The following is a 51,072-nucleotide window of genomic DNA, read 5'->3' on the forward strand; positions in this document are numbered from 1 at the left end:
TTGTGAGTTAGTGATTGCAATAGTTGTGTGGATTCTAGAGAATGGCATTTGCAGCCCTTGACTCCACCTTCAGTCTCTTACATGCTCTCTGCACCCTCTTCCAGAATGTTGCCTGGCCTTAGAGGAAGATGTCTATATGTCTTTTTTAGTGCTGAGGCCACAACTATCACTCATTCTCAGCATCTTGAACAGCCACCAGTATCTGAATTCACTGCTGTTCATAGTAAGAATGCTTTCTTAATGCCCCCCAACACCCAGTCCCTTCCTAGACATAACCTATGAGAAGCTTGTAAGTGACTGCCAGGTTTAACTTTCTGAAAAATAACATGTTTGTTTAAAGAAAACTGTACTGTGTTATAGGTCAGGATAAACTTCAACACCCCAGGTAGGAGGATAAAGGAGACATTTGCTATAGATAAGAATGGCTCACTCAGGAGATAGCCTTACTGCTTATGCTCTCCCTGTACCTCTTTCCTCTCCCAATAAAGACATTAGCATACTTGGGTTTCCTAAGATGAATCTTAGATGGTGATAGCCCTGCCTGTTCCAGGAAGCCAGATGCTCGATACACCTGATTCCTTTGTGCTGATTCTCAACTCTTAAATATTGCATCTGACTGACATACTTTTCTGTTGCCATGATAAAAATACCCAGACAGAAAGCAATATAGGGATTGAAGGGTTTATTTTGGCTTATTGTTCCAAAGAGATGGAGTTCATCATGGTTGTAGAGACATAGCAACAGTCAGGGAAAGGTAAAGCATGATATCAGGAACAGGAAGCTGGCTGATCACAATTTCATCCACACACAAGACACAGAGTGAGAGCTGGAGGTGAGGTGAGAATATAAACTCCAAAACCCACCCCTAATGATGTGCTTTCTCTAGCAAGGGTCCAGCTGCTGAAGTTCCATCAACTCCTCAAACAGCACCACCTACTGGAGACCAAGTGTTCAAATAGGCAAGCCTCTGGGGGACAATCTCAGTCAGACCAACACAATGGTGATCAACCCAGAATTTTCTCCAGGAAGAAAGCTGAAAATATGGGTCAGAACCATAGTCTCAACCAAAGAAACTGTAGGCATAGGTGAGGGCAGAGCAGTGGCCTTGGGGACAAGGTGTGTGGAAAAGTAGAGTCCAGATCTATTGTTAAGAGCCCAGCATCCACAGAAAGGCAGAAGGAACTGAAATGAATGTACTTCGAGTTTGACTAAGTGATAAATAGGTTGGACAAGCAATGGCCATGGAGGTGGACAGATTTCACCTAGAGCAGGAAGATGCAGGCTTCTTGCAGATCCAGAATTTCACAAAGGAACATGTGTTATCATTCCATCCAGTACTTGAAATTTCTGCACAGTCTTCATTGCCCATGTTGTTGGGCTCCCCTTTTAACCAATATTTTCTGAAACTGAAAATCCCCATACCACATGAGCCTCTGTCCCAGCCTATACTGTCACTATATCTAACGTCTGACACTAGGATGCACTCACATCCATCCCATGTGCATATTGCATCCATACCTCACCCAGAACCTTATGGCATGCTTAAAGTATTTGTGTGAGAAACCCTTATTCTACAATACAGAATCAAGAGACTTCAAATTGTGAAATTGATGCCGTTTTATCTTAGGTTTTGTAGAGTCATGTGTCAGCTGGACAAAAGACAAAAAAATCTCCCATGCAGATTTGATGCAAAGCAGTGGTTTTTTTTAGTATTCCTTACTGCATTTTTCTGTCCCCCTTTATTCCTCAATGGCTAAGTTCTTCAGCAGGGAACATCCTAACCAGCATCTAGTGTAGCCTCTTTCTCAAATTCCCCATTCTATTGAGTCAGGACACAAAACCTTGTCTAACAAATACCCTGGGACTTGAGATTCCCTCCCCACCATCCCTGTTACATGGACTCAGTCACATAGCAGCTTCCTGTCACTCTCTAACTCTAATCTAAACTGAGATCTCCTGACATGCAAGTGCCAGCTACGGAAATCTGGGGCCCAGTGTTTCCTGCTTATCTGTGATTCTTTGATGATCTCTATCATGCCTCATACTGAAACTGGAACATTAAGACATCTCAGAGCCCACTGACATTCCAAACCAGCCTGGTTTATAATCTCCCATGTTTCTTTCCATGGACATCAAGAGAACGGCCTTGGCCTCCTTCCTTCCACCTTTTTCTTTTCATGTTTTTCATGGTATGAGGCAGTTCCTTTGTAGCTCACATGACATCATGGATCTTTAAGTATGACAAGCTGTATTTTTGTTTGTTTGTTTGTTTGTTTTGAGGCAGGGTTTCTCTGTGTAACTTTGTAGGCTGGCCTGGAACTCGCTCTGTAGACCAGGCTGGCCTGGATCTCACAGATCTGCCTGCCTCTGCCTCCTGAGTGCAGGAATTAAAGGTGTGAGCCACCACATCAGGATGCACTTTGTATTTTCAAACAGGGTCCCTTGCTGAGCCTGAGGTCACTGATTGCCAGTTCTGGTGAGCTAGTCAGTGACTCTTGGTTTCTGTCTGTCTCTGTCCTCAGTGCTAGGATGACAGATGCTTGCTATCACCTTGGTTTTTGTGGGTGCTGGGAATCTACACCCAGGCCCTCATGCTTGCATGTCAGGCACTTTACTGAATGAGCCAGCTCACCAGCCTCCACCTCCTATTATTAAAGAAAGGGTCTCTAACTGAACCTGATGTTCACAATGAAACTGAGCTAGCTGCCCCGTAGGCTCTAGGAACTGCTCTGTCTTTGTCTCCCCAGCACTAGTACTACATGTACATGTCACCACACCATTGTTTTTAATGTGGATGTTGGAGATATGAACTCAGATCTTCATAATTGTGTGGTGAACACTTTTCCCAGAGTCTCTTGATAGAATTTCCTTCACTTCCTGCCTCATGACCAGCCCTCATCATTCTCAAGTAACCCTGCTGGTGTTAAAGGTTCTGGGGGAGGAAACTCAGGTTCTCATTCTTACAAAGCCGACACTTTATTGGCTGAGGTTTGCCCCTCCCCAATTATTTAACACACTATACTTAAACAATCCAAACAAATTGCAAACTGCTCCTGCCCACTCTGATTGTGGAATGTAAAGGACCCAATAACGTGGGTATGAAAACCCTCCCCCATCTACTCAATGAATATCATGGACACTTAAGCCTAAGGGAGGGAGGGAGGGAGAGGCAAGGACTTGGAGGACAGCTGAGGTCAGTTTCACAGCCCCACCCACTCTCTGTGGGGCTCCATGATCCCAGAGCTACCTGTTTTCCATAGGTGAGCCGTCTACCCACTGCCATGAGCCTTCCTCTTTCAGGTCAGAGAGACCCAGCCAGGCAGATCCTTTATCCTTAGAAATCACACTCAGGAATGTCTGTAATCAAAGGACAGAAGTCAGGAACTTTCTACTTCATTCCCAGTGTTCCACCTGTGGCTCCCCAGGGACATTGACTCATACCTGAGAGAAGCCCCTGACACGTGCTCTGGAGCCTGAGTCCCTCCCACACCTGTATTTTATGGCCTAACGAAGTCTGACTTGCAGTTTTTCCACAGCAGGAGTCTGCACACATGTTCCTGAAAGCATTGCCAGTATCTGTGATGAGCACACCCACACAAACTCGCCCATAAGGTTTAATGTGTTCAGGATGGCTAGCAGTGTGCAGTAACTTTTAGCTCTGTGTCGAGTGATGCTCCATGTGTACACAATTGCATAACTTACACTGACAAAAAGTATACACTTGAATATTTTCCCACCAAGGGAACAATTTCCTGTCTCCTGGCTAGCATGCCAGTTGGGACAATGTGATTGTTTTAACTGACAGAACAGAGATCCACGTAGGAGATAGGCTCCCAACACACCTGTCAGGTATTATGTAGATAAATTGAAGTGGGAAGACTCATTTTAACTGTTCGCAGAACCATTCCCTGATCGAGGGTCCTGGGCTGGGGAAATGGGGAAAGTGAGCTGAGCACCAGTGGTCATCACTCTCCGTCTTGACTTGTGGATACAATGTGGCTGACTCCTTCGAGCTCCTGTGGATGTGACTCCCCAGCCATGACAGGCTGTAACACAGAACTGTGGCCAAGATATCCATCTTTCCTTAAGTTGCTTCTAAAAAGTTTTATTTTATTTTTTTTATTATGTATATGTGTCCATGTGTGAGTAGGTGCACACGTGAGTGCAGGTACCCACAGAGGCCAGAACAAGGCATTGGATCCCTTAGACTAGAGTTACGGGTGGTCGTGGATGGTCCACGTGGGTGTCAGAAACTGAACTAGGATCCTCATAGGAGCAGCAAGTACTCTTAAGCACTGGGCAATCCCTCCAGCCCCCTTAAATTGCTTTTATCAGGGTATGAGCACAGCAGTAGTAAGAGAAGCTATGACTGATGACTTTTACTTTAGATTTTCTGATGCATTCAAGTGTGTTCAGACTTGGTGTGTCCACTCAGAGGGTGCCAGGGACCCTCAGTCCCACGTCTTCTCTCCCTTTCCAAGTGTAGTAAGCAGACCCCAACCAGAAGCACTTTCTGGCCAACCATGGCTTCCACACTCAGTCAACGCCCTGTCCCAGGGTGAGGAAGCCCATCAGGCATACCTGTTCTTCATCACTCTCAATGATGACTAGTTGGGCCTCCACTTCCAGGCAGGCAGTGATGGAATCATTCCAGTTACGCTGGGACTTGGAGAAGAAGTAACACTTTCCATGGAAGAATGTCCACTCCCAGGGGCAAGGACGGCAAATGCTGTCTATTGGGGGAGGGTAGATCAGGAGGGCCTCACACTTGGATGCCCATGATCCTGCGTCTGCTCCAGCCTTCCAGAGGCCCTCCCTCACTTGACACTGCATCCTGGGTGAAGTAGGAACTTAAGAGATCGAAACAGAGCCCAGGAGACTATCTTGACTACTGTGCCCATGACCAACGTGAACACTGAGTACCTACTGCATACACAGTGCTGGAAACATTGAATGCTGCTGATGTGTATGACCTCTGTGAGTACTGACTGCCTACTATGTGTGTCACCCCTGAGACCACAAAACCATTCCCTGGCTGTTGCCCTGTGTTCCTATTAATTAATTTGTTTGCCTGTTGTGTGTACATGCATTTGTGTGTGTAAAGGTGTATAAGTGCACTAAGCTGGCTGGCCAGTGAGTCTGAGGGAATCTGCCTCCATTTCCCCAGTGCTGGAGGTAGAAACATGCATTCCCATGCCTTTTTATTTAAAAACATAGCTTCTGTGGCTCAACTCAGATTCTGTACAGCAAGTACTTTACCCACTGAGACATCAAATCCCCACAGAAGTGGAAACTGAGGCCTGGAGAGGTTCAATGCCTCAAACATAGTGTGTTCACAGGAGACCTTCTCAGGTTCTTGGAGGCCTGATTTCTGGTCACTTACCCACTCCATCCTTTAGTTGCAGCAGCTGCTTATAGATTTTCTCATATCCTGGGGAGCTGGGGCCCTTGAAACCTGCACCAAAACAATCCAGAAACTACAATTGTACAAATACTCATTGTGTGTTATGACCTGCATTGGATTGCTGCAGCAGAACACCTTTCATCACATTTAAAAAGAAGAAAATGACACATAGATGACCGAACCACAAGAAATGGACCCGGGCCCTTCCCCTATCCATACCCCCCACCTCCCGACACACTTCTGATCCAGTGTGGGAAGCCCCTGTAGGCCTCAGTGTGACCCACTCCCAACATTTCCCTCTTTTCACTCCCAGATCCTGCTGCCACGGCCAGTGGGCCATACCACAGAACTGGAAATGGCTGTTCCCGCCTGACCTTGAACAAGAACAGCGACCAGCAGCCCAGTCAGGAGCAGGACAGAGAGGAAATGCAGCACCAGGCAGCCTTGGTTGTGGCTCAGCCACCCTGTGAGAGGGGCAGGTATTTCAAAACAAGGCCACCAATGACCTCTGCCCCAGGAAACAGTTCGGGTTCCAGCCTTCACCTTTCTGGTGCTCTGGAGGTCAGGGTCTAGTCTCTAGGCCTGAGCCTTTAGATTCCAGGAACCCAGAGAAATGTCTAATTCTTCAGGATCCAAGACTCTTAGAAAATACTTCTGCATCTTCTTGGCTTCATGTGTCCACAACTCTACAGCTAATGAACACACACACACACACACACACACACACACACACACACACACACACCCGCAGTGTGTATATATGTGTGCACACTTGTGTGACTGTGTGCAGAGGCCAGAGGTGACCACTCTGAGACCCAAGCTGCCACCCACCCCATCCCTCTGTCACCTAGGAGGCCTGGCTGCTGCTTCTCGCTTGCTTCCATGGAGTCACTCATCATTGCTGCTGTCCTTCAGTGCCCTTGACTACCGGCAACATCAGCTTTTAATTTCCACACATCTGCTCCTCACTCTCTGAATCTGAACTCGGAAAGAGAAAAGGGGAAGTGGGGACCAGCACCAGAAGAGACCAGAGGGAGGTGCTGAGCATCTGACACAGCAAGACTTCCCATGAATTTAGGGGAGGGCTGTGGAGGTGTGTTAGGTACTTCCTTCATTGCTGCTACCAAATACCTGATGAAAACAACTCAGAGAAACACGGGGTTTCAGTTTGGGTATTGGCTAGCAGTGTGAGGGTGCAGTTCACCCAGTGTGGAAGTGAGAGTGACCACAACCTAAGGAAACTGCTCACGCTGACACCATAGGAAGCAGAGAGGGAGAAGAGAGTCGGTGTGCAGCTCACTTTCTCCTCTTCCTGCCAACCTCTGACCCTAGATCCAGGAACACTAGTGGGGACTCTGCAGCAGCTTTTCTCAGGGAGAAGTTTCTTTCTGGGCTCCTGTGCTGTCTGCAATGTCAACTGAAACTGCAGTGGAGGGCGGTGTCCACACAGCTCTGGAATGCTGTGCACCAGCACAATCCTTTCCACAGGAGTGCTGCTGCCATGTGTGAACTTGTGGTCCCCAGAGCTGTAAGGGAAACCTCACCGGAGTCTGTTGGCCCAGGTGCTGAGACAGCTCAAGGACTGAGTGTCAGTCCCTGCCCTGAATTCCTGCCCTGACTTCTCTGGATGACAGATTGCAAGGCTTAACATGAAATAAACCCCTTCCTCCCCGAGTTGCTTATGGTCACTGTGTTTTATCAGCAGCAGAGACCCCAGCGGAGACAATAGGTGACTCTAGCTTGACACAACTAATCAGCATATGGACTAGGATTTGACTGTAGGGAAACAGTGAGTTTGTCTGAGAGGCTGCAGGGCCTGACCTAGTAGATGAAGGTGGCTGTTTCTTCAAGGCTGTTCCAGCAGAAGACAGGATAAATGCAGAGTCTTAATGACAAACACTCCTTTCATCATTCACCTTCCTCACTGATGCACCTTGTCCTTCTGTTCCTTCTTTCACAAACACTTTGTGACTCTTACTCATTTATTTGCTTAATTTTAATGCACTAACCCAATTAGTGCTTCCTATATGCACATGAGTGTGTGGTCATCCACCAGGGCATGGGCAACCTACAGGGGGCCTCACCCAAACAAAAGTGACTCTCCCTCCATCAGTGGCCTTCAGCGGCCAACACCTCCTCAGCTGGTGGTAGGGCCTAGGGAGAGCCTTTTCTCTCCTTGGTAGAGTTTTTAATTGGTTTGATCTTGCACTGGTTTGATTTAGGCAGGTAAGCACAGTCACTGTGACCTCAGGAGTGCAGCAGCATGTCCTGTCCAGAGGACATTTCACAGCATTCCTCCCCATGCCTGGGCTCTTACACTCTTTGTTAGCAGTTCAGGCAAATACCTAGGCAGCTCCCAGGATCTTAGGGCTGTAAGTCACATAATCTAAGCGCATGTGCTGCCTGGCTGCATAAGCCTCTGCACATGCACTAGAACCCCCTTTAAAGGCAAGCTGCACCCATTCCTTGATCTCTTTCCCACTGCTCCTGGGAGAGGCCAGCAGGCAAGGGGGCCCTTGCACCTCAACCAATCATTTGCTTCCTCTCCCATCCCCTCCCCTCCCTCTCTCTCCCTTCTCTTCCCTTCCCCTCCCCCCACGCCTCTCCCAATCCTTCCCTCTTTCTTCCTTCTCTGCTCTTCTCTCAACTCTTGTCTCCCCCTTAATAAACCCTCCACGTGAGCCCTGTCACATGGTGTGTCTGTCTGCTCTTGCCCTCCGTTTTAACAGTCTTCCCTCCCCTCTTCTGAGTATTTTAAGAATCTTGGCAGAGGAGAGGGGATCAGGTTCACCTGGATGGCTCATACTAGAAGGCTTGCTCTTTTTTTAGCTTTTTTTCCTGTTGCTGCTGTAAATATTCTGACAGAAGCAGATGAAAAAATGTTTGCATCCATCTTGTCAGGAAAGTCACACTGGCCAGTTGTAAAGACAGCTGGCCACCTCGCATCCATAGTCCAAAAACAGAGAGGAATGGATTTCTGCGTGCATGTCTGTGTTCAGCTCCCCTCCTCCACTCTTATGCACTCCAGGACCCCCTACCTAGAGAATGGTGTCTCCCACTGTGGGCTGGGTCTACCCACCTCAATAGAGGTGATTAAGAGAACCTCCCACAGATTTACACACAGATTCATCTGATCTTGACAGTCCTTCATTGAGACTCTCTTCCTATGTAATTCTAGGCTGGGTCAAGTGGACCATTAAAACTAACTTTCACAGTCCTCAGTGCATCACAGTGCAGAAGGGGGGCCTTGGGAAGTGATGATCATGAGAGTTTTCACTTCCTCAACAGGTTCATCCACTGTTGTGCTCGGACTTGAATGTATTATTTGGAAGTTAGACCCGTTTGGAGGAAGTAGGTCACTGCCGATATACATGGGTTTTGGATCTCTCTCTCTCTCTCTCTCTCTCTCTCTGTCTCTGTCTCTGTCTCTCTCTCTCTCTCTCTCTCTCTCTCTCTCTCTCTCTCTCACACACACACACACACACACACACACACACACACACACACACACACACACATGAACAGTCACATATTGTTAGTAAAAGGACTTGGAAGAAGGAAATTCCTTCCTTTTCCCCTGTTTTTTCTCAGTTGGCCTTGACTCTTGCTGCAGGTCCAGCTACCCTGTTGCTGCTCCTGTTGACTCCTTTGCTGAACCATCTTTTCCAGTTTTCCAAAGTGAGCTAAAAACCAGTCACTTTCCAGGGATCATCCAGGCCTTTGGTGCCAGGCAGGGACAGGTGAGATGCCCAGCCTCATAAACTGAGTAACTACTGGGTTGTAGGTCTCTCTAGTGGGAGATGGCCAGAGTTGGACTGCCCACGCCCTACCATGTAAGCCAATGTAAGATATCATTCTGTTGCTTCTGTTCCTCTAGAGAGAACTGACTACACATTCTCCACTCTGGCTCTGTGAGGGCATCAACATGCTCTCTGCCATGATGTTCTGCTTCACCAGAGCCCAGAAGCAGCAGGCCTGAGCCATCAAGGACTGAACATCTGGAAAGCAAATGTACTTATCTTCTTTAAGTTGACTTTTGAAGGTGTCTGTCACAGCAACAGAAGGCTGGGTGACACCCAGGACAGTAATTCCTTCCCATCTCTTCAGAAGGATATCCTCTTGGGTAAACATGTCCTTCCTTCCCACTCTTCATCTCTTGAGGATTAGTGTCTAAACAGCTGACCTGTGGATTTGAGTCTGAATACACCTCCATTGTTATGGAGAAGTAGATAATCTGGTTTCCTTCCACACAATGACCTCTTCTCTTTGTGTTTTTGAGTTGGGGTTGGAAAAACTTGAGACCCTGAGAACTCTTAAGGTTAGAATTCTCATTTTCTTCTTGTGGAGTTCTAGCCGTACTGGATGGCCAGCCTTTTCTGATATACTACTTACAAGTATTTTCTCAAGGCTTACTCTTGATCATTTAGAAGTATGTTGTTTAGGGTTTGGTAGGATGGCTCAGCAAATGTTCTAGTTAGCTTTCATGTTCATGAGGTAGACGGTGACCAAAGCTGCTTGGGAAGGGAGGTTTATTTCCTCTTTCTGGTTGGTCTATCATCAAGGGAAGCCAAGGCAGGAACTCAAGGCAGGAGCTTGAAGCATGGAAGAGCACCACTATTGCCTTGCTTCGTGGCTCATGCTCAGCTTGCTTTTTTTTTTTAATTCCTTTTACATACCAACCCCAGTTTCCTCCCTCATCCGTCCTCCCGCTCTCCCCCATTTCCCCCTCATTGGATTTGGAGCCACACCCCCATGACCACGCATGCGCTGGCAAGATGCGTAGTCATTTCCGGGGTTGTAAATCCTATGTAATCCGTGTACTGCGTGGTCATGTAATTTGCACAGAGCATGGTCACATAATCCATGCTCATGCATGTCATAGCTATGTAAGCCTATATGCGCATGCGTGGGGGAGTCCATAAAAGGTAGATCCCTTGTACCCTCCCCCCTCTTCTGTACATATCTTCCAAATAGGCCTAAGGACACCTTTTCCTGTCCCTCCCTTCTAATAAACTCTTATAGTAAATTTTGTTGTGTCTTGTTACTTTTTCTTGTGGGGTAAACAGCACTGCATAAAACTAACACTCCCCTCACCCCTCATCCTCTCCTCCAACAGAATAAGTTCTCCCATGGGGAGGCAGCTAAGCATGGTACACTCAGTTGAGGCAGGACCAAGGCCTTCCCTGTTTTATCATGGGTGAGAAAGGTGTCTGACCATAGGTAATGGGATCCAGAAAGCCGACTCATGCACCAGGGATAGATCCTGGTCACACTGCCAGGGGCACCTCAAACAGACCCAGCTACACAACTGTCTCCCATATGCGGAGGGTCTAGTCTGGTCCCATGCAGTTTCCACAGCTGTTGGTCTAAAGTTCATAAGTTCTCTGGCTTGGTTCAGTTGTCTTTGTAGATTTCCCCATCATGATCTTGACCCCACCTGTAGCTGGGGTTTTCTCCAGTCCTGCCTGGCCCACAGTCAGGACAAATCTCTCTCACCTGCCAGTCCCGCAGCCACTTAGACCCAACAGAATAAACACACAGAGACTTATATTGCTTACAAACTGTATGGCTGCAGCAGGCTTCTTGTTATCTAGTTTTTATATCTTAAATCAACCCATATCTATTAATCTATAAATTGCCACATGGCTCATGGCTTACCAGTACCTTACACCCACCCCCTTGCTCATATAATACCTCTCTTGGACTGGACTCCCAGAGCTCAGCCTGGTGCATGGCTGCAGATCTTTGCGTCTTCTTCCATCAGTTACTAGATAAAGGCTCTATGATGACAGAGCCTTCACCAAACTGATTACCAAGGAAGGCCAGTTCAGGCACCCTCACCACTGTTGCTAGTAGTCTAGTTTGGGGTCATCCTTGGGGGTTCCTGGGAATTTCCATACCTCCAGGTTTCTCCCTTACCCCATTAATGTCTCCCTTTATCAAATATCTCTTTCATTTCTCTCTCACTCCATCCCTCCCCCAGCTCCACCATCCTGGTCCCTCATGGTCTCATTCCTATCTCCTACCCTCTATCCCCAGTTTACTCATCAGAATCTCCTCTGTTTCCCCATCCCAAGATGATCCATGCATCCCTCTTAGGGTCCTCCTCGTTTCCTACTTTCTCTGGAGCTATGAGTCGTAGTCTGGTTATCCTTTACTTTACATCTAGTATCCACTTATAAGTGAGTACATTCCGTATTTGTCTTTCTGAATCTGGGTTACCTCACTCAGGATGATATTTTCTAGTTCCATCCATTTGCCTGTAAATTTGATGATGTCATTGTTTTTTTACAACTCAGTAATACTCCATTGTGTATATGTACCACAATTTTTTTTATCCATTTGTTGATTGAGGGGCATCTATGTTACTTCCAAGTTCTGGCTATTACAAATAATGCTGCTATGAACATAGTTGAGCAAGTGTCCTTGTTGTATGCTTGAGCATCCCTTGGGTATATGCCCAAGAGTGCTATATCTGGGTCTTAAAGATTGATTCCCAATTTTCTGAGAAACCGCCATATTGATTTCCAAAGTGGCTGTACAAGTTTGTATTCCCACCAACAGTGGAGGAGTGTTCCCCTTGCTCCACATCCTCTCCAACATAAGCTGTCATCAGTGTTTTTGAACTTAGACATTCTGACAGGTGTAACATGATATCTCAGAGTCATCTTGATTTGTATTTCTCTGATGACTAAGGGTGTTGAGCAATTCCTTAAATGTCTTTAAGCCATTTGGGATTCTTTTGAGAATTCTCTGTTTAGTTCTGTAGCCCATTTTTTAATTGGATTGTTTGGTATTTTGATGTCTAGCTTCTTGAGTTCTGTATATATTTTAGAGATCAGCACTCTGTCAGATGTGGAGTTGGTGAAGATCTTTTCCCATTCTGTAGGCTGTCATTTTGTTTTATGTCCCTTGTCTTATAGAAGCTTCTCAGTTTCAGGAGGTCCCATTCATTAATTGTTGCTCTCAGTGTCTGTGCTACTGGTGTTATATTTAGGAAGTGGTCTCCTGTGCCAATGCTTTCTAGGCTACTTCCTACTTTCTCCTCTATCAGGTTTAGTGTAGTTGGATTTTTGTTGAGGTCTTTTATCCACTAAGATTTGAGTTTTGTGCATGGTGATAGATATAGATCAATTTGCAATCTTCTACATGTTGACATCCAGTTATGCCAACACCATTTGTTGAAGATGCTTTCTTTTTTTAATTGTACTTTCTTTTTTCAATTTGGCTTACTTGTCAAAAATCAGGTGTTCATAGGTGTGTGGATTAATGTCAGGATCTTAAATTTGATTCCATTGGTTCACATGTCAGTTTTTATGCCAATACCAAACTGTTTTTTATTACTAAAGCTCTATAGTAGAGCTTGAAGTCAGGGATAGTGATGCCTCCAAAATGCCCTTGCTTTATTGTAAGGGATTGTTTTAGAAATCCTAGGTTTTCTGTTTTTCTGTAAGAAGTTGAGTATTGTTCTTTTGAGGTCTATGAAGAATTGTGTTGCCATTTTGATGGGGATTGCATTGAATCTGTAGATTGCTTTTTGTAAAATGGCCATTTTTATTATGTTGATCCTACCTATCCATGAGCATGGGAGATCTTACCATTTTCTGATATCTTCTTCAATTTCTTTCTTCAAGGAATTAGAGGACTTTCACTTGTTTGGTTAGAGTTACCCCAAGGTATTTTATATTATTTGTGGCAATTGTAAAGGTTGATGTTTCTCTAATTTCTTTCTCAGACCATTTATCATTTGTATATAGGAGGGCTACTGATTTTTTTTTTTTTAGTTGTTTGTATCCTGCCACATTACTGAAGGTGTTTATCAGTTGTAGGAGTTCCCTTGTAGAATTTTGGGGGTCACTTATGTAGACTACCATATCATCTGCAAATAGCAAAAGTTTGGCTTCTTACTTTTCAATTTGTATCCCTTTGATCTCTCTCTCTCTCTCTCTCTCTCTCTCTCTCTCTCTCTCTCTCTCTCTCTGTCTTATTGCTCTAGCTAGAACTTTGAGTAGTATATTGAATAGATGTAGGAAGAGTGGACAGCCTTGTCTTGTTCCTGATTTTAGTGGAACCACTTTAAGTTTCTTTCCATTTAATTTGATGTTGGCTGTCAGCTTGCTGTAGATTGCCTTTATTATGTTTAAGTATATTCATTGTATTCTTGTTCTCTCCGGGACCTTTATCATGAAGGGGTGTTGGATTTTGTCAAAGGCTTTTTCAGCATCTAATGAGATGATCACATGGTTTTTTCTTTCAGATTTATTTATGTGATGGATTACATTGACAGATTTTTGTACACTGAACCATACCAGCATCTCTGGGATGAAGCCTACTTGATCATGATGCATGATTTTTTTAATGCATTCTTGGATTCAGTTTGCCAGTATTTTATTGAGAATTTTTGTATCAATGTTCATGTAGGAGATTGGTGTGTAATTGTCTTTCTTTGTTGAATCTTTATGTGATTTGGATATCAGGGTAGCTGTAGCTTCATAGAAAGAGTTTGGCAATGTTCCTTCTATTTCTATTGTGTGGAACAATTTGAGGAGTACTGGTATTAGCTCTTCTTTGAAAATCGGGTAGACTGCTGTACTGAAATTATCTGGCTGTCAGCTTTTTTTGGTTGGGAGATTTTTAATGACTGCTTCTATTTCTGTAGGAGTTATAGGTCTATTTAAATTGTATATCTGGTCTTGATTTAATTTGGGTATGTGGTACCTATCCAGAAAATTGTCCATTTCTTTTAGATTTTTGAGTTTTGTGCAGTACAGGTTTTTGAAGTATGGCCTGATGATTCTCTGGATTTCCTCGTTGACTGTTGTTATGTCTCATTTTTTGTTTCTGATTTTAATTTTGATATTCTCTCTCTGCCTCTTGGTTAGTTTTGATAAAGGTTTGTGAATTTTCTGATTTTCTGGAAGAACCAACTCTTTGTTTCATTGCTTCTTTGTATTGTTCTCTTTGTTTCTATTTTATTGATTTCAGCCCTCAATTTGATTATTTCCTGGTGTCTGCTCCTCTCAAACTGGTGAGTTTGCTTCTTTTTCTTCTAGAGCTTTCTGATCTGCTGTTAAGTGGCTTCTGTGAGATTTCTCCAACTTCTTTATGTAGACATTTAGCACTATGAACTTTCCTCTTAGTACTGCTTTCATAGTGTCCCATAAGTTTGGATGTGTTGTACATTCATTTTCATTGAATTCTAAGAAGTCTTTAATTCTTTCTTTATTTCTTCCTTGACCCAGTGGTGATTTATTTGGGTGTTGTTCAATTTACATGAGTTTGTAGGCTTTCTTTAATTTGTGTTGTTGAATTCTAACTTTAAGGCACAGTGGTCCGATAAAATAAAAAAGACTAGTCCAATGTTTTTATATCTGTTAAGATTTGCTTTGTGACCAAGCATGTGGTCAATTTTGGAGAAGGTTCCATGGGGTAATAAGGAGAAGGTACATTCTTTTGTGTTAGGGTGGAATATTCTGTAGACATTTATTAAGTCCATTTGAATCATAACTTCTGTTTGTTCCCTTATTTCTCTGTTAATTTTCTGTCTCGCAGACCTGTCCATTGGTGAGAGTGGGGTTTTGAAGTCTCCCATTATTAGTGTGTGGTGTTTAATGTGTGATTTAAGCTTTAGTTTCTTTTACATATGTGGGTTCCCTTGTATTTGGGGAATAAATGTTCAGAATTGACTTCATCTTGATGGATTTTTCCTGTGATGAATATGTGTGTGTTTAATTTTAGTTTGAAGTCTATTTTGTTAGATATTAGGATAGATACAACAGCTTGCTTCTTAAGTCCATTTGACTAGAAAGACTTTTCCCAGCCCTTTACTCTGAGGTAGTATCTGTTTTGAAGTTGAGGTGTGTTTCTTGTATGCAGCAGGAAGATGGATTCTGTTTTCGTATCCATTCTGTTAGCTTGTGTCTTTATGATAGGCAAATTGAGTCCATTGATAATCAGGGATGTTAATGACCAGTTATTGTTAATTCCTGTTATTTTTTGGTAGTAGTATTGTGTATTTCTGTAGCTAGAGTTTTCCTGCCTGGCCCACAGTCAGGACAAATCTCTCTCACCTGCCAGTCCCACAGCCGCTCAGACCCAACCAAGTAAACACAGAGACTTATATTGCTTACAAACTGTATGGCTGTGGCAGGCTTCTTGCTAACTTTTCTTACAGCTTAAATTAACCCATTTCTATAAATCTATACCTTGCCACATGGCTCGTGGCTTACTGGCATCTTCACATGTCATCGTGGTGGCTGGCAGTGTCTCTCTCAGCCTTCCACTTCCCAGCTTTATTCTCCTCCTTGTCCCGCCTATACTTCCTGCCTGGCCACTGGCCAATCAGTGATTTATTTATTGACCAATCAGCAACACACTTGACATACAGACCATCCCACAGCATATTTCCCTTCATTGGTATTTGTTGGTGTGGGGCTATCTATTGCCTGTGTTTTTATGGGTGCATCTAACTTTCTTGGATTGGATTTTTCCTTCTAGTGCTTTTGGTAGAGCTGAATTTGTGGACAGGTAATGTTTAAATCTGGTTTTATCATGGAATATTTTGTTTACTCTGTCTATAGCAATTGAGAGTTTTGCTAGGTATAGTACTCTGGGCTGGTATCCATGGTCTCTTAGTGTCTGCATAAAGTCTGCCCAGGACCTTCTGTCTTTCAGAGTCTCCATTGAGAAGTCAGGTGTTACTCTGATAGGTCTGTCTTTATATATTACTTGGCCTTTTTCATTTGCAGTTCTTAATATTCTTTCTTTATTCTGTATGTTTAGTGGTTTAATTTTTATGTAGCAATGCAACTTCTTTTTTGCGTCCAATCTATTTGGTGTTCTGTAAGCTTCTTGTATCTTCATAGGCATTTCCTTCTTTAGATTGGGAAAGTTTTCTTCTATGATTTTGTTGAATATATTTTCTGTGCCTTTGAGTTGGTATTCTTCTCCTTCTTCTATCCTTATTATTCTTAGTTTGGTCTTTTCATGGTGTCCCATATTTCCCAGACATTTTGTCTTATGACTTTTTTGGCTTTAGTATTTTCTTTGACTGACGAATCTATTTCCTCTATTGTATCCTCCATATTGGAGATTCTTTCTTCCATCTCTTGTATTTTGTTGATTATGCTTGTATCTGCAGTTCCTGTTCATTTACTCAGATTTTCTATTTCCAGCATTCCCTCTGTTTGTGTCTTCTTCATTGTTTGTAGATGTAACTGACCATCTTATTAAATAAGAAACACAGAACCAATGCAAAGAAGAAAGCCAAGAGATCAGTACTAAGAGCCTCACCTGCCTGCTGCAGCTAGCCTCTTCAGCCAAGAGACCTCTCCAAAAAAGAGACCTACTTCCTGTCTGTTTGTTTTTATATAGACTTTCTGTTCCGCCTTCTCATTGGTTGTAAAACCAACCACATGACTGCCTTGTCACTGTCTGTTGGCTGTATCCTTGAACACACAGAGATCTACCTAGCTCTGCCTACCAAGTGCTAGGATTAAAGTCGTCCACCACCACCGCCCAGCTTTTGCTATGGCTCTAATAGCTCTGAACCCTGGGCAACGTTATTTATTAACATACAATTAAAATCACATTTCAGTACAAATAAAATACCACCATAATTGTTTCTATTTCAAAAAGTCTTGAACTGTTTTCTTCACCTGTTTAATTGCTTTTTCTTGGTTTTCTTGGCTTTCTTTAAGGGATTTATTGATTTCTTCCAATTTTTTGTTTGTCTTTTTCTCAATTTCTTTAAGGGAATTTTTCATTTCCTCTTTAAACGCCTCTATCATCTTCTTAAATTCATTCTTAAGATCATTTTCTTCTGCTTCTTCTACAATGTGATGTTCAGGTCTTGCTAATGTAGAACCACTAGGTTCTGGTGATGCCATATTGCTCTTTATGTTGTTGAATGTATTTTTGCACTGGTATTTATCCATCTCTTCCTCCAGTTGGTGGAAATGGTGTCTGTGTCTCAGAGAGCCACTCTTGGTCCAATTGGAGCTCTTCTTCCTATTGGAGCTGGTGGAGTTTGTGTCTCAGGGTGCAGCTGTGGTCATTGAGGATGTGTGGGTTTGGGTGGTAGCTTGGGGATTGTAGGTTACAGGGTCCGGTGGAGGATAGTGGTAGTCGGGCCTGCCTGCAGGAGTCCTGCCTGCTGGCCTGTAACTGGTTGTACCCCTAGGCCTAACGCCTAGAGGCTGGGGTGATTGGCTAGGAGAACAAAGACTCACCTCTTTGTCCAACCGGAGCTGGCAGTGTCTGTGTCTCAGGAAGCAGCTGCAGTCTGGGAGGATGGGTGGTTTTGGGGGGTGGATTGGGGCTTGTAGGTTACAGGGTCCAGTGGAGGGGGTCGAGCCTGCCTGCAGCAGTTCTGCCTACTGACCTGCAACTGAGGCTGCATGGGTGGGATATGGGGGCACTGGTGGTGCCCCTGGGCCTAAAGCCTAGAGCTCAGCTTACTTTCTTAACATCCCAGGCCCACATGCCTAGGGATGGTGCCACTTACAGTCGGTGGCCTCTCCTACATCCATCGCCAATTAAGACAGTTCCTACTAGGCCAATCTCATGGAGGCAATTCTTTAACTGAGTTTTCTTCTTCCCAGGTGACTCTAGTCTGTGTTAAGTTGATAACAAAAACCATTATAGTAGGTAAAGATGTCTGCCCTCCTATGATAATCTGATTTCCATCTCCAAAATCTACATGGTAGAAGGAGAGAACCGCCGGGCGGTGGTGGCGCACGCCTTTAATCCCAGCACTCAGGAGGCAGAGCCAGGCAGATCTCTGTGAGTTTGAGGCCAGCCTGGGCTACCAAGTGAGTTCCAGGAAAGGCGCAAAGCTACACAGAGAAACCCTGTCTCGAAAAACCAAAAAAAAAAAAAAAAAAGAAGGAGAGAACCAACTCCTGCAAGTTGTTCTTTGGCCTACACACACATACAAAACAAAAGTAAGAATAAATTTAAAAGATGTATGTTATTTACAAGTGCTAGAGAATGACCTCCATAATTCATTTCTAGTTGAGCTATTTCAGTAGATGAACACATTTTATAGCCTTAAATGTATTGACATATTTTGTGCCATTTAAGATGGTCAGCCTTGCTGGATGATGCTCATGTTCTTGAGAAAACTGTATTTCATGTGTTCTATAGTTGAGACGATTTTGTGTTTCTCTCTGAGTGTATGTGTAGAAGAGCCTGTTGTGTGTCTTTACATCAAAACATATCTGTTCTACCTTTTCTATTTCTCCACTATTATTTAATGATTTCTTCTCTTTATATGATGATACCAATACCCAACTTATTTTTCTGGAAAGGATATAATTTAATGCTTCTTGATGATGGAGTGATACACACACACAGACACACGCACACACACACACACACACACACACACACACACCTATTTTGTAAGTCCTTAATCTCTTCATGGAAGTACTCAGGCTCTTGCTATGAGTACATCATTAGGTATGCATGCACAGATCTCTTCTGCACTCTATTCCATCCCTTCAGGTACATACCTTCACTCACTGCTAGATCATATGGTGCTTCTACTTTGGGTGTTTTGAAGCTTCTCCATACTGATTTCCTCTGTGGCTTCACTAATTTACATTGCCAGTAACAGGGTCTGAGAGGAGATGTCCCCATCTCCTCAGGCCCGGATACTCCTCTCTTTGCAAAGCTATTGAACACAGACACTGCTTGAATAATATATTTCTTTGATGGAGTATCTAGTGTCTTTGGTCATCAACTTCTCCTCTGAATGCAAAGAGCACAAATGGCAGCCTCAACATGCTGAAACCTGAGATGCACACACACACACACACACACACAATTCCCAGCCTCCTCCAGGTTGGACAGCTGATGCACAATTGCTGTCTCGGAGCTGTTCACTTCCACTACTGTCCTCAGTGCCCAGAATTGCTCAGGATCACAGATTTTATCAGCCACCCATATTCATCACTTTCGGAATATACTTCTACAGAAAAAGAAAAAGGGGGACCTGGATAGCAGCACCAGAAGAAGCAGAGAGGGATTCTGGGCATATGGCACATCAGGGCACACATTAGACCATCCATGAATTTCAGGGAGGGTTAAGGTTGCCAATATGAAGACAGAGTGCACTGGTGGAGGACTATTGGAAGTGTGTGTGTGTGTGTGTGTGTGTGTGTGTGTGTGTATTTGCATGTGAGAGAGTACATGTGCAGACATATGTGCATGGGTACTGTACACAAATGTGTGTCAGGGTGCATTAATCTGAATGTGTGCGCATGAACAGAGACCAGAGGACTTCGGGTGTCCTGTTCTATCATTTTCCACCTTATTTGCATGATACAGAGTCTCTTACTAATTCTGGAGCTTCAGTTTCAGCCACAAAGGCCCAGTGATCCTCCAGTCTCCAAACCCTACAAGCTGCAGCCATATCGGTTTATTGTTTGTTTGTTTGTTTGTTTTTAACATGGTATGTTTTAACTCAGTTCCTCATGCTGTGACTTCTATGAAGTGGTGGACTATAACCTGGAGTTGTAGCTAAGATGAATTCTCCTCTGGTACATTGCCTTTGTCAGGATATATTTGTCACATCAGTAGAAACAAAGTAGGGACCCACTGCTATTGTCAGACAGGTGGGTTTGTTGTTATTGTTGTTGTTTTATTTTTGTTTTTGCTATGAATACTCTTGTCTATTGAAACTTCATGTGCCATGGAGAAGACCTATGCCAGCAAAGGAACTGGCTCCTGGGTGTTCTGTAATGCCATCCCCAGAGTGTAACAGTTGCTATCTTCATCAGAACAGATGTGACTACATGAAAGGGACCCTCAAGTTCAAGTCTGTTGACTGTTGACATTCTCTCCTAGATGGAAGGGTTGGGGAAGTCGCTGGGCTCATGCCTGGGATTCAGGAATTCTAAACACACCTCTTAGTCCATTGCAAGTATTGCAGCCCTAACTGCATGCAGACTAAAAGTCTCCGTAGATTCTAGACAGTGGGAGCTTAACTGAAGAGAGAAGTCTGCCTATGCAGTTGTGGGGAAGCCATCAGCCATGATGAGGTGAGACTTTCCAGTGTTGCAGCTGCCGTGAGGTCATCCACACTCCTGTGGATAACCCTTCACCCATGCTATGTGAGTGAGCCCAAAAACTCACGGACCCCAAAGGAACACTTTTGTGGAGCTATATTTTAGTTTGTCATTGGTGTCCAATGAGGAGCAATGAACATTTTTTCATACTGTATGGAAAGAATTCTGGGAACACTGGCCCCCAGTTAGAGCCCTTTAACAGTGGCAGTGGGATTTCTGAACACAAAGAACCAGCCTCCACAGTTGATACTGTGGACCAGGGAGAGTCAAGTAATCTGAAAAGGAAAGAAAAGGCTCTCAGGAATTTTATTCCTAAGGTGACAAATTGAAATAACTCAAGGCCTATTTAGGATAAGAGGCTCAAACAAAATAATCTCTCTTTAGACCTTCAGAGCCTAAAATACCTGGTGATTTTCTCCCTCTTACCTTCCCTCCCTCCCTCTTTGCCTCCCTCCCTCCCTAGCTCCCTCCCTCCCTCCATCCATCCATCCCTCACTCCCTTCCTATTCATGTGTAAATATGTGTGCCTGCATGAGTTTATGAGCACCACATGACATGGATGCTTGCCACCATCAGAAGAGGGTGTTACATCTCCCAGAACTGGAGTTACAGGTCACTTGGGCACCCAATGTGGGTGCTTGAAACTGAAGCTAGGCCCTCTTCATGAGGAATAAGAGCTCTTAGCCACTGAGTCATCTCTCCAGTCCCTAGTGGCTTGTATTAATTAAATTTGTTCTTAAACAGTTCCCCACATGTATAAAGTGCACACTGACCACACTTGATCCTTAGCCTCTTCCATCTCCCTAACACCTCTGTCCACTCCCTACCCTCCAACGAACCTCACCCATGCCCACATCTGTTTATTCTGTTTGTGACCTACTGAATCTAACCAGGGTCATGTGTGTGACCCTGGAGCTGGTGCTCTTCACTGGAAACTGGTGGGCTCAGCAGGGAGTACACAACCAGGGACAATGACTTCCTCTCTCAGAACCTCTTAACAGCTGTTCCAAGGTCATGGATTGGGCCCTGATAGCACCTAACCATTACTTGACTGATAGGGCAAGTCTTGGGTCCAGGGCAGGCAACTGCTGTTGTGAGTTAGTGATTGCAATAGTTGTGTGGATTCTAGAGAATGGCATTTGCAGCCCTTGACTCCACTTTCAGTCTCTTACATGCTCTCTGCACCCTCTTCCAGAATGTTGCCTGAGCCTTTGAGGGGGATGTCTATATGTCTTGTTTAGTGCTGAGGCCACAACTATCACTCATTCTCAGCATCTTGAACAGCCACCAGTGTCTGAATTCACTGCTGTTCATTGTAAGAATGCTTTCTTAATACCCCCCCACACCCCGACCCAATCTCTTCCTAGACATCACCTATGAGAAGCTTGTAAGTGGCTGCCATGTTTAACTTTCTGAAAAGTAACATGTTTGTTTAAAAAAAAACTGAACTGTGTTATAGGTCAGGATAAACTTCAACACCCCAGGTAGGAGGATAAAGGAGACATATGCTATAGATAAGAATGGTTCACTCAGGAGAAAGCCTTACTGCTTATGCTCTCCCTGTACCTCTTTCCTCTCCCAATAAAGACATTAGCATACTTGGGTTTCCCAAGATGAACCTTAGATGGTGATAGCCCTGCCTGTTCCAGAAAGCCAGATGCTCAATACACCTGATTCCTTTGTGCTGATTCTCATCTCATCTTAAGCGTTGGATCTGACTGACATACTTTTCTGTTGCCATGATAAAAATACCCAGACAGAAAGCAATATAGGGATGGAAGGGTTTATTTTGGCTTATTGCTCCAAAGAGATAGAGTTCATCATGGTTGTAGAGACATAGCAACAGTCAGGGAAAGATAAAGCATGGCATCGGGAACAGAAAGCTGGCTGATCACACTTTCATCCACACACAGGACACAGAGTGAGAACAGCAGATGAGGTGAGAATATAAACTCCAAAACCCACCCCTAATGGTGTGCTTTCTCTAGCAAGGGTCCAGGTGCTGAAGTTCCATCAACTCCTCAAACAGCACCACCTACTGGAGACCAAGTGTTCAAATAGGCAAGCCTCTGGGGGACAATCTCAGTCAGACCAACACAATGGTGATCAACCCAGAATTTTCTCCAGGAAGAAAGCTGAAAATATGTGTCAGAACCATAGTCTCAACCAAAAAAACTGTAGGCATAGGAGAGGATAGAGCAGTGGCCCAAGCCCCTAGGGACAAGGTGTGTGGAAAAGTAGAGTCCAGATTTATTATTAAGAGGCCAGTATCCACAGAAAGGCAGAAGGAACTGAAATGAATGTACTTCAAGTTTGACTAAGTGATAAATAAGTTGGACAAACGATGGTCATGGAGGTGGGCAGATTTCACCTAGAGCAGGAAGATGTAGGCTTCTTGCAGATCCACAATTTCTCTAAGTAGCATGAGTTATCATTCCATCCATTATCTGAAAACTCTGCACAGTCTTCATCGTAAATATTGTTGGGCTCCCCTCGAGACCAATATTGGCTGAAATTGAAAATCCCCAAACATCATGAACCTCTTCCCAGCCTATACTGTCACTATATCTAACTTCTGACACTGAAGTGCTTAAAGTATTTGTGTAAGAAACCCATATACAGAATCAAGAGACTTCAAATTGTGAAATTGACACATTTTTATCTTCGGTTTTGCAGAATCGTGTGTCAGCTGGACCAAAGGCAAAAAATGGCTCTCATGCAGACTTGATGCAAAGCAGTGGTTTTTATATTCCTTACTGCATTTTTCTGTCCCCCTTTATTCCTCAATGGCTAAGTTCTTCAGTAAGGAACATTCTTCCCAGCATCTAGTATAGCCTCCTTCTCAAATTCCCCATTTTATTGAGTCAGGACACAAAACCTTGTCTAACAAATACCCTGGGATTTGAAATTCCCTCTCCACCATCCCTGTTACATGGACTCAGTCATATAGCAGCTTCCTGTCACTCTCTAACCCTAATCTAAACTGAGATCTCCTGACAAGCAAGTGCCAGCTGGGGAAATCTGGGGTCCAGTGTTTCCTGCTTATCTGTGATTCTTTGATGATCTCTAAAAATGTCTCATACTGAAAATGAAACATTATGACATCTCAGAGCCAACTGACATTCTGCACTAGCCTGGTTTATAATCTCCCATGTTTCTTTCCATGGACATCAAGAGAAGGGCCTTGACCTCCTTCCTTCTACCTGTTTCTTTTCATGTTTTTCATGGTATGAGACAGTTCCTTTGTAGCTCACATGACATCATGGATCTTTAAGTATGACAAGCTGTATTTTTGTTTGTTTGTTTGTTTGTTTGTTTTGAGGCAGGGTTTCTCTTTGTGGCTTTATAGCCTGTCCTAGAACTCACTCTGTAGATCAGGCTGGCCTCAAACCCACAGAGATCTGCCTGCCTTTGCCTCCTGAGTGCTAGCACTAAGGACATGTGCCACTACTACCTGGTGACAAGCTGTATTTTTAAGGCAACCATACTCCTGTATTTAGATTCTCTTAGTACCCTGAACTGGACTATTCATTGCCTCAGAACTAAACCTTTTGAGCGCAACTGCTGTGGGATGGTCTGTATGTCAAGTGTGTTGCTGATTGGTCAATATATAAATCACTGATTGGCCAGTGGGTAGGCAGGAAGTATAGGCAGGACAAGAAGGAGAATAAAGCTGGGAAGTGGAAGGCTGAGTCAGAGAGACACTGCCAGCCGCCACGATGACAAACAGCATATGAAGATACCAGTAAGCCACAAGCCACGTGGCAAGTTATAGATTTATGGAAATGAATTAATTTAAGCTGTAAGAACAGTTAGCAAGAAGCCTGCCACGGCCATACAGTTTGTAAGCAATATAAGTCTCTGTGTTTACTTGGTTGGGTCTGAGCGGCTGTGGGACTGGCAGGTGAGAGAGATTTGTCCTGACTGTGGGCCAGGCAGGAAAACTCTAGCTACACGCAACAGGCTCCGTTTTCATTGTTTCAGGTGTGTCTGCTTGCAAAATCCATCTCAGTTGGTCTTGGTAGACAGTTCACATTTCCTATTAGAAGAAGTTGGGGAGGGTCATCAGATCCTCACCTGAGTATCCACCCCCAGTGAGTAAGAACTATTCACATATCCCCAGGGAAGAAATTCTGTAATATCTACCACAGAACAGGTGCTGGAACTGAAAAATCATATCTGAACTCATCTCTTTATCCATCCCAATAAACTGACTGACATGTCTAGGAATCCGAGGAGCAGGTAGAAACCATAACTATTTCTTGGGGCATAGTTTCACCCCCAACACCATTCATTCATTACCTCCATTTCAGTGGTGAACCATCCAACCACATCCATTTCCCTTCCTGCTTTCTGTCCGACAACCCCATCCAGGTATAGCCTATCTTCTTAGAGGTCTGCTGCAGGAAGCTCTGGAAAGAAAGGGGAAGCCATGACTGTCTCTGTCGTCATTTTCTACCTTGGTCCATAGTTCTGCTTACAGTCTGACCCTCAGCTTTCTAGTGCAACAACAAACACATATGTGTGCTTAGATACCCCACACGCTTTACATGCACACAGGCACAGGCACAGAGATGATGATCAGGCCAGACCTCACACAAGCTCTCTCTGGGACAGAGAATTAAGAAGCAGTGTGTCCTGGGACTTGACAGATCCTATTGTTTGGCATCTGGCTCCCCTTTGTTGCATAAAATAATGTGACATGAAACTTGCTCTCAGCTTCCCAAACTTATAGAAGTCTGGTGTTTCCTAGGTTCTGGACATCTCTAGGGATTATCTCTTCAGAATAATAAACAGTGTGTGCATGTGTTTGTGTGTGTGTGTGTGTGTGTGTGTGTGTGTGTGTGTGTGTGTGTGTGTAGCTCACAGGACAACTTGTAGGAGTTGGTTCTCTTCCTACCCTGCATTAACAAGCACTGTTACCCACTGATCCACCTTCCAGGCCCCAGGTCAAGACTTTGAACACCAGTGGAAGTCTTGTTACACTGGCCAGCACTCCAGAAGTGTCCCCTTCATATTAAGTGTTCCCTAGAGCAGGCATCCATGTAACCACTTGTGTTGACACACGTGCACTTTCTTGGACCAGCCCTTCTCTGTCCACAGTCGTGTTATCTCCCCTTTTCATGTGTAGTGATGAATACTTATCTGAAAAATTCTACCTAGCTAAAGCCATGCCCACACAAGTGCAAAGCCCCAGCTCAACACACCTGCTCCTCATGACTCTTGATGACAACAAGTTGGGCCCCCACTTCCTGGCAGGCGGTGACAGATTCCTTCCAGTTCTGTGGGAACTTGGAGAAGAAGTAACAGTTTCCTTGGAAGAGAGTCCAGTCCCAGGGGCAGGGACGGCACAGGCTGTCTGTTCGGGAAGGTGAGTCAGGTTAAACACACAGTGGTGTACATGTATGTGGATCAGTCCAGCCTTTAGGACTTCAAGAGTTGTCACCCTCTCTTGAAACTGCACAAGGGGAACCGTGTTCCTCTATCTTTTGTAGTGTGTGTTGTATTCTTGTGTGTTCGCATGTGTGTGTATGTGCACTGTTCTGTGTGTGTTAGTGGAGACCAGATTGAATGTTGGAAGTCTTCCACCATTGCCCTATATTTTTTTAATTCTTATATATATGAAACAGTACAAATGAAAGAAAAAGACCATCAATTTCAGAGAAAAGCATGGGAGGGCTGACAAACAAGGGAAAGAATTTACGTAATTGTCACTAGCCAGAAATTTAAATTAAAATACATATTATTTATTTATTTTTCAACATTTGATACACACAGACAACATCTTTTTTGTCTTGCTTTTAAGATTATTGTTTGATTAGAACAATTCTCCCTCCCTTTCATCCTTCCAAACCCTCCAATGTATCCCTCTCCACTCTTCTTGGATTTCATGACCTTTGTAAACTGACTGTTATTGCACACACATCTGTATGCAGTCATGCACATCTGTATGCAGTCAATATCTTTTGATCAAATCCCCCACTATGCCCTCCCTTCAGAAGCACCCAACCACTTGACCTTGCCAACTTCATGCACTGCTGTTTTAGCCTACTGTGTCAAGCTAGTACTGCCAGCCAGTGTGTGTGTGTGTGTGTCTTTCCTTCCTTCCTTCCTTCCTTCCTTCCTTCCTTCCTTCCTTCCTTCCTTCCTTCCTTCCTCCCTTCCTTCCTTCCTTCTATTTATTTGTTTACTTATTTCTACATCTCTGTCTGCCTGTTGATCTCTCTCTTTCCTTCCTGTCTTACTTTTGAGACTGGTTCTCCCACTGAACCTAGAGCTCCCAGTTATGGCCAGACTATCAAGTGAGTCTTGGAATCTGCCTGTCTCCCCAACACCCCCGAGTAACAGGCATGTGTGACTACACTCAGCTTCTGTGTGGGTGTGAGCAACCCAAACCCAGGTCCTCATGATTGTCAAGAAAGCACTTTATTTGCTGAGCTATATCCTCAGGCACAGTCATTTCCCTATAAACTTCCTGAGTCTGTCCCCTCCAGGGTAACCCAGGAGGCCGTGGCCACCTCACATAAGTACAGAGAATAGCAGGGACTTTAAATATCAGAACAGTCAGGAGTCTGGTTTAATTGAACATGTTTTGTGTGCATGGCCCTTGTGTCTAGTGAGTGCCACCCTTAATGTTACTCTGTGTTCCCATTCAACAGATAGAGAAACTGAGGCACTGGAGGTCCAGTCTCCGAAGTCACCTCATACCCGATGGAAACCTTTTCATACTCTTGGAAATCCATTTTCTGGTCACACACCTAGTCCAGCCTTCAGTTGGTCCAGTTCCTGGTGGATGCGTTGCTTTACCTGCTCCTGCTCCTGCTCCTGCTCCTGGGAGGTAGGAACGTCAGAGCCTATGCCAAGAGAGTGAAGATGAAATCATTAAATGCTGATAGATGTAAGAGAGGAAGCCACTGGTTAAGGAAAGGAGCTGACCCCAACTCACCCTCCAGGAATTAGCTCTATTAGAAGGGCTTCAAGACTGTGCCCAAACTCCAGGTTTGGAAAGAAAACATCACTGTATGAAAACAATGTAACAGGTCCCCAAAACAAGAGAGAGGCTTCCCTTTAACACCTGGAAGAGTTTCTAGTAAGAGTAAGAGAATAGCTTTCACGACAGGATGACAGATGATGGACAGGACCACAGCAGCCTTCAGAGAAGTTCCCCAAACAAAGGAAAGATCTGACTTTTACACTTCCAGGGAGTTGCAGGAGTTTCACCCCACATGATTTGTTCAGCATAGCATAGGTGACAAAGAGCACAGAGGGGCAGGGTACATGCACTGGAGGCTATCAAGTCACACAGAAGCTTTTTAACTCTCTGACCCAGAAAAGGAGGGCTGCTAGGAGTTAGGTCTGACTGCTTCAGCTGTGGGACCCAGACTTGAAAGTGACCAGAAGCTCTCAGTACTAACCAGGGCAGCTCCTTCTTGCAGTAAGTTGTGATTGACATAGAGACTCACAGTGTCTCAATGTGCACAGGATAAGATCCTCTGGAGATGGAATCACAGGTGGGATTCTCTAACTCGAACCCTCCCCCAGGAGCTCAGGGATCATCATGAAGGGGTCAGAGAGACTGTGGCAGCCAGAGGCAGTGGAGGATGGCTGCAAAACTGTTTCCTGGACCCCACAGGCCTGATGCTCACGTGGACTCACAGAGCTGTGACTGCAGTTCAAACCTGCTCAGCTAAGCCAGAAAACATCCAAAACAGATAGAGAAGGGACCCATGAGTCCCCAACCCTAGGCGAGGAACTGTGAGCAACTGATGGCTGCTGTGGGAGGGTCTCTTACTCTCTGCCCCTAGAGGCTACCCATACTCCAGAGGCTGGTCTTACACCCGTGTATCTGTAGAACAGTAACTGGATTTGGTGGATTATAAAAATGAAGGAGCACATGGAGTTGGGAGGAAAAAGTGCTGGAGACAGGGGAGGAATTGGAGGGCTGGGAGGAGTAGTGAACTTGATCAAAATATTATATTCACATATGAAATTTGCAAATAATACTATTTAAAGGCCAGCCAGATCATGACCTAACAAACATGTATTGGGTCCCCAGGAACATCATGCTCAAGTCCCAGCATTTTATTTCAAGCTGTCTCATTGAAGATGAGGAATCCTGGTGCCCAGGAAGCATGAACCAGAGCGCAAATGGAGTCAGACCACACCCCTGAGACTACTTCCTTCCTGCCACACAGGAGTCTTGAGATGACCGGTGACTAGTTCCTAGCAGGCATGTAAGACCACAGTCACAGCTCCTGCGTCCCCTCTACCCCAAGCTGAAAGGTTAAATCAGGAAGCCCCAACCTGGAAGTTTCCTGACCTTTGACAAGGACAGCCACGAGGAGAGCGGCCAAGAGCACCAGGGAGATGAGCTGCAGTATCATGATGGACCAATGACAGTCCTGACACCCTGAGGGAAGAAAGTCAAGTGGTCCTACAGGCCTTTGTCCCTGACACACCCTGAACCAGGGTGATCCTAGCCCCTCTTTCCCTTTCTGAACACAGGATTATAGACGCTCAGTCACCATTATCCCACTGCCTGGATTTTCCTGTCCATCATCTGCCACATGAGCATCAGAAGTCTGTTTTCAGCCTCAGCTATCCCAGGACCCTGCATTTCAATCATCCCGTTTCAAACTCTCTGGCCCACCACTCCATGAACTAGGAGATCAGTTCCCAGATGCCACTTTCACAGGAGCAGGACTTCAGATCCCAGCTCCACTTCTTATGATGGGGCATTCAGTACCTTCCTTTACCCCACAGGATTGGGGATTCCTGCTTCCCAGTATGCACCTCACCTAACAGGGCTCTTCCTAGACACCGCTCCCTCAGGACACAGGAGGTCAGCCTCACCCTTTACCTCTCTAAGACCCAGAAATGAAATAATCAACTTTCTCCCCTGGAGGAGCCAGGAATACAGCCTCCAGCCCTCATTTCTTCAGGACAGAAGATTCTAGACCATCAGCTCTGCCTTGACAGGCCTCAGGATTCCAGGTTTTCAGAATCAATGTTCTTAGGACTCTGGACTCTAGAGCCCAGCCTCCTCTTCTCCAGTGTCCAGGAGTCAAGTCCTCAAGTGTTCATCTCCTCAAGATCCAGCTTTCCAACTTCACATCCTCCATTCCCCCGACAAAAGGATATAAAACTGAAGTCCCAATCATCCCAGAACCCAGGGATCAACAACCCAGTCTCCCTGCCCCAGTACTGAAGACTCCTGGTTCTGTCCTATGCTGAGTACCTTGCAAACCCTTGTCTACTTCAGAAACTCTTGAAGCCATGAGGAGGCTGTAGTCTAAGGCTTCTTAGAAATAGCTGGTGCTGCAGATCACAAGCTCCATCACTGAACAGTTGTATCATCTGTCAGAGCCTGAGCAGACTGAGACCCGAGCTGCCCTCCTGATTCTGCCCTGAGCTCCCTGTGTCCTAGCTCAGCCTCACCCGGGGAGCACAGATGTTTCTCCCTCTCTTTCTTGGAGTCATCCATGGTCCTTGCTGTCCAACAGTGTGCAGAAATCTGGAGCCCGGTTTGTCTTTGCCACTCCCTTTCCACACTCCTCTAACCTATTCTCAACAACCAGGAAGAGAAAAGGAGAAGTGGAGACTGTCACCAGATGAGCTACAGGAAGGAGGCTGAGGATCAACAGAGGATGAAATGGACAAGCTCCAGGGATTTCAGGGAGGTGAGCATGTTTAGAAGCCTAGAGTCGAAAGCATTGATCCATTCTTGGCAGGACCAATCTCTTGATGCCTTTAACAAAAATATCCCATTCAGGTATAGTACTCCTGGGATCTACACAAAGGTCTCTGTGTCCTACTACAGAGGTACCTAACCATCCATGTTCATTGCTGTATCTAACCATCCATGTTCATTGCTTCTGGACTCACAATAGCCAGGAAATGGAAGCAGCCAAGATTCCTATCCAGTAATAACTGTGTAATGGTAATGGTAATGGTTTTACACATCCCTATACATATAATTATTCATAGTGACTTTCATGCTTATTTTAATGTCTTTTGTGTGAGTGCAGATGACTGTGTAAAAATGCAGCCTTGGGAAGTAGAGACAGGCTGCCTAGAAAGACTGGTCATCTGGGTGAGTTCTGGGTCTGGTTAACAGACCCTGCCTCAGGGAATAAAGTATAAGAGCACTCAAAGATGATTCCCAATATCAACCTCAGGCCTCCACATGCACCTGTCCCCCCCCCAATACCGCTGCCCAGACACATGCAAATGTCACACACATATATGCACCCCTTCCTTTCCAACACATTATAATGAAAAATTTTAAACTTACAAGATAGGCCTGATTGTTATGTCTCCTGGACCTATAGTGAAGATCAGGAAGGACTTTTCCCACTCTCCCTGAAACCTATTCTTAACTGTCCACAGGGTTTGTTGCCTTATTTTGCCAATGTTCTCATTCATGGAATTTTTAGTGACTGATACTTGGCACTGAATCATCCATTTATATTTGTTTATTCCTTGTGATGAGAATAACCCAGAATATAGAAACTGATAGAGCTCCATGTTGTCCCCACACCAGGCAGAGGAGTTCTCTCCATCTTTTAAGGGTTCAACTGATGTGAAACCAGGTCCATGGTTTTGATGCAGAAAGAACTTCAGAATGAGGCAGTATCAAGCTGAGTTGGAGTTTCTTAAAAATAAATGGTGGTTGGCCGAGACAGGTCAGGGGTAGAGTCTTGCTGTCAACCCTAACCTTGGATTGATCCTGGGACTCACATGGTGAAAGGAGGGAAGGATCTCCCACAAGTTCTCTCCTGACCTTCACACTCTCACCATTGCATGTGCACATTCACACATGAGCAGGTACACACACAAGAAATAAGTGAGTGAGTGGATGAATGAATGTAGCAAAAACAGAAAAATAGAGATGTGCCCAAGGAAAGAAAAAGTCACACCCCAGAGCTTCTTAAATATTCTTATCTAAGTATTTTAACAGGAACTGTAGCATTTTGGAAACTTTTTGAATTTCTTTCCTTTTCAGGATTCTTGAGTTTCTTTCAAAAAGTTTTTGTCTGCTAACTTGTGAGTGTGCCTTTTATGATTCTTGTTTCCTTTCTGTTAGTGACAGTGAACTCTGTTGACCTGAAACTAACTGCTGCCTACATTGTCCGAAGGTGAGGCAGAGGCAGTGACCAGATACTGGGGATGCCTGATGTTTCTTCTGTTGCCTCTGCTGCTCCTTGACGGGCATCCCCTTCAGAGTGGGGGCTGGAAAAGACTCCATTACATCTCTGTCCTTCAAACACACATCTTCAAAGTAATTTAAAAATTGAGATTATAGTATAGTTCCATCATTTTCCCTTCCCTGTTTCCCTCCAAACCATCCCATATACTCCCCTTGATCATTTCAGATTCACCTAAATACCTGAATATAACCCGCCCAGTCTGTATGAAGTTCCTTGTGTGTATAGTTTCATGGCTGACAATTTCATCTTGGATAACCAATTGGTGAACTCTTCACCCAAATACAATGCCAGGAATGCCTACCTGTGCCTGTAACCACAACACTGAAGAGTGAGGTAGAGACAGGAGAATCCTGAAAGCTTGATGGCCAGTCAGACTAGCTCAAAGGGTGAGCTTCCAGTTCAGCGAGATACCCTGTCTCAAGGTAATAAGGCAGAAAACAAGCAGAGGAGACATGAGGTCTTCTGATCTCTGTGTGTGCATGGAGAGCACACAGCTGCACACTCCTGTGCATGCACCACACAGGCAAATTAAAAGAATAAATTATTTGAGACTTTATACAATGTACTTTGATCCTATCCAGCTGCCACTCTTCTCCTAACTCCTCCCAGGTCCCTCTCCCACCTCACTACCTTCCAATACTATGTCCTCTTTTCTTTATTGTTTTGAGACAGGGTCTCACTATGTAGCCGTGGATGTCCTGGAACTTGCTATGTAGTCCAGGCTAGCCTCTAACTGACAGCTTGGCCTGCCCTCCCTCCCAAGTACTGAGATTAAAGCTGTATCCCACCATAATCTCACCATTTTTCTTTTATTAAAGATGGATTTTTATACAATTTATCCTGATTACAAGTTTCTGCTCCCTCTACTACTCCCAATTCCTTCCAACATCATCTCCCATGTGTTTCTCATTAGAAAACAACAGGATTCTAATGGGATAATAATAAAATATAATATAGTAAGACAAAAACATAAACTAACACATCAGAGTTGGACAACTAACTTGTGTCTATCACCTGTATAACTTGCATAACAGCATTGCAACCATGTACACATGGCCCTGCTTTAGTTCCTTTCTACTTTGCAAATTGACCTTTTCAAATAGTCCCTTGTCTCTCCCTTTCACCAAGATTATAAATTCTAAAGAAAATTGCCTGTGAGTGACAGACGTTCTAATTGCTGGTGTGGAGTATACAGGAAAAGGAAATAGATAAGCCCTGGTCACAAGATTGCTTAGTTGGTCACAGTTCTCTAGATTTTCAGATCTCAGAACCTGTAACGGTCTTCAGATCACATCAGAGAACAGGCCAGGGACCTGCTAATCTCGATCTTTTTAAAGTCCTGTAATAGGGGTTGGAGTTGCCCCAGGAGATAATATTGGACCTGAGTTTCCATGAAGAAGGAAGGGTGGGGCCACATCTGTAATCCAGGCACAGTGTGTGTGTGTGTGTGTGTGTGTGTGTGTGTGTGTGTGTGTGTGTGTGTACAGGAGGATGAATGGGGCTGTTTGTATGCCAGTCCAGCTTTAGGTTCAGTTAGAGAGCCAGTCTCAAGGGAATGAGGTGGAATGGGAAAGCACAGCATACCTGACATCCTCCTTTGTTACCCTGAGCTGCACTGGTGCATGTGTGCATATGCTGCATGGCACACACAGAGAGGAGAATAATGTTTACCTTACAGAGAAATAAAAAATGTGTCTGAAGAATTGTAGACAATGACTTAGAAGATAAAGTTCAATTGTGTGGTGATTAAATTGTCAACTTGACACAATCTAGAGTCACCAGGGAATAGTCTCAATGAGGGAGTGTTTAGATCAGGTTGGTCTGTGTCTATGTCAGGGATTGTCTTGATTGCCTTAATTGATGTAGGAAGACTCATCCACTGTGAGTGACACCATTCCCTAAGCAGAGGATCCTGAACTGTAAAAGAGTAGAAAAACAAGTTGACTACTGCCATCCATGTGTTCCCTGTTCTGTTCCTGATTTTGGAACAGATGTGATGTGATCAGTGTAAGCTCATGCCACTGTAACTTCCTTGATCTGTTGGACTGTAACATGGAACTGTGATCCAAAAAGAACTCTTTTCCCCAGGAAGTTGCTTTTGGAGGGTATTTTTTAAAGCAACAGGAAGCCAAACTATCATAAGTTGTCCTGATAATATTAAAGATAAAGGGAAAACTAATATAGGAAAATCATGATAAAGATATTGAATAGCACATGACCATCCTACCCTCTGTCCCCTGAAGCTCCATTCCTTCCTTTAAGGCTGATCTGTCCACCTTAGTTCCCTTAGAAAGCTCTTGTTTGCAGATTTATTTTTCAGATATAAAACTTCCCTTCAAGAAACCTATATTAAAGGCTGGTACTCAATGCAGCAGCAGTGATCAGAGGTGCTTCTTCAAGAGGTGATTAAATAATAGGGACTTAATTTGATAAATAAATTAATGCATTGATTAATTTATTGCTGAATGAGCTGTTATGGGATGGGACCTAGTCGGAGGAAGTAGGTCACTGGGAACATGCACAGATGGTATAGCTTGTCATTCTCTTTCCCCTTAATTTGTGTCTTCTTCTTTTCTTCCTTTAATCTTCTCTGTTCCTACCCTTTATCCTCTTCTTTTCATCTATTAATTAATTGATTAATTGTTTGATGATTTCACACATGCATACACTATCTTTTGGTCAACTCCACCTGTTCCTTCCCCTCCAATACCCTCTATCCCTCCCACCACTTTCCCTCCCAGCTTCATGTGCTCTCTTCTGTTTTTTAAAACAAACTGACACCATTTAATGCTTGGCTATATGTGCATGGGTTTAGGACCATCAACTAGCGCATGGATAGCTTCTCTGGGACAAACACACTGAAGAAAACTGACTCTCCCTCTGCCAGCGGCCATCAATTTCACATACATTCTCAAGTATAGGGGCTTCATGATAGCCTCCTGAGTCCAAGATGGGATTTTGTCTGACTTGATCTTGTGGATGCAGTCATAGTTGCTTGAGTTCATGAGTGCCACCATTCTCTCCTGTTCTGCAAATGATGTTTTGTTGAAGACATTTACTAACCCTTCCATGATGATCCCTGAGCTTCAGATGAGTGTGTGTTACATATGTTCCATTTGGGTCTGAGAACATCAGACTCTTGTTCTCTGAACATTTATCTGTTGTGTGTCTCTATGTTAATATTATCTGCTGTTGAAAGAAGCTTCTCTGATAAGAGTTGAGAAATGCACTAATCCAAGATAAAAAAAAAGTAAGAACTTAAGTGGTAAAGATTTCAAGTACTATAACCCCTAAGTAAATAGAAGCCATTAAAAGAATCCAAAAAAAAAAAAGAGTCTAGGTCCAGACAGTTTTAAGGAAGAATTCTACAAGACTTTTAAGGAAGAGTTAACACTAATACTCCTCAAATTATTCCACAAAATAGAAATAGAAATAAACATTGCTACATTCATTTTACAATACTACGGTCACCTTGGTACACAAACCACACAACAATGAAAAGAAAGAGAGTTACAGACCAATTTCCCTTATGAGCCCAGATGTAAAAGTACTTGCAAACTGAATCCAAGAACACATCAAAAAGATCCACCATAACCAAGTAGGCTTCATCTAAGAGAGGCAAGGATCGTTCAACATACAAAAAAAAAAAAAAAATCAATCTATGTAATCCACCATAAAAACAATATGAAAGAAAAAACTCACATGATCATCCTATTAGATGTTGAAAAGGCCTTTGATAAAATCCTAACACCCCTTCATAATAAAAGTCTTAGAGAGGTTGGCGATATAAGGGACATACCTATAGGTAATAAAGGTGATTTACAGCAAGCCTATAGCTAACATCAAATTAAATGGGGAGAAACTGAAAGCAATTCCACAAAATCAGGAACAAGACAAGGCTGTCCACTCTTCCTGTATCTACTCAATATAGTACTTGAAGTCTTAGAGCAATAAGACAACTAAAGGAGATCAAGAAGATACAAATTTGAAAGGAAGAAATCAAAGTATCATCATTTACAGATGATATGATAGTATACATAAGCAACCTAAGAATTCTGCCAGGGAAGTCCTACACTGATAAACACCTTCAGTGATGTGGTTGGATAAAAGATCAAAAACCAGTAGCCCTCCTATGTGCAAATGACAAAAGAACTGAGAAAGAAATTAGGGGAAAAACACCCTTCATAGTAGCCACAAATAATATAAAGTATCATGGGGTAACTCTAACCAGTCAAGTGAAAGACCTGTATGACAAAAATTTCAAGTCTTTGAAGAAAGAAATTGAAAAACATGTCAGCAGATGGAAATATATCCCATGGTCAGAAGGGTCAACATAGTAAAAATGGTCAGCCTACCTAATCCAATCTACAGATTCAATGCAATGCCCATCAAAATGTCAACATAATTCTTTACAGACCTTGAAAGGACAATACTCAGTTTCATATGGAAAAACAACAGCAACAAAAAACCCAGGATGACTAAAACAATCCTGAGCAATGAAATACCTTCTGGAGGCATCATCATCCCTGGTGTCAAGCTGTACTACAGAGTTATCGTAATAAAAACCACATGATATTGTCATAAAAACAGACACGTTAATCAATGGAATTGAATCAAAGACCTAGACATAAATCCACACATCTATGCACACCTGATTTTTGATAAAGAAGCCAGAAATACACACTGGGTAAAAAGGCATCACCAAAGGGTTCTTATCGAACTGGATGTCTGCATGTAGAAGAATGCAAATAGATCCATGTTGATCACCTTGCACATAACTCAAGTCCAAGTGGATCAAAGACTTCAACATAAAACTGGATACACTGAACCTGAGAGAAGAGAAAGTGGGGAACAGCCTTGAATGCACTGGCACAGGAGACAGCTTCCTGAACAGAACACCAATAGCACAGATGCTAACCTTGACAACTAATAAATGGAACATCATAAAACTGAAAAGCTTCTGTAAGACAAAGGACACCATCAATAGGACAGAACGGCATCCTAAAGAATGGGGAAAGAGCTTTACCAACCCCGCATCTGAAAGAGGGCTGATTTCTAAAATATATAGAGAACTAAAGGAAATAGACATTAAAACCCAAATAATCCAATTAAAAATGGGGGTATAGATCTAAACAGAGAATTCTCAACAGAAGAATCTCAAATGGCTGAGAAATACTTAAAGAAATGTTCAACATCCTTAGCCATCAGAGAAATACAAATCAAAATGACTCTTTGATTCCATCTGACACCTGTCAGAACGGCTAAGATCAATAACACAAGTAGTAGATCATGCTGGTGAAAATGTGGGGCAAGAGAAACACCCCTCCATTGCTGATGGGAGTGCAAACTTGTGCAGCTACTATGGAAATCGACATGGCAGTTCCTCAGAAAGTTTGGAATCAATCTATCTCAAGACCCAGCCATACCAATCTTGGGCATATACCCAAATGGTGCTCTATCCTACCACAAAGACACATGCTCAACTATGTTTGTAGCAGATTTATTCATAATAGAAACTGGAAACAACCTAGATATCCTTCAACTGAAGAATGGACAAAGAAGACCTGTTATATTTACACAATGGGGTATTACTTAGCTGTTTGAAAAAATGACATCATGAAATTTTCAGGCAAAAGGTTAAACTAGAAAAAAGTCACCCTGAGTGAGGTAATTTAGACTCAAAAAAAAACATGATATGTACTTATTTATAAGTGGATATTAGCTATTAAGTCAATGATATGTATGATACAATCCATAGACCTAGACATGGTAAGTAACAAGTGGGATTCTAAAGGGGGGGCACATGGATCTCCCTGCAAATGAGAAATGAATAGATTTTGTGGGTTGACCGAGGCAGGTGGGGATGGGGACAAAAGGGATCAGGTACGGGGTGGAGGGACAGAGTACTGGAAGAGATGACAGTGATTGGAGAGCATTGTGGGGGAGGGTGATATGGAAACCTAGTCCAGTATAAAATTCCATGATTCTATGAGAGTGACCCTAGTGAGGACTCCTAGTAATGGAGGATACAGAGCCTGAACTGGCTATCCTCTGTAACTAGACAAGGCTTCCGGAGATGAAACTGGGACACAAATCCAGCCACAAAGCCTTTGGCCTACAATCTGTACTGCCTACAAAATGTGCTGAGGCAATGGAGGCACAGAACTTGTTGGAGTGGCCAACCAATGACAGGTCTAAATTAGAGGCCCATGCCATGAGAAGGAGCCCATGTCCAACACTGCATGGATGACCAGGAACAGGAAGCTGGATAGTGCAGAGACCTAGGATAGAAAAAATAACATGATTCCTGATGATATCCTTATATATTCATAGACCGGTGCCTAGCACAATTATCATCAAAGAGGCATCTGCAGATAGAGCACATAAAGAGCCCCACAGCCAAAAATTAGGCAGAGGGAGAGTCCAAACTGAAGATCTCCATCAGATCCCTCACCTTGGAGCTCAGGGAACCCTGTGGAAGAGACGGAGGAAGAAAAGTAGAAGTCAGAGGAGTCAACAATACCAGGAAAACATGGCCCACAGAATCAATTAAGCAGGGCTCATGGGGACTGAAGTGGCAATCATGGAGCCTACATGGGTTTGAGCTGGGTCCTCTGCATATGTTAGGGTTGTTGGCTTTGTGTTTTCTTGGACTCCTAACAATGAGAGTGGGGATGTCACTGACTCTTTCATCTGCTCTTGGGACCTTTTTCCTCTCCCAGCCTTGATATGAGGGTTTGTACCAAGTCTTACTGTATCTTGTATTGGGTAGATATTCCTGAAAGGTCTGCTCTTTTCTTAAGGTAAACAGAGGAGGAGTAGATCTGGCAACCTTTCTTAAGGTAAACAGAGGGGAGAAACCTCAACCCAGAATAAAATAAAAAATAATAATAATAATGAAAGTTTGCCCTAGGAGAGGAGAAGAATCCATGAGCTCCTCAGTGTCATGAGGACTGAGCAGAAAGAAATGGAGACATACACGCCCTCTCAAGGCCATTTGCCCTAGGCTGGGAGACCAAACCATGGTCCTACCTGGTGCCTTGAGGGGTCAGGTGGTTAAGTGCCATTATGGTGAGCAAATATATGATAGGGTGAGAGAGAGAGAGAGAGAGAGAGAGAGAGAGAGAGAGAGAGAGAGAGAGAGAGAGAGAGAGAGGCAGAATGGTTCATGTCCTGTAGAGAGAGGCAGATCTGAAGAGGCGAAGGCAGTAAAGAATAGGCTGATATGGCAGGTCTGCTTGCCACTCAGGGCCATGGTGGCATCTGGTCCCAGCTGTTGCCAAGGGCTATGTCTGTGTCTGTGGCCCTACCACAGTCAGTGTCTACATCAACATCTATAGCCCTGGTTACCACCTAAGGCAGTGCAGATGCCCAGGATTTGGGCCAATACCTGAGGTAATGTTGGTACCTGATGGCCATCCTGTCACCAGGGCCATACAGATTGGCGTGGCCTGTGCTGCCACCTAGGGCCATTTTGACATCCAGGCGAACTGTGGCTAGGAGTCATTTCTGGTTCTGCAGCCCTACCACAGCCAGAGTCTGCGCTGAGGTCCATGGCTCCTGTTGCCATCGAAGGCCATGTGACTGCCCAGGGTCTGGGCCACCACCTGGGAGTTTGCCGAGTACTAAAAACGTATGGTGTCAACTATATTACAAACTGAGTTGGTTTGAATGGGAACAGCCCCTATAGACTCACGTGTTTGAATGCTTGGCCTATAAGGAGAGGCACTATTAGGAGGTGTGGCCTTGCTGGAGGAAGTGTGTCACTGTAGAGGGAGGCTTTGAGGTGTCATATGCAATATTTAGTGGCCTATTTGGATTCTGGAGAGAGCACTTTCCTCACTTGGGTGTGTTACTTCAGCTCAGATACCAAGTGACTCAGAAAGCTGCTAGCTTTGGGTGGGACCTGGAACAGGAGAAGGCTCTTTCATCCTTCTACTTGGACCATGTGATCCAACAGACCTAATGGTACTTGAGGTGGAAGTGACAAACAGGGATGCTGTTTGGAGCCTTTGGCAGGCCCCCATAGGTGAATCTCAGAAGAAATATTTGGGGTTTTGGAGCAAGGTTCTACCGTAATCTTCAGACAACTATTCTCCCTTTGAAAGACAGCTCTTGGCCTGCTATTGGGCCTTAGTGGAAACTGAGCATTGAGAATGAGCCACCAAGTTATCACACAACCTGATAATAGGGCATCTCTTGGTGCTACCGTGCACTGTGATTAAAGTCAATGTGACCTCCAACAGCCTAATCCAGACAGGATGGCAAAGGGCACAGACATATCAGGAATGAAAGTATGGATGGCTCCAGGAAAAGAGCCAAGGTTTGCTGAGTTCTTGCACAGGGTGGAGGAAACACAGAATGGGTAGTAGAGGAAGGAAGTTATAGATACCAGCAAAGGCCATGTGAGCAGTTGCAGAAGCAAGGATTATAGTTTACATGAATATTTCTGTTTTATTTTGTAAAGACTGTCTTTGTACAGATATTTGTATTTTATTCCAATTTCTTTATCATGTACTGTAATATCAACTTAAGGAATATCGATGTTTTTCATATTTAAGCTTAAAATACTCAAAGAATGTCCCCAAGTAACATTGCTACATAATCTAAATTTATAATGCATTTACAGTTGTACAAGTGACAGTAATATCATGTTATGCATAATTATGACCTGGTTAAATATATAATATGTTTGTGATTGTATTGGGTGTTATGGGTCCAAGGCTCCAAAATAACCCAAGCAGACACAAGCAGTTCTGCAAAGCAAGATTTATTACTGAGCAACACAACAGAAACTGACCAGTCAGAGACACCAGTACAGACTTGGGAGCTGACTGTGTCCTTGAATGTTCATTTCAGCAACTATTTAAGCACCAAAACCACAAACATCTGTGACAAGTTACAGTTACATTTTTCTACCAATCAGAATTCAAAGATTAGGGGCTTTCCCTATGTGTTCCATCATTGTCAAGTGACACAGAATGAAAGCTTTTCAGTCCGACCAATCAGATTTATTTGTCCTTTTTGTTGTTAAGAACAGCCATAATGTCTTTAGATGCATAACAGACGATTTCTATTTTTTAAGGAGGAGGATGGTCACTATTGGAAAGTTCCCAGCTCTCCTAGGGCTTGGGAACTGAACTTTTTTCACTCTACAGGTAAAATAGAGTCTGAAGTCAAGATGGCTGTACTTAGGACAAGGTGATATTTTCCCAACATAGGATAGATATATTATTTTAAGGCATTATTATGAGATGATTATTATTTTCATTTGGAAATTAATCATGACAAAAGGAGATGTGATTATGTGTCAAGTTGACAAGGGGTGGACTTGTGATGGCTGTTCTTGCTTGTCACCTTGACCCTATCTGGAATGAACTAAAGTCCAGAAATGGAGGGCATACCTACAAGAGATTATTTTTTCTTGGGTGAATTCTTTTCTCATCCAGACCTTTGCGGTAGGAAGACACACACCTTTGACCCAGATCTTGAGCGGGAAGACACTTGAATCTGGATCCACCTTCTGCAGGAAGCCTACGTAAGAACATGGAAGAAGGGAGGGAGCTTTTGCTTTTTGCCTGCTTGTCCTGGCCGTGCTAGCACATCCGTTCCTTTGCTATCATTGAAGCAGACTTCTCTGGAATTCCAGTATCTACTGAAGACCAGCTGAGACACCTAGCCTTGTGTACTGAGCAACTACTGGATCCCTAGACTTTCTGTTCACAACTAGTCATTGTTGGATTAGCTGGACTGCAGCCTGTAAGTCATTCCAATAAATTCCATGCACACACACACACACACACACACACACACACACACACACACACACATATTATATATAGAGAGAGTGGGGGTTCATTCTATAAATTCTGTTACTCTGGAGAACCCTAAAACACTCTTTTAAGCTGCTTTTTTTGTGGAATTTTATCATAGCCACAGAACATGTCGCTACTACAGAGCTTGTCTATGGCTACTTGCAAAATGACTAAAAAATTTACACTGTTACTTCTCTTTTTTTCTTTCTAACTGGAGAAAGTACTCACTCATTCATAAACCCTGCCAACCAATCAAGAGTCCAGAGTCAAAACCTTCCTCCCCAGACTCAAGTATCTGAGAAGAGTTTCCCACTCCTTTTCAGCTCTTGATCCTGTTCTATCTCCAAAGAGATGGAACCCAGAAATGTACTCCATGACGCCTATTTCATATTCTGAAATATTTTGTTCCTTTAGTCATTTTCTGCTTCTCTGAATGGACAAAGCATTAATTAAATTAGTCAAGGCCTGGGAAGGCTAAAAGCACAGCTATCCTCGGAACCCTTTACCTCATGACCCCTCCATCACTTCCCAGAACCTCTTCTACAATTCCCAGAACCCCTTCCCCAGTTCCCAGAACCCCATCCCCAGTTCCCAGAACCCCATCCCAGCTAGGCAACCAGGAAGCCTAGCTCCTGTGCCCTCAATCTTTGTTGTCCTTCATTACTCTTCTGTCCCGCACTGCTAAGGACTGCTGTGGACAGAGCTTTTATTCACTACACCCCATTCTTTATAGGGTCCAGATATATAGAAATATAAAATTGTAAGCTTAAGAGGTAAAAACTGACAATCATCAGCTCTAAAGCCTAACTGTTAACAATGACTCTCTGCTTTGCAGCCATCTCCTCTGTCAATAGCCATGGGTTAACTTTTAAACTCTTTGCCCCTTATAGCCAACAACTGCCTGGACCAAGGTTAACTTTTAATAGTTGTTTCCAGGTGACTCCTAGCATGCACTTCATGCCTGACATTATAAAAGGGGTCCAGTACCAGCCTCCATGGCCACAGCCCCAGAATTCCAACATTGGCTGTGGTCTCAGCTAGCTGATAAACTTTTGGGCCCCATGGTATTTTATTTTTATTTTAATTTTTTATCTTTATTTTTCTGGAATAAAGTTTGCTTCTGGTTTAATAGACTTTGGTGGTCTGTCCCCCATTATTGTGTGGCCCTGGGCCCAACACTTCATCCCCTGAATATACTCCCACTAAAGAGGAAAACAGGAAGTGGGTATCAACACCAGAAGTGGTTGGATGGAGGAAACTGAGCCTCCCACAGCATTCATTGTGTGTTCTGGGAGCAGCAAGACAGTAGGCAGTGTTCCTCCATGGCCTTTGTGCCTTTGCCTCGGCTCCTTCTGAGTTCCCAGGATGGACTTCAACTATCAGCTGAAACAAGCCCTTCCCTTCCCAACCTGCTTTCAGTCATGGTGTTTATCTCAGCAGTGGAAAATGAAGGGCACTAGCCCACTTCTAATATGGCTCTGGCAGGCCTTGTCCTTCTCCCTTTGCTCTGCTAAAAACCATTATATTACATTCCTAAAGCTAGCCATCGAGGTCTGTTCTCTTATTTGGTCACTTCCTCCTCCTAAGGCTGACTACCAAGGTCCAGCTATCAAAAGCCCCCTTTGGTTTACCTAATTCACATGCCCAATTAAAATTAAACACCTCATCTAACACAGGTTTCCCCTTTACCTTTATAAACCACCATTTGCCTGTGTGCCACAGCTGCCTTCCCTCTAGCCAGAGGCAGTCCTTTGTCCCTCCAGGACAAATAGTCCCTCCCCCTTTCCCTTGTCCCCTTCCCCTTCTACCTCATCCTCTGTCTCCTTTACCACCACACTCTAGTCCAGTCTAACAGTGACCTCCCCTTCTCCTCCTCTTAAAATTTCACCTGCGAGGTCATTGGCTGCTGTTTTCTGCCTGAGTCAGAAAGCCATCACTAACTTTTCTTCTCCACTTAATAAAGACTCTCTCTGTGAAAACAGGTGTTTGGGTGTGGTTGTGCCTAACCCAGGTTCCAGGAGGATGCCCCCACTGTTTGGGGGCCTCCTTCAGAAACTAAATTGGAACACCCAATAGAAGTTATTAAACCCAGTTGGAAGAGCAGGTGAGTGACTGGTGTCCCAGCTGAACTGCCCCAAACTCCAGGTCCTAAGCCCCAAGGCACAGCACCTGCCTGAGCCCCTACCCCTCCCATCTCAGCTTAGGCAAGGCAGCTGGGCCCTGCCCACAATTCTGGTGGAAACCCATTGTCCTGGTGCAGACCCCAGTGCCAGCAGGTGAGAGACCTGCAGGTAGGATGCACCACCACCACTGCCACCCACTGGACTCTGTTTCCACAAGACCCAATCCACCACCCACTCCATATATGCAGGATCCTCCCCATGGACAGCCCTCTCCCACAACATCATCAGACCCTGTAGGCATAAGTGCCATCCACACCAGTTGGAAGAACAGGTGAGTGACTGGTCTCCCAGCTAAACTGCCACAATCTCAAAACCCTAAACCCCAGGGTGCATCCAGTGCACCTCCCCTTCCCATCTCAACCCCAGCATGGCAGCTGGGCCTGGCCCCCAATTCTGGTGGAACCCCACTGCTCTGGTACAGGCCCCAGCATCAAGCCAGCAGTGGAGAGACCTGCACGTATGCTGCACCAGCACAACTGCCACCCACTAGACTCTGAAGGATTCCACCTCAAAGGCACAGAAAATATATTCAACAAACTCATAGAAGAAAACTTTCCCAACCTAAAGAAAGAAATGCCTATGAAGATACAAGAAGCTTATAGAACACCAAATAGACTGGACCAGAATAAAAAGTCCCCTCACCATATAATAATCAAAATAGTAAACATACAGAATAAAGGAAGGATATTAAGAACTGCAAAGGAAAAAGGCCAAGTGACATATAAAGGCAGAGCTATTAGTATTATATCTAACTTCTCAAAGAGGATTCTAAAAGCCAAAGGTCCTGGACAGATGTTCTATAGACACTAAAAGACCACAGATGCCAGCCTAGACTACCATACCCAGCAAAAATTTCAATCACCATAGATGAAGTAAGCAAGATATTACATGAAAAAACCAGATAGAAACAATACCTATCCACAAATTAAGCCCTACAGAAAATACTAGAAGGAAAACTCCAACCGAAGGAAGACAGGTGTACCTATAAAAACACAGCAGCAAATCCCAGTGAAGGGAAACACACACACACTACCATTACCTCCACCAATACCAAAAAACAATAGGAATTAACAATCACTGATTATTAATATCCCTGAATATCAATGGACTCAATTCACCTATAAAAAGGCACAGGCTAACAGAATACAAAACAGGATCCATCTTTCTGCTGCATACAAGAAACACACCTCAACTTCAAAGACAGATGCTACCTCAGAGTAAAAGGTTGGGGAGACTTTCAAGTCAAATGGACTTAAGAAGCAAGATGGTGTAGCTATCTTAATATCTAACAAAATACTTCAAACTAAAATTAAAAAAGATTGAGAAAGTCTTATTCATCACAGGAAAAATACACCAAAATGAAGTCTCAATTCTGAACATTTATGCCCCAAACACAAGGGCACCACCGCTTGTTAAAAAAAAAAAAAAGATTACTAAACCTTATATCACACACCAGGCCCCACACATTAATAATGGGAGACTTCAACACCCCACTCTCACCAATGGTCAGGTCTTCCACACAGAAACTTAACAGAGAAATAAGAGAACCAACAGATGTTATGACTCAAATAGACTTAACAGACACCTACAGAACATTTTGCCCAAACATAAAAGAATGTACCTTATTCTCAGCACCTCATGGAACCTTCTCCAAAATTGACCACGTAATTGATAATAAAGCAAATATCAACAGGTACAAAAAAATTGGAATAACCCCCTGTATCTTATCAGATCACCATAGGTTTAAGTTAGAATTCAACAACAATACAAACTACAAAAAGCCTACAAATTCATGGATACTGAACGACTCTCAACTGAATTACTACTGATCAAGGAAAGAAATTAAAGACTTCCTAGATTTCAATGAAAAGGAATGCACAACATACCCAAACTTATGTGATACCATGAAAGCAGTGCTAAGAGGAAAGTTCAAAGCACTAAATGCCTACATAAAGAATTTGGAGAAATCTCACACTAATGACTTAACAGCACACCTGAAAGCTCTAGAATAAAGAGAAGCAAACTCACTCAGGAAGAGTAGAAGGCAGGAAATAATCAAACTCAGGGCTTGAAGTCAATAAAATAGAAACAAAGAGAACAGTACAAAGAATCAATGAAACAGTTGTTTCTTTGAGAAAATGAACAACATAGACAAACCCTTATCCAAACTAACTGAAAGTCATAGAGAGAATATCAAAATTTACAAAATCAGAAATGAAAGGGGGACATAACAACAGACACTGAGGAAATCCAAAAACCCAGTAGGTCATATTCAAAACCTGTACTCCACAAAATTGGAAAATCTAAAAGAAATGGACACTTTTCTTGATAGGTACCACATTGCAAAATTACACTAAGACCAGATAAACAATTTAAATTAACCTACAACCTCTAAGGAAGCAGTCATTAAAAGTCTCACAACCAAAATAAGCCCAGGGCCAGATGGTTTCAGTGTAGAATTTTACCAGAATTTCAAAGAAGAGCTAATACCAATACTCCTCAAATTGTTCCACACAATAGAAACAGAAGGAACATTGCCAAACTCCTTTTATGAGGCTACAGATACCCTGATACCCAAACCACACAAAGATGCAACAAACAAAGAGAATTACAGACCAATTCCTACATGAACATTGATGCAAAAATTCTCAATAAAATACTGGCAAACCAAATCCAAGAACACATCAAAAAATCATCCACCATGATCAAGTAGGCTTCATCCCAGAGATGCAGGAATGGTTCAACATACAAAATATAATCCACCATATAAACAAACTTAAAAAAAAGCCACAAGATCATCTCATTAAATTCTAGAAAAAGACTTTGACAAAATCCAACACCCCTTCATGATAAAGATCTTAGAGATATCAGGAATACAAGGAACATACCTAAACATAATAAAAGCAATATACAGCATGCTGATGGCCAAAATCAAATTAAATGGAGAGAAACTCAAAGCAATTCCACTAAAATGAGGAACAAGACAAGGCTATCTATTCAATATAGTACTTGGAGTTCTAGCTAGAGCAATAAGACAACAAGAGGAGATCAAAGAGATATAAACTGGAAAGGAAGAAGTCAAACTGTTGCTATTTGCAAATGATATGATAGTATACATAAATGACCCCAAAAATTCTACCAAGAAACTCCTACAACTGATAAACACCTTTAGTAATGTGGCAGGATACAAGATTAACTAAAAAAAATCAGTATATATTATACTGCATAGGCCCTACTATATACAAAGGATAAATAGGCCAAGAAAGAAATCAAAGAAACATCAACCTTCACAATTGCCACAAATAATATAAAATACCTTGGGGTAATTCTAATCAAGCATGTAAAAGACCTGTGTGACAAGAACCTTAAGACTTTGAGGAAAGATATTGAAGGAGATATCAGAAAATGGAAAGATCTCCCATGCTCATGGATAGGTAGGATCAATATAATAAAAATGGCAGTCTTACCAAAAGCAATCTACAGGATTCCCAGGAGTCATCCTTGGCAGTGCATGGGTCCTACAAAGGGTATAAGGAATTGGCTGGGGAAGGAAGTGAGCCAAGCCATGGTGGTCAGGAGATTCTTGCAGCCTGACTGACTAGTAGCCAGTGTTTCTTATTTATACAGAATTTAGTAAGCAGGGCTACATTCATGATGTTCCAAAACATAGATCATATTTTTATTTTTGGAAAAGTGTTTCACTTCCTTTTGCACATCTTTTAGTCATCATTAACAAACTATGACAGAACAGAATTATCATTTCCAATCATTTTTCCTCATGTTTTGATGTTATTAATAAACTGAGTTATCATTCTTACTCATTAACCCTATAACCCCATTTTTGAGAATATAGAGGCATGTGACAGACTGTTCTCAGGCTGGTAGCTTTGGTTGCTTCAAGGACACTAGACCAAAACAAAATCTTCAACCACCCTGGGCATTTTGCTATGTCCCAAGCAGTGTATTATTAACTCGTAGTGGTCAGAGTGCCCAGGAAAAATCCTAAGGCCAAAGCTGCTGCAGTTATTATTCAAATTCTGGCATAATACAATGTTCACATTTATATCTTTATAGAATTTTTCTATATATCTAATCGTGGCATTCTGTTGTTCCTTGGTCATATGATATTATAGTGGCTCTGCATGAGCTAACTTTTCAAAGAGAGGCAGGTCCTGACACCTCATACTTTTATCATCTTTCCACTCCATACTTTGCTCATCAATATGTCTCTATGTAGAGCAGAGTTGTATGCCACATAATTGTCTGAGTGTTGCTGTGGGATGGTCTGTATGTCAAGTGTGTTGCTGATTGGTCAATATATAAATCACTGATTGGCCAGTGGCCAGGCAGGAAGTATAGGCAGGACAAGGAGGAGAATAAAGCTGGGAAGTGGAAGGCTGAGTCAGAGAGACACTGCCAGCCGCCACGATGACAAACAGCATGTGAAGATGCCGGTAAGCCACGAGCCATGTGGCAAGGTATAGATTAATGGAAATGGATTAATTTAAGCTGTAAGAACAGTTAGCAAGAAGCTTGCCATCGCCATACAGTTTGTAAGCAATATAAGTCTCTGTGTTTACTTGGTTGGGTCTGAGTGGCTGTGGGACTGGCAGGTGAAGAGAGATTTGTTCTGACTGTGGGCCAGACAGGAAAACTTTAGCTACAGAGTGTAGCATTGGAAGAAGCTTGTAATCTGAACTGTGGCCAACTCCTCTAGCCCACCAAATCTTGTTGACCTTTTTAAGTTTACTTTGTATTTAATATCTTATTTCTGTGTAAGTACTGGGACAGATGTTTCAAGAATGTCTCATAGCCTCATGAAGAGACCTCTGGCTTCTTTATGTGTCACAAGCTCCAAGACATAAGGAAGACCTTCAAGTAGATAAGGCTATCTCCCTAAAAGCAGGGGAGATAGTACATTCAGGCTTTCCTGGGGAAGCTTAGAAGCAGCATTCCTGGGAGAAGGCATAAATGATTCATAAGAAATTTTCCATCAATCTAATATCCCCAAATTGTACAAATATTAAAAGAGCCCCAAGAATGTACTGGGTGGAGATGAAAACCAAAGGTGGCATGGCAGCCATCATGTGGCTCAGCTTTGCTGGATCTTTGTCAAGCAGCTGTGCTGGCTTTATGACTTCTGCCATTCAATCCAGACATGGCTGTGCCACAGATTCAATGCAATCCCCATCAAAATCCCAACACAATTTTTCACAGACCTCAAAAGAACAATACTCAACTTCATATGGAAAAACAAAAAACCCAGGATAGCTAAAACAATTCTGTACAATAAAGGAACTTCTGAAGGCATCACCATCCCTGACTTCAAGCTCTACTATAGAGCTATACAAATAAAAACAGTTTGGTATTGGCATGAAAATTGATATGTGGACCAATGGAATCAAATTGAAGTCCCTGATATTAATCTGCACATCTATGAACACCTGATTTTTGACAAAGAAGCTGAAACTATACAATGGAAAAAAGAAAGCATCTTCAACAAATGGTGCTGGCATAACTAAATGCCAACATGTAGAAGATTCCCATAGATCCATATCTATTGCCATGCACAAAACTCAAGTCCAAGTGGATCAAAGACCTCAACATAAATCCAGTTACACTGAACCTGATGAAAGAGAAAGTGGGAAGTAGACTTAAATGCATTGGCACAGGATACCACTTCCTAAACACCATACCATTAGCACAGACACTGCGAGGCGTTTACCCAACCACCCCCACAGTTCCCCAGAGTTTTCTTGAGTGCGAGCAGCAGGAAATATTAGATAGAAGGATTTATTGTAGAGAATCTTGTGGAGATAAATAGATAGAAAATACAGGATAGCCTCGAGAGAGCCTGGAACCTTTTCCAATGGGCCCCGACTGTCTCAGCCCCAAAGTTTTTATAGAGACGCCAAGGGGTGGAGCAAAAGACCTCCTCCATGAGCACAGCCAAGTGCAGACCATCTCAGACACCTGCATTCAGGCTCATGGTCCTAATCATCCTCTATGCGGACCTGCTGGGTAAAGCCACAAGGACCCGAGAACAGGCTCCCACAAGACACTAAGAGCAACAATCAATAAATGAGACCTCCTGAAACTGAAAAGCTTCTCTAAGGCAAAAGACACTATCAGTGAGAAAAAATGACAGCCTATAGAATGGTAAATGATTTTGACCCACCCTACACCTGGCAGAGGGCTGATCTCCAAAATATATCAAGAACTCAAGAAACAAGCCACCAAATTAGCAAATAATCCAATTTTAAAAATGGGCTACTGTGGTGATGTATTGCATCCCCCAATATATTGTGTTCTCCAATAAAATTTATCTAAGGATCATATGAAAAAGCCAGCCACTATATTTACAATAGAACTCAGGCAAAGGTAGCACATGCCTTTAATCCTATCACTTGGGAGGCAGGGATCTGTTTGGATCTCTGTGAGTTCAAGGCCACACTGGGGAACAGAGCCAAGCATGGTGACACACACCTTTAATTTCAACAATAACCATAGAGGTCTGGAGGTCTGTACAGACAGACAGGAAGTGACAGAGCTGAGCAGGAAGAGGAAGTGATATAGCTTGGCTGAGAGAGCCAATGAGAGAACAGAACAGAAAGGCATATAGGTGTGGATATACAGGAAGTAGCTCTCTTTGGAGACTGAGGTGTCAGTGAAGTAAGGTTAGCTTATGGCTTTTCCTATTTCCCTAACCTCTCAGGTTTTCACCCCTATATCTGGCACCATGTGTTTTTATTTAATAAGACCATTTAGCAACTTGTCTACATTTGGTGCACCAATGATTGTGGCAAGATTCAATAAAAAGCCATTTGTGGCCTTTACAGGCACCCCGGCTCAGGCAAGAGCTGCACAACTCAGGCCGGAGCTGCACAGGGCCAGATCTCTACCCCACATGGGTCAGAGGAGACTCTTTGGCTTTTTTCTCCTGGTGGGTAGTGGGCTCTTTCTGGATTACCATCTTGAACCTCCACTACACTAGGTAACTGCTTTGAAATTCCCTCGGATTTCTACTGTTCTATGCAGTCAACAGACTTGGTAAGTCAATGAAGGTATCTTAAAGGGAGAAATTAATTAAAAGAGATTTTTTTTCCACATTAAAAAATGGGAAACATTTTCACAATGGAATGAATTTGGTCTCTGATAACACATTAGGCAGTCTGAAAGTGAAACAATTAAATGAGAGAATAATTAATGTTGGTGGGATATGTGTACCATCAATTCTGAATGTTATTTGTTTGATCATTTTTATTTTAGCATTAAAAAGTTTGGTCAATTTGAGTGCCAAGATAAAAGCTTTAGAAAAACCTGTTTAAATGAATTACAGAGAAATTCAGACCCAGACAGAAGAATTTAAAGGTGAACTTATCTCAGGAT

General features: G+C 43.3%; 2 protein-coding genes across 2 annotated transcripts; both read right to left on the reverse strand.

Annotated features, from left to right (window-relative positions):
• Positions 1 to 667: 667 nt before the first annotated feature.
• On the reverse strand, positions 668 to 10,269 carry LOC131897959 (CD209 antigen-like protein C). The gene is made up of 5 exons (XM_059248988.1): positions 10,153 to 10,269; positions 5,384 to 5,477; positions 4,582 to 4,733; positions 3,248 to 3,357; positions 668 to 1,406 (listed from the first exon to the last, which is right to left on the reverse strand). The coding sequence occupies exons 1-5, from the start codon at positions 10,267 to 10,269 to the stop codon at positions 1,259 to 1,261; spliced, it is 621 nt and encodes a 206-aa protein (XP_059104971.1). The 3' UTR covers positions 668 to 1,258.
• A 12,476-nt stretch (positions 10,270 to 22,745) lies between these two features.
• LOC131898510 (CD209 antigen-like protein E) lies at positions 22,746 to 28,859 on the reverse strand. The gene is made up of 5 exons (XM_059249714.1): positions 28,796 to 28,859; positions 27,234 to 27,329; positions 25,683 to 25,834; positions 24,778 to 24,887; positions 22,746 to 22,984 (listed from the first exon to the last, which is right to left on the reverse strand). Exons 1-5 carry the CDS (start codon positions 28,857 to 28,859, stop codon positions 22,843 to 22,845), a joined length of 564 nt encoding a protein of 187 aa, XP_059105697.1. The 3' UTR covers positions 22,746 to 22,842.
• Positions 28,860 to 51,072: the final 22,213 nt, after the last annotated feature.

Source organism: Peromyscus eremicus, chromosome 23 (genome assembly GCF_949786415.1).
Source record: "Peromyscus eremicus chromosome 23, PerEre_H2_v1, whole genome shotgun sequence".
Classification (NCBI taxonomy): Eukaryota; Metazoa; Chordata; class Mammalia; order Rodentia; family Cricetidae; genus Peromyscus; species Peromyscus eremicus.

Excerpts from the sequence above, each read along its gene's own strand:
- LOC131897959 (XM_059248988.1), bottom strand. The coding sequence starts at position 10,269 with ATGGATTATGTGACCATGCTCTGTGCAAATTACATGACCACGCAGTAC. Across the intron at positions 3,358-4,581 it reads TTGAGAGTGATGAAGAACAG|ACATTCCTGAGTGTGATTTC; the intron begins GTATGCCTGATG and ends CTTTGATTACAG. Across the intron at positions 1,407-3,247 it reads GGCTCACCTATGGAAAACAG|TTTCAGAAAATATTGGTTAA; the intron begins GTAGCTCTGGGA and ends GGGGATTTTCAG.
- LOC131898510 (XM_059249714.1), bottom strand. The coding sequence starts at position 28,859 with ATGATACTGCAGCTCATCTCCCTGGTGCTCTTGGCCGCTCTCCTCGTG. Across the intron at positions 25,835-27,233 it reads CCAACTGAAGGCTGGACTAG|ACAGCCTGTGCCGTCCCTGC; the intron begins GTGTGTGACCAG and ends CTTCCCGAACAG. Across the intron at positions 22,985-24,777 it reads GGTTCACCACTGAAATGGAG|CCAATATTGGTCTCGAGGGG; the intron begins GTAATGAATGAA and ends TTTCAATTTCAG.